Source organism: Euprymna scolopes, chromosome 19, assembly GCF_053919585.1.
Source record: "Euprymna scolopes isolate OS-2025 chromosome 19, ASM5391958v1, whole genome shotgun sequence".
Taxonomy (NCBI): Eukaryota; Metazoa; Mollusca; class Cephalopoda; order Sepiida; family Sepiolidae; genus Euprymna; species Euprymna scolopes.
In genome coordinates this window covers 47,265,860-47,337,948 of record NC_136500.1, presented here as the reverse complement: position 1 = coordinate 47,337,948, position 72,089 = coordinate 47,265,860, and the positions used below count along the sequence as shown (strand labels likewise).

The 72,089-nt window shown below is 33.4% G+C and overlaps 2 protein-coding genes across 3 annotated transcripts in view; one reads left to right on the top strand and one right to left on the bottom strand.

The window, feature by feature from the left end:
• Positions 1-24,402: 24,402 nt before the first annotated feature.
• LOC145303557 (large ribosomal subunit protein eL15-like) lies at positions 24,403-44,189 on the top strand. The gene is made up of 4 exons (XM_080145063.1): positions 24,403-24,541; positions 27,659-27,837; positions 32,922-33,058; positions 43,840-44,189. Exons 2-4 carry the CDS (start codon positions 27,666-27,668, stop codon positions 44,143-44,145), a joined length of 615 nt encoding a protein of 204 aa, XP_080001189.1. The 5' UTR covers positions 24,403-24,541; positions 27,659-27,665; the 3' UTR covers positions 44,146-44,189.
• Positions 44,190-67,302: 23,113 nt separating this feature from the next.
• Positions 67,303-72,089, bottom strand: part of LOC145303555 (bifunctional arginine demethylase and lysyl-hydroxylase JMJD6-like) — a 115,351-nt gene continuing 110,564 nt past the window's right edge. For both annotated transcript variants that reach the window (XM_080145061.1, XM_080145062.1), the window contains 2 exons: positions 68,754-68,911; positions 67,303-67,963 (listed from right to left, as the gene is read on the bottom strand). In XM_080145061.1, coding sequence (XP_080001187.1) covers positions 67,819-67,963; positions 68,754-68,911 — 303 coding nt within the window. In that variant the 3' untranslated portion in view covers positions 67,303-67,818. The remainder of the gene's footprint in view (positions 67,964-68,753; positions 68,912-72,089) is intronic.

The window sequence follows — 72,089 nt, the reverse complement described above, 5'->3', positions numbered from 1 at the left end:
TTAACTGTATCCTTGAGTGATTTTTCACTATCTACGTTGTCCCAGTTCTATGAAACTTCAAATTCTTAATCTTTATTTTTTGGTGTTGTTAACCTCTACTTTCTGATGTAATAGTTTTTTTTATGACTTTCAAGGCTTGGTTATGCCATCATGTCTATCGATTTAATGCCAAGTCACAATTGGACAGAATATGTTTAAGAGTTCCTCTTTTTCCATGTCTGCATTTAGCATCATTGTCTACTTACCGTCATACAAGATTCACTGGGAAAAAGATCGCATTGTATGTTGATTTAATTAGGAACAAAGTTCTTGCTCGTTCCGAAGCCCAGATCTCTTTCCATCCAATCTTCTGGTTCACCACACAGTCTTCCCAACGAACACACTTGTTGACCAGATGTAGATAACTTATTTTTTCTGTTCTTTATTCCTTATCTTACTTGGCAACAGAATCTCTTGTCTTAGATTAATCATGCAGAAAAGTTTAAAAATCTGCATACCTAGTCCTTCACTTGTATCCTGTACAGCACCAACCATTTCCGCTTGCTTTAAAATGTTAATAATTGTTTCCATCGCTTCTTTTGCCTTCCACTGTTTATTTCAGTTAAATAATCTTTAATTTCTTGTTTATTAAAGAAACAAAGCATCATGCCTGTCCTTGTTCTTGACACCTTGTACTCCTCAACAATTGATGCAATAGGTAACTTCAACTGTCCCTAACTTCCAAATAATGCTGAGTTGTTCAACATTCTTGGCAGTTCCAACTACTTCTTTATGTATACTTGATGCCTTTCTTCAAACTCTTCTACTCGTGTCAATGGTACTTCATACATCTACAATGGCTACAATATTTGAGAGTACAGACTAAATTGCAGACACCAACATTTGTACTTTCCGGGTAATTCTGTCTTATCAATTATCTTTAACCCATCCTCTGTCAGTCACTGTATTTTCTCTCCTTATCTTCTGTTGCTTAATGTGTTTCGGTTGGTGAACTGTTTATTTTCAGTATTTCTGCAGTTTACGAATCATGCGTGAGTAACATTATTTAGAAATCCATTCTTTTCTATGTCTATCCTTGTAGCCATGTCACTAGTAAGGGTGCTGGAGGTAAACGTTTTGTCTGGGCTGACGTTATCCGCCTGATAGTCAGGGACCCGAACCTTGGATTAACCACTAAGGAGGCTGTCCTATCAGCAGGTGCAAAGTACTGGGGCTGCTGTATTGCCATTTGGTGAATGGAATCTGGACCATGCAGTAGCTTCTGGTGGGGCCTCTCGATGCCATACTAGTGGGTAATTGTTACGGCTTTACCTTATCATGTGGTACAAAAAAAAAAAAAAAATTCTTCGTTTCTTTTTCTCTCTTAGTTTCCCCTCTCTGTCCTGCTCTAAGTAAATCTGTCGACCTAGTCCACAAATTCCAAAATTTCATCATAAGTTTCAAGAAAAAATACACGATTAAACCCGGTTCTCCAACTTCCAACGTAGACCCCTACTACCATGTCTGCTTCTCCAACATCAGGGGTCTACGTTCTAACCTTCCAGAGGTTGAAACCCAATTACAGGAGACTAAACCAGACCTTTTATTTTTAAGTGAAACTGGCATTGGACAGGCTATTTCCCTAGATGAGTTTGCAATTACAGGATACTCTAACTTAACTTCTAAATCTGACCCCCAAGATCGCCATGGGCATGGAATATGTGCCTATATTAAAGATAGCTTTCCATGTGGGAGGGACATCTCCAGGGAAGATCCTAACTTACCCTATATGTGCTTCCGGGTTGCTTTAGCTCACACTACTGCATTTATATTTACTCTCTATCGCCCCCACAACAGCGGAGTTACTATCTTTCAAAGCATATCTGAGAAAATTGACCAAGTCCTTTCTACTTATCCTTCAGCTAACATTCACGTATGTGGAGACTTCAATGTTCACAACGTCGAATGGTTGACCCACTCAAACAAGACCGATGATGAGGGGAGGTTCTGTCATGATTTCTCCATTGCCTATGACCTCACTCAGATTGTTCAGGAACCTACCCGTGTGCCCGATAATGATGGCCAGTATGCGAGCCTACTAGACCTTTTTCTCACAACTTGCCCTGAACTATGTTCAGTTTCTGTTCTGTCGCCTCTTGGATCTTCCGACCACTCTGTTGTATCAATTAAGATAAAAATGAAATGTAATAAGTCCCCAGACGTACCACTTCATCGTACAGTATATCGATACACTAAGGCTGACTGGGATAGCTTCCGTACATTTATATCTGATCTACCTCTGCATTCCATGTTTAAAAAGGATGTGTCCTCTATAGTATTAGACCTAACTGAATGGTTAATTGTAGGTATTGACCATTTCATACCCTCTAAAAAGTTTCAGCAAAAACCTAACAGCCAGCCATGGTTCTCTCCAGAATGTGCTGCTGCCATTGCGCACAGAAATCACTTTTTCCACTGCTTCAAACGTAATAGATGTATGGAAACTAAAGCCGTTTTCAGGACTGCCAGCAACCATTGTAAGAAAGTAATAAGGAACGCAAGAGAGTTGTATGCTCAATCTGTTAAGTCCAAAGTAGCTGAGCAGCGGCTTGGTTCCCACCAGTTTTGGCAAATAGCAAACAGAATCCTGAACAGAAGCGTGTGCTCCATCCCAACTATTATCAATGGACCTGAGGTAATCTCGTCAGCATCAGACAAAGCCAAACTCTTTGTCAAGAACTTTGCAGCTAATTCTACCCTTTGCGACCAAGACCGCCAACCCCCAATATTTCCTCCTGTATCAGAAAACACGCTATGTGATATACGTATATCTGTACGTGATGTTGCCAAGCTAATCAAAAACCTTGATTCCAGTAAAGCAACTGGCCCTGATGGTATTCCAATTATAGTACTCAAAAAACTTCAACCTGAACTAGCGCCCATACTTACAAAACTGTTTAAACGTTGTCTTAAGGAGAATAGTTTCCCATCTCCCTGGAAAATCTCATCAGTATGCCCTGTATTTAAGAATTCAGGTGATCGCTCATCCCCCTCTCAGTACAGGCCAATAAGTCTCCTGTGCGTCATGAGTAAGTTGCTAGAATCTGTGTTAAATACAGAAGTAATCAAACATCTCAACAAAAATAACCTTCTTAGTGACACTCAATATGGTTTCCGTTCTGCTAGATCTACAGCAGATGTCCTTACAGTTATATCGCATAGGATTAGCAAATCTCTCGACGGTGGCAATCTTTCTAGGGCAATTGCTCTTGACATATCTAAAGCCTTTGATAGGGTATGGCATAAAGGTTTACTTCATAAGATCGCTAGCTATGGTATAGCTGGAAAAGTCTTCTCAATTATTAAATCATTTCTTTCTGATAGGTTCATAAGAGTAGTAGTTGAGGGGCAAAAATCAGAAGCTCACAGTATTAATGCCGGTGTCCCTCAGGGATCCATCCTGGGCCCAACTCTTTTCCTGATCTACATTAATGATCTTCCAAATCATATCCTTACATCATTTGTAGACATTTATGCTGATGACACTACCATTTATGGTACCACATCTAAGACAGTAAACGAGCAAGTACTCTCCAATTCTCTCTCCTCTGATCTTGAGCATGTAGTACTATGGGGAAAGGAGTGGCTGGTTACTTTTAATGCATCTAAAACCAAGCTTCTCTCTTTACATCATCAACATTTTAATCCACATTTGTCATCAATTGAAATGAATGGCTCTCGTCTTCAGGAGGCCTCAAGTTTTGACAAGCTTCTGGGCTTGACCATTACTCCTGATCTTAAATGGAACACGTATATCAAATCTGTTGCCAAGGCCGCTGGAAAAATGGTGGGATCTTTCTATCGATCCAGTAGATATCTCACTGCTGATGCTATTCTCTATCTATATAAGAGCCAGGTACGTCCAAGGATGGAATACTGTTGCCACATCTGGGCAGGAGCTGCTAGAAAGGACTTGTCCTGCCTTGATAGAGTTCAAAATAGACTTCGTAGCCTCGTAGGAGATGTCCTTTTCTCCTCCTTACAACCTCTATCTCACAGAAGAGATGTTGCGAGTTTGTCTCTGATGTATCGTTATTTTCATGGAAAGTGTTCAACTGAGCTTCAATCTATGGTCCCCCCTCGCCAAACTTTCACAAGAAACACTCGTCTAGCTGTAAACACTATCAATAATTTCCCCCACTCTTTATCTGTGCCTAAACCTAAACATAGATTCCATGAACAAAGCTTCTTTCTTAGAACTGCACGCCTGTGGAATTGTCTTCCGTTTTCCTGCTTTCCGGCTGACTACAATATGGTTGTGTTCAAGTCTAAGGTAAATAAGTTCTTGATGAGCCGTTCCATATAAGTTATTAAATTTACCAAATTTTCATTACTAATGATTACTATATTGACCAACTTCTACTGTACACTCTTTAACCCTTATCCTTGAGTGGCCTCTGGGCCTTGATAATGTGGTGATGCCTTTGTAAAAAAAAAAAAAAAAAAAAAAAAAAAAAAACTTGTTAACTATTCTGTACTTTTTCCTAACAGTTTAATAAGCAAAAGATACTGTAAAAAATTGGATTCAACTTGAAAATCCTATCTAAAAAATAGCATGGTCCATAAACTGCAGAAGCAATATATTTTCCCTCATAAGTACATCATAAAGTTTTCTTGATATTTTTTGATGACGTACATATTTAATTTAGGTATAACCATGGAAAAAGCACCATATATATATATATATATATATTTTTGTTTTTTACTTCAAATTATTTCATTTAAAAGAAATTTTTATGTATGGTTGCAATTTTTGAGAAATTTCTTAAAAACTTCAAAGTTTTTATTCAGTTATGATATTAAGCTAAATGATTACCTACATAATTCTAACTTACCATTTTCTTTATTTATAGAAATTGAGTTTTAAAAGAAATCAAGATAATAACTCTGCATTAGTCCGATGGGGTATTTTGTCACCCCAATTTTTCTTAAGTGCTCATAATTCATAGTTGGCAACTTATTTCTTTTCCTCCCTCTCAGTGGGGGTATAGTACACACAGTGTGGCACAGTTGAATCTCAGTTTTCCTTGCAGGTAGGCGTCGCTTTTTCCTTCAGGAGTGTCCAGCCACTCCAGCTGATTAACATAGGTATGATTTATATATTTTTGTATTTTTCCAGTGGGAATGACAATTTGTAGATACAAGCACATATTATGTATCATTAGGCTACTCTGCAATATTTGATTTAGAATTATTATGTTTTGGTATTTTATTTATCATAAGTTTTAATTGGGATTATTATTTTATTTACAATTCATTACTTTTTCAGTCTTGTAACTATGAGTGTAGTGAATGTATCTTCCCTAGAACCGCTAGACTTTGGAATTCACTTCCGGGTTCCTGCTTCCCTAACTACTGACATGCAGAAGTTCAAGTGTAACGTGAACCGACATCTTGCTGTCCAACTCCCCAAATAGTAGCCTTGTAGCTTATGTCCTTGATAGTAGCCCCCTATATCAAAGTGGCAATGTGCCTTGTTTTGGGGTAAAAATGTAATAATAAAAAAAAAAATGTAATATCTTAATTTTTTTCTTAGTTTTATAATTTACAAACAGTTCAGCTTGGCTTTACTTGGGCCTTATGCACTGTTCATAACTTTATGTGCATATATATATATATATATATATATATATATTAAAAAGTTTGACTTCTGTCCAAGTAACCTATATCTAAAATTTCAAGTGTTTAGACCCAAAATTTGCGGAGGTGTTTGGTAGAGTTTTCAAAGGTCAAATCGTTGAACTTTGATCTCTTGACAGCCAAATTTCTGTCCAAAAACTGATTAAAAAGATTTTCCCAAATCTCAATACACCTTATGTAAAATCTCGAGTCTAGTCTCTAGAGTAGTTTGTTAGGGAAATGTACACACACAGACACATACAAACAGACAATTTCACTTTTATAGATTTTGTATTATTTTCTATTAATATCAACAACATACAAGTGATTCAAACTGTTTAACAGGGGCTGTAGATATGTCTTGAACCAGCAGGATAATAACTATATTTTACAAAATAATAACATTATAAGCATTTTTGTATTGGGGTGTATAAACACCTCATAGGACTAACCATGTTTGGAACATCCAGGTGACTAACACAGGGTTAAATAAATAAGATTATTATAAGTGACTAGACAAAGTTTTTATTGTGTCAAAAACTAGCATTCAGCCCGGCGTTGCCCGGGTGTTTGGAGATGTATGCTGAGTAAAAAAAAAAACAAAACGGTCAATTTTTTTAACTTTGACCCCTATTATGACCCCTTAACATTTATTGTTTTGGGCTCAAATCAAGTTAAGTTAGATCCATGTCCAAGGAACCTATATCTAAAATTCCAAGTGCGTAGACCCAAAATTGTCGGAGGAGTTTGGTAGAGTTCTCAAAGGTCAAATCGTTGAACTTTGACCACTTAATCGCCAAATTTCTGGCCAAAAACCGATCACATCCATTTTCCCAAATATCAGTACCCTGTATATCAAATTTCGAGTCTGTAGACTAAAAATTGACAGAGTTATTGCGTAGGGAAATGTACACAGACACACACACACACACACACAGACATGTTCACTTTTATAGATATATAGATTTATATATTTATTAAATTATTATTATTATTAATTATTAAATTATAATGAATGCATTTTAGCTAAAAACACTTGTGTGATTATGTGTCATTTTGAAATTAGTAAAAATGACAAAAAATTATAGAGTACAAGAATAATTAAAAAAACAAAATAAAATTTATCGAACAAAACAGTTTGGTTTAGTTTATTGCAGTAAATTCTGTATGACAAACTGACTTATCTCCCTTGTTTTCACTTTAACTATTTCAAATGAGAATAATGGCAGATCGATTAAAATATTTTATTTTTTTTTTTTGAAAAATGATCGCATACAAGATTTGCTATAACTATTTTTTGTTCTAGTAGATCTTGTATGCGATCATTTTTTTCTAATTTTCTGTAATGACATGTAATTACATAAATGTTTTTACTTAAAATGCATTTTTTTTATCCAAAGTGTACCTGGATGTGCTGATGAGAGTGGTGCCATCAGGTAAAGGCAGCTACATTGAATAGATGTCAGCTCTATTACATAATCAAGTTACCTAAATTGATTTTTGAAATAAAGCTGTAGTGTGACAAATTAGTAGGGTAGGGTGACAAATTTATCGTTCCACCCTGTACACTATCAACACAAATTCTTAATTACCTGTACTTCTAAAGTTGTTGAGCCAAACTGTTTTTTTAACCATGAACTAATCCTAACCTAATTTTTAGGCTGAGTTTGTCAAATGTTGGTTCTATTCAAATACTGTATACACAGCTATTTCTTATGAAAGGATTACTTAAAATTATTTGATTTGGTACCATGAAACAGATTTTTTTTTTTTTTTTTAATTTGAAACTTTTTTTTGAAGGGGGAAGGGGGCATATTAGAAATAAAATTTATTTAATAAATATATGATTCAACATTTGGCAAAATATGATTACATTTAAATTTTCATGGAAATCTTTCTCTATTTCTAAAAACCCATATTCACAACATCAGGAAGTTTCATTGGATGGCAGACTGAGATAACTTCCTTATTTTCAAAAACATTTTTGGTGCGTGTTTCCATTAATGCACAAGTGAAATATGGTAGTTCAAAATAAAATAACATGAAAACTATTTGATATACTTAATATCAGGCAAAAATAGATATATACATAATAAAAAATTATCAACTAGAATTTTAATAAAAAAATAAAAAAAATTTTTATTTTCATATATATCTGATTCTATATTAAACTGGACCCATTTTATACCTTCTATTATATAAAAGGCAAATATCTGTGTGTGTGTGTGTGTGTGCTAAAAACTTTTGTCATCTGCATCGAAGCGGCACAAACGTGGTATTGTCAGAACGAGTGATCTCTCGGACACCTAATATCGAAAAATTAGAAAAAATCGTCAATTATTTCATGTAAAATGTTGTTTTGTTTGAAGTGGGGGTCAGGGTTAAAAACCTTGCTTTTGACGCTTTGTTAATTGTGTCTGCACGAACGGTCGTTTCATTCTTTCAGTTTAAAAAGCTAAATTTGCAAAATCATAACATCTGTGTCATCGTAGTGTGGTTGATAACGTGTTCGCTTACAAACTTAACTTTTGCAAGTTCATGTCCACCACAGCATTTTTTTTTCTTTTTCATTTTTTTTTTTTCTTACAATATTTTACTTTCAGTTTCACTTCTGGCTGATGGCACCCAAGTCCTGTTTTTTTTATTATTATTTAACCGTATTTTACGACTGGGAAACGCTGCCCCCCCCCCTCCACCTGCTTAGTTAATTTACATAAGTTACATAAAAACCAGAAAAGGGGAGATAAATCAATTTCTACTAAAATCGACTTTGACAAATTAATTTTAAAGCTCTTTTTTAATCAATTATAATTAGGGATTTGGCAAAGCTGATAGACATTTTGCAATTACAAACTTCTGTGAAGTTCAGAGATATGCCTGTCAGTAACATGAAATTGATGAATAGAACTAACAATGATGGCTTTGTTTGGCAATGTTTGAAGTTTCCTTGTAAGACATTAAGCACAAGTTTTTTTTATTTTTTTAACACAAGAATAAAATTAAAGGACAGAGTGAAATTTATTTATTTTTGGTTGTGTGAGAAAATAGCATACACCATGATAAAGAGTTGAACAGATCGTAAACAGATTTGAGAATGTATGTTGGGGAGTTCAATGTGAACATTTATATTTTTTTGTGACGTCTACAAATAGTTGAAAGGGAAAAGATGGTCTTTCAAAAACTAGATGAGTTTATTTTCTTGCAGATAACATAACAGTGGCATGTGACATGACAACTGTGGGTGTTTGGTGGCTATAAGGTCACAAAATCTGGGAGGAGGCGGTTGTGACATTGCCAGCAAGAGATGCAACTACATTAATTCCCATAATAAAAACATGCCACCAGATACCACAATTTTATTAGATTGATATATATGATAGCCTGGGAGCAGAAAGATTCGTCATTTGCATGTGAATCGTAAGTATCTATCTATCTGGTCAGGCTCCTTGCCCGGACCAATCTGACTCTCTCTCCAGATTTTCCTGTCTTCCATTAGCTGCCACAGGCCTTCAAGATCACAGTTAGTGTCATGTGTAATTTGCTGGATATACGTGGATCTATGTCAGCCTATGCTTGTGCGCTTGTGCCATGGAGTCTACAGTAATACATTTCTCACCAACTCTTGCTTGCTCCTCTGGCAGTGACCAGCAAGTTGGAGATGTCGCTCCTTGATGGTAGTAGATATGGCAGGTAGGTTGCCATAAAGTTGCTGCTTCAAAAGTATAATTTGGTTAAATTAAAAAAGAACTTGTCATATTGGCTTCTGCTTTCTGTTTAGCAAAAGGCATGCCTGTGTATACCAAGGAAAAGTAGTTTTGGATTAGCGATTATGTTTAATTTTAAAAGTTTACATGAAAAATAGTCTTTACTTTGAAATGCTTTTTTTTTTTCAGGATGTTTTATTTTGATAAAAAATGCATTTTTTACTTTTTACTTTGAAACTTTTTCTTTTCAGAATAGTTTTATATAATAAAAAATAGTCTTTACTTTGAAATGCTTAAAACAAAAAGAACATTAAATGTAAACTGTTTTTGACTACTATTTGGGGGTATGAGACCAGTGGATTTTTCAATCATTTTTGTAACCACCGGCTGTGCTAAACAACCAATGAAAACCTTCCAAAGTTAGTATAAAAGTTGTTGAATTTGGATTCAATCAGTTCGCCACTAAATATGTCACAGACCGCATTTGATTTTTGGCCGCCATCTTGGTTACTGCCAATTACAGGCAGGATCTGATCTGAACTACCCCGTCATCTTTGTTCAACATAATGTCACAACACTTAACAGGTTATGCGCCCAGCCATCGTCTTTTCTTTGACGGATCGGAATCTAAATTCGAATTGTGGCAGGTAAAATTTCTGGGATATCTAAAGATTCGAAAACTACACAAAGTGATACAATCTCCAACAGAGAATCCTAACGACCCTGAATTTCTCGAAAAGAATGCAACTGTTTTTGCAGAACTGATTCAATGCTTAGATGATAGAAATCTGTCTCTGATTATAAGAGATGCATTGGATGACGGACGGAAAGTGTTGAACATATTAAGAGAACATTATTTATCAAAAGGGAAATCAAAAATTATATCACTATATACAGAACTAACGTCCCTGGAATGTAATGAGGATGAAACTATTACCGATTACATTATAAGGGCAGAAACAACCGCCAATGCCTTAAAACTCTCAGGTGAAATAATAAGCGATAACTTGTTGATATCAATGATCGTCAAGGGACTTCCAGCCGATTTTAAACCATTTACAACTGTTACAACGCAAAAAAACAAACCCATAAATTTCAGCGAATTTAAAGTGGCATTGCGCACTTACGAAGAGACTAATCGTATGCTCGTGGACAATAATAACTCCAGCAATATTATGAAGTTCAAAAATGCTTGTCGAAAGCAGACACCACCAAATTACGCACCTCACCGCAACGTATTCTCCAAAAGTAATTTTCCCAAGAAAAAGAATAAAGTTATCTGCTATAATTTTGGACGACCCAACCACAAAAGTTTCCAATGTTTATATAAACACTCTAAAATGGACTCCATAAAAAAACGTTGAGAACTTTGAGGAAGAACATATATTTCTATTCACATGTAACTTTGACAATACCACAAACGGTAAAAACCTCCTTGTAGACTGTGGTGCTACAGCGCACGTTATCACCAAGGAATCTGATTTTATTAATTTTGATTCAAACTTTAATCCTCAAAGTCATTTTGTTGAACTTGCCGACGGTAGTCAAATAAATGATATAGTCTTGAAAAGAGGCAATGCTAAAATATACCTCAAAAATAATAAAGGCGAAATCTGTAACTGTATTCTAAAAAATGCTCTGTTCATACCTACATTTAGACAAAACATATTTTCAGTGCAGGCTGCAATTAAACAAGGCGCGAATATACAATTTGGCCAAAATACATCAAAATTGACATACCCCAATGGAACTGTATTTGACATTAAAGAAAATGGCCGACTATATTATTTAAAAAGTATGGTTCCCTCAAAAACTGCCTGTCACAACTTGGAAACCTGGCATAAAATTCTAGGACACTGCAATACAGCTGATATTAAAAAATTACCAAATGTAGTCGAAGGCATGAAAATAATACCTTCATACGATCTCCCAAATTGTGATGTGTGTGCACAGGGGAAAATGACAAAATATATAAGCCGAACACCAGACAAAAAAGTTACGAAAATTCTCTCACTTGTGCATTGTGACTTAGCAGGTCCGATCAGCCCGATGGGGAGAAATAATCTAACGTACATTTTGAACTTTATTGATGATTTTTCCAGTTTAATTCTAGTTTATTTTCTAAAAAACAAATCCGACACTATCCTCGTCACTAAGAAATATTTAGTTGATATTGCCCCGTACGGTTCAGTAAAATGTATTCGCTCAGACAATGGGACTGAATTTACTAGTAAAAACTTTGAACTTCTATCAATTAACCACCATATTAAACACAAGAAATCTGCGCCGTATTCCCCCTTCCAAAATGGCACCGCTGAAAGAGCATAGCGAACCCTTTTTGAGATGACAAGATGCCTACTTATCGAATCGAAATTAGCGCATAGTTTATGGACTTATGCTTTAATGGCAGCAACATATATCAGAAATAGATCATTCAATAAAAGACTAGGCAAAATGCTGTATGAAGTGTTTTGCGGTGTAAAACCTAAAATGGACAATAAAAACAGTCCGGCATATTTAATCTACTTTCTAACCCAAAATGCTATGAAAAGGGTTAGATGTGTAAAATTCAATGATGCATTAAATTTAAAAAATGGCGATCCAGTGGATGAAAAACGTGAAATATTACCTAGCATCTTAATTGATCACGATGAAAATATTAATAACGACGACAATTACAGTAGAACTTCTGACGAAAATATTAACCAGACATGTCAATACCCAATAAGGGAGCGAAAAAGGCCAGGCTTCTTACAAATTGAAAAGATACAAGATTACGTAGTGGATTACTGTTACTCATTAAACAGCGCACCGGAAAGTTATAATGAGGCGATTAATTCAGAAAATTAACAAGAATGGGAACAAGCTATGATATCCGAATTGAAAGCTTTATCTGAAAATAACACGTACGAAATAGTGGCAAAACCAACAGATAAAACTATAATTTCTTCATGCTGTGTTTTTTCCAAAAAATCACACCTTCTGGCAGTGAAACTTTTAAAGCAAGATTTGTTGCAAAAGGTTTTTCACAAATTTCTGGAGTGGAATATTTTGCAACATTTTCACCAACGACAAATTTAACGACAATTAGAATTTTATTACAACTTGCCGCTCAATATAATTTAAAAATGCATCAAATGGATGTAAAAATGCTTATTTAAATGCTCTGATTGACTGTGAAATCTATATTTATCCTTCAGAGGGATTTAAAATGAAAAATAAAAATTGGGTGTGGAAATTAAATAAATCGTTATAGGAACTAAAAAAAAGTGCACACAATTGGGATTTAACACTCCATAATTATTTAATAGAACAGGAATTCAAAGCAATGTCCCGCAGACACATGCATGTATGCCAAAAATATAGGTAATAAATTGTTGATTTTGTTTTTTTTGGGTTAACGATATATTACTCGCCTCAAACTGCGACAGCACTTTAAAAGATGTTAAGAATAAATTAAATAAAAAATTTAAAATGGCCGATCTTGGACGACTGTCATGGTTCCTTGGTATAAAATTTACCTGTGAAAATGAAACTATAACTATGAACCAATCATGATACATTGAAAAAATTCTGCTCAAGTTCGGAATGCAAGATTGCAAACCGCATTCAACTCCCGTTGAAATGGACATAAATAAAAATATAGGGACCAAAATAAAATCCATAGATAATCGAATATACAGGGAAATGGTAGGGAGCCTCATCTACTTGATGACCGCAACTAGGCCTGGCATATGTTACACTGTAACAAAGCTATCTCAAAACTTATCGAAACCGACAATTAAGGACCTTAATTGTGTAAAACAAATCCTTCGTTACCTAAAAGGAACCAAGAAACAATCTTTAATATTTAAAAAGTCTACATATCCTCTAAATTTAGAAGGATTTTCAGATTCAGATTGGGGTAACTCTGAGGATAGAAAGAGTATAGTGGGGTATTGTTTTAGACTGTCAAAGACTGGACCTATGATCTCTTAGAAAACTAAAAAGCAACAAATTGTTGCCCTTTCTACTTGTGAAGCAGAATATGTGGCCCTTACCCATTCCGCGCAGGAGACAATTTTTCTGAACACCCTTCTAAAATCTATTTTAAAACCAGATCTAAGTAAAAAAACCTATAGTAATTCATTGTGATAATTAGAGCAGTATCTTATTAGCAAATAATTCTATGATTAATCAAAGGTCGAAGCATATTGATATCAGATATCATTTTATAAGGGATGAAATAATTTAAAAATCTATCACTCTTATGTGACGTCTGAAAATAATATAGCCGACGTTTTCACTAAACCTATATAAAGAATAAAATTTTATAACCAAACTTTTTGGAATCTAATTATGAATAAATCTCTTTTCAGAAACCCAAAAAGAGAAGCATGAACAGTCAAAATCACAAAAAAAAAAAAAAAATTGTAAATTGTCCCGGGCACGACGTTAAACTTCGACTATTTCTACCTTACTAACCAAATTAACCAACTAATACCTAACATAATGTTTCCAGTTTTTGTTAAGAAAAAAAAAAAAAACTCATTTATTAAAACTTTTTCTTTGTAAATTTCCTTTTTGTCAAAGAATTTTTTTCTTTTTTATCTTTTTATTTTGGCAAAGATTTGTTAAAAACAAAAGAAAAAAAATGTATATTTGTGAATTTTTGTGCATATGTTTATATATATTTGAAAAGTGTTTATTTTTATATGTATCAAAAAAAAAAAAACTTAATGTGATTAAAAAAAAAAATGACTTCTTTTTGCACACATTATACCAATATATTAATAATTCTTTTTGGCCAATGAGAATAAAGACAAATTCCCCCCCCCCCCCCAAAAAAAACAATTATTTTATTGGTTTATTTTTATTTGTTCATTTACTTGTTTATTTTTATTTTTATTTATTTATTTTATTTTTCTTTCCTTTGCTCAAATCAAACCAAAATTGAATCCAAAAGGATTTTTCCATTATATCAAAAAAGAGGGTGTGTAAACTGTTTTTGACTACTATTTGGGGTATATATTTAATTGCTGCCCACATCAGCAATATGTAGCACAAGGCCGGAAAGTGGGAACCCCGCAGGCTCCCCTAAAGAAGGGGCACTCCTGTAATTTTAAAAATTGCCGGAGTAACCCCGTCGGCATTCCCCGCTCGGGGCGCCTCAGGCAGCAAGCAATAAACTTGCCCCACCGGAAAGCCCGGTGGCAAGGCCTGGGAGGGTGGACCTCCTAGGTATTACCCAGGCGGTGTACCTCAGTCCAACAGGTGCTGGGCCGGTTCCCGGCTCCTCACCTGTTGGGCTGAGTGTCAAGTGACGAATCCTTGACTTGTACTACCCTGTCTCCCTGCAGCCGAGGCCGCTAGGAGACCTTCCTCATCAGACGAACTGATGGGGGTATTTATTTAAATGCTGCCCACATCAGCATTATTTGGCACAAGGCCTGGAAAGTGGGATACCCGCAGGCTCCCCTAAAGGAGGGGCACTCCTGCAATTTTAAAAATTGCCTGAGTAACCCCGTCGGCATTCCCTGGTCGGGGCGCGTCAGGCAGCAAGCAATAAACTTGCCCCACCGGAAAGCCCGGTGGCAAGGCCTGGGAGGGTGGACCTCCTAGGTATTACCCAGGCGGTGTATCTCAGTCCAACAGGTGCTGGGCCGGTTCCCGGCCCCTCACCTGTTGGGCTGAGTGTCAAGTGACGAATCCTTGACTGGTACTACCCTGTCTCCCTGCAGCCGAGGCCGCTAGGAGACCTTCCTCATCAGACGAACTGATGGGGGTATGAGACCAGTGGATTCGCCAATCATTTTTATAACCACCCGCTGTGCTAAACAACCAATGAAAACCTTCCAAAGTTAGTATAAAAATTGTCGAATTTTGGATTCAATAGTTCACCGCTAAATACGTCACGGACCGCATTTGATTCTTGGCCGCCATCTTATTTACTGCCAATTACAGTCAGGATCTGATCTGAACTACGCCGCCATCTTTGTTCAACATAATGTTACAACACTTAACATTAAAAAAAAGAATTCTGAATACTGATTCAATAGAGTATTTGTAATCTATATATATAAAAGCGAAAATGTGTGTATGTATGAATATTCGCTTTTTGTGTATGTTTGTAAAAGGCTTTTTTCGTCGGCCTTCTCGCTCGGCTTGCTTCTTAAAACTTTTATATCACGTCTAAATGATAATATCTACGACTTAAGAACAAGCATCGCGTGTGTATTTAATTTGCCTGACTGGCATGCACTATTTTTTCCAGATTTTTAGAGCGTCCCGTGTATCTTTCGCTTTTCAGTATAAAACAAGCGAAAACTGGCTTGCAGCCGCGTCATATTTCAAGGTCAAACTTTACACGACTTAAGTTTCTCGCACCTGTTAATTTCATTTCATAAACGTTAAATTAAGATGCTTTTCATTCCTCTTCTCTCGTGGCCGAGATGGCTAGGTCCCAGGGTTTTTTCCATTTCGTTTCCACCTCCACATTAAAGGTTCAAGGTTCAAGCCCACTTTCCTACTAAAACTTTTTTTCTTTTCACCTCCAAACACTCGGTTAACGTTTTTTTTTTTTAAACAGGGTTGTTTTGATCACCCCCCCCCCACCAACACACACACCTACAAACACCCGGGCCACGCCAGGTGCCCCCCCCCCCGCTAGTTTATAATATAAATCTTATCTGTCTATTTAAATGCATGAATGTTTGTATGTCTACCTAAAACTTTCGACAGAGGTGACAGATTTCATGAGATTAGTATCGTTTTGAAGCTTGACTCTTCGGATGACAAATATCGAAAAATTGGCTAAAAACATCAATTTCTTCACCCTCAACTGGGCATTTTTCTATAAGGAGAGGTCACTTTTTTTCACCGATATTTTCGAAAGTCATCCCCCCTTTCTGACTGACTAGCCTTAATTTAAACCTTCATCACTTCCGGTTTGGCGATGGACGCAACAGCAAAGATGTCACTTTTTTTTTCACATGCTTTTCCTCCTTCGTGGTACGGGTCTGAGCCTGCCTGCCTGCCTGCCTGCCTGCCTACTACCACTTTTTTTTTTTTTTGCTCAACACACACCTCCAAACACCCGGGCAACACCGGACACCCAGTCTAGTATTAGATAAAGATCTAAAATATTTCACATCTGAAGTATTTCACATCTAAAATATTTCACATCTAAAGTATTTCACATCTAAAATATTTCACATCTAAAGTATTTCATTTTAGCCAAAAAAGTAAAAAAGGGCTAAGATTGTTAAATTTTCAATTATAAAGAAACTGGAAACCATTACGTAAACAATAACCAGAATGCACTGCTCCTTTTCAACATGACTTTTACGAAACAGAAACCAAAAGTCGAAATGACATAACAGGTGTCACAACAAATGATGTAGATGTGGGAAGGATGTACCATGAGGCTTAAAAAAAAAAAAAAAAAAGTAATATGTGGGATGCACATAAAAATGTATTCCAATTTGGCTGAATTCATGTGAAGGCAAACATTTGCAAACAATCCCCTCAAAAGTATTTTCAAACAAATTACTGAATTCTACCTAGTATAACACTTTCCTCACTAGTTTCTTTCAGTTTACTCTATTTCAATTGAATATTGTTTAGTGCTTAGTATACAGTATAGAGCATAGGTGAAAATCACATACCAAATAAAAACTGTTTGAAATATTTAAGCCTCAGGCCACAATAAGTACTCTTATCAAAAATTAGGAAAAATTATCAAGTAGAATCTACTTATATATAAAAGACACTTTGTGTGTGTGTGTGTGTATTAGTTCATTCCCTATGAACTCCTAAAGAGTTGAGCTGATTTTTATGAAATTTCACACAAATATACTTTATGTATCTGGGAGTGTTCTTAAATAGATATTGTATTGGAATACCTCTGATAAGTATCGAAAATCGTTAATCGATAATCGAAAAATCCGATTAAAGAAGGAACAGTCTGATTTTGAATAAAGTTAACACCTTACAAAGCCTTATATCACAAGTGCATTTGAGAAGTTTTATCACCGCACAAGCAGAAAGGCCCAGCCTATAAAATCAACAGCAGGTTCTTTAATAAGACAGGAATGTGTTTGAAATGAATGTTTCTGTTTAGAGCACAATTGAACCATAATACTTGACTCTTGAATTTTAAACTTTAATTCAAACCATTATATAAAAATAATTTTATAAAACCAACAGCAGATTCTCTACAGTGCAATGGAGACAGCAAAGTATTATAAACTAAGTCACTGTGGAAATACATGTAAAGTTTACTCCCAGAGGATTCCCAACTAGAGCAGGCAATCAAATCAATTGATTGAAAAATGTGCAATTTCACCGATTTCAATGACAATAAAAATATGGAAGTGTGGAACATTTGTTAATCATCATTCAATCCCAGGCAATATTAGGTCTCCCTGCTAGTTTTGATTCAAGATAAAAATCAGTTTTTGTATTTTGCTGATTCATCATTCTTTATTACTTAATTAAATAACAGACTGACTTATCTCCCCCTGCTTTACAGGATTTCAACTTTTATCAATGGAGGATCAACAAAATACAATAAAACCAGTTTTTATTTTTAATTAAAATTTGTTCCGATACAGAGGGGGAGGGATTTTGTTTTGGGGAAATATTCTCCAGTGCAGAATCTTATGAGCGTACAAGACTAAGAGTACATCCTCACATTCTTGTAACGTATTAATTAAAGAAAATGAAAAAAAAAAGAAATCCATGTCGGCCACGTGAGTTGCAGCCTATGTGACACGTTTTAGTTCAGATGAGCGTCGTCATGGAATAACTGAGGGAAGCATATGGATGGCAAAAATGAACGAACAACAACTGTGAGTTCTAGATATTAAAATAATTTTTGTATTATTTGGATTCATCGGACTACTGTTCTCATCTTGATTTTCACAACGTTTTAGTCAATATAACCTCCGACCTTTTTCAGGTGTATCTTGTCGAACTCAGGAATGTTTCTGTCGAACTTAGGAATTTGGACGGATTTTGGAGCGAAACCCTTTATTCACTTCCTGGGGGTAGCATGCTCTTGTTCCATCAGCCATGACTGGATAGAGGTCCTAAGTAATTTGCAAATGTATTTTTCGGTCGCCCACACTGAGGATTGAACCTTTAACCTTCAGGAGAATATCACTTTTACAATTGATTTTTTCCAGTACTCTAACCACTGCGCCACGGGTTCTTGCGGATGTTGCGAAAATGACACTCAAGATGAGAGCAGTAGTCCGATGAATCCAAATAATATAAATAACCAATCCTCATCTAAAAAATTCAGAAATGTCATAAAATAATTTTATTACACAGTAAGGTTTTATCTCTCCTAGAAAATCGTCATGCAATCATCAATGGGTCAAGAATGGGGTGACCAAAAAAGAATTCATAAATAAAATGAGAGATATCTTTCTTTTTTTTTTTTTTTTTTTTTGGTTCTTCTTGTCTATAAGAATGAATTATTCAATAAAAAAAAATGATGAGAATAACAAAAGGGTTGTATGAATGACTAACCTGTCCAATAGGAATGGAAGAGAGCTTTGAGAAAGGAGGGGGGGTTATAAAATGTAAAATACTTTGCTGGATAATATGTACAATATCCAGAGAGAAAGATAGTTTGTCCATAGGAAATAATGATCCAATTCAAAGGGTTTTAAAAAGTCAGTAGGTAACAATGTATTCCGGATATAAATTCACATTTCTTGCTTGTGTCCTTCTTAGTGGTATCAGCATTGTCTCTCTCTTTCAACAATAAATAATTCTGTGGCATATCAGGAGATCAGTACCTCATTTCGCATCTCCTTATATGGGATTAACCTTGTTTACTTTTCTTGTAAATATTTCTGCAAGCTCTTCTTCAATAAATACCGACTATAAGTCAATCTTGCCTAAAAGTCGATGTGAATTTTAAGACCAAATATTTTGTCATTTTAGGTATTACCTGTGTATAAGTTGACTGTAGATTCTAGACAAGTTAAATGGTCCGTCTCATGGCTGTTTCTTGTACAGATAATTCCTTTTTGGTGTCTTTTTGGTGTTAAATTGTTTCTTTGCATTCGTGCGTGATAATATGTGCATTTATGCAAGTGTGGACTATTTGATTTTCATATAAAGAACCAACCCGCTGCACAGTTACATGCAGCGAACACAAATGTTGCTAATCAGACATTCTAACCAATGACATGCTGTAAATTCCAGGTGCAGTTACTATCTTTATAATTCATATCATATACCATAATAACGTAAACGCATACATTGCACAAGCTGTAATATATCGTAATAATGTGAACACATGCATTAAGTGGCATTAAATGGTTTCATTAAATAGTTGTCATTAACTTGCTAGAACTTGTTGAATATCGTAAATATTGCATGTCCTAACCTACAAAAAAAACTGTCATCACCGAATACATCATATCGAATTTAGGCCTATATTCACATCTAGAGAGTGAACATTGCGAGACCTATTCCAATTATTATTAAGCCTCCCACTGAAAAACTGTGCATGTGCTTACGTGCTGGCAAACACTGCAGCGGGGTTCAGAAAGAGTGCGATTAATTACTAGGATTACCGGTATATACAAAGTGGGCAAATAAAATGACGTTTTCTATGTTATGATCAAGCGCTGAGTCACTCTCTGACAACATTTCTAAAAATGTTACCTATGTATAACTGGACACTAAAAAATAACCTTGAAATCGTTTCCCAGAAATTCGACTTATATACAAATATATACGGTAGTTCTCTATAGAATATTGGCAGATCGGTTCTTTTGCATCTCAACTCGACATGGCAGCAATTTGTTTGGTATCCTTGGGAATCTGGACGGAATTTTGAACAAAACCCTTTATTTACTTCACAGAAAGAAACCTAAATAAAGGGCTCTGAAATTACATGCAGATTTCTGAGTTCAACAGAAACATTCCTGTGTTTGACAAGATACACCTGAAGAAGGTCAGAGGTTAGATCGGCAGAAACAAAAGAGTCAAGCAATATATAAACTCTAATAAAACACTCAAGCTTAGCCTCCAGTTTATGGATATGGAAATTGGGATGTAATGTCGAGATTGGAATGCATTCACACATTCTTGCTGAAAACTTTCATTTGCTTTATTATGTCTGATTCAGAGCCTCTATTCTAACCCGCTTCCTCTATCTTCACTGTATCTTTCATGCATTCCTTATTTATGTCTCTTTCTTTATCTCTGGTGCTACCGATCAGGCTGTCTGAAGATATCAGTTTCCTGACTTAAATGCACCAAACATTGATGCTATTGTTTTTTCATGTCTTATAAAGTTAAAACAAAAGCAACACTTTTCTTCTAGAAAACAAACACACCAAACACCATCACAAACCATTTGAAGATATAAAATACTTGAAGCATAAAAACTTTTCCCCAAATAACTGGATTCGGCATTAAATAACCTGAAAAGGGTTGATATGTCGTAAAACCAAACAACCCTCTCTTTCTTTTCTCATATTCCTTTTTATTGCTGAAATACTTTATTGCACTTTACTTAACAAGAGGCACCTCCACCTCCAAGGTAACTTATAGCCTGGATAGGTTACTACTGATTGTATTTATAAACCATAAAAAATGTAATGTATAAACAGTTTTGAATTCTAATTGCTTATAACATTTTCAAACATTGTTAGCACTTGAAAGAACATACTGGTATGTATTTATTTTAATTATGTATTTACAAAAGTAAAACAAGTACAATTTTACAAAGTAGCCACAAGGCTATCAAAAGTGTAGGATGTGTACATGTGAGGTGGGTGGGTTAGTAGTAATCCTCTGTTATCCTTCTCTTAATTAAATGCATTTTGGTCAATTCACTCAAACCGTTTCCTTTCATTCAAATTTGAGAAATTTATTGTAAAATAATAAATGTCCATGGCTGGATTTACACTTGATTTTATATATTTTTTATATTAGTTATTTATTTCTCTATTCATGTGTAGTGGCATGCTAGAAACATTAAGATAAATAAATAAATAAATAACATTTTAGTTACATCGACATTCTAAAAAGAAATTTAATTCCTTTTTGCCTTATTTTTTTTTAAGGAACAGTACTTCCTCAGTCCAGAAAGACTCTCTCATTTAATCCTGGAATCAAAAACTTTATCATTTCTTCTCTCATACAACAACAGAGTACTTACATAAAAAAAATGATGCTTCTTTTCAAAATTTCTATATTAAATATTGGAACCAACCTTTATATTGCTAATTACCAACACCTTCTATTTTTTTAAGAGTTGGGAGATATTTATTTATTTATGCTCACACCATGACTGTGATATCAGACATCAATGAATTCCAACCAATACCTATACACATGGACAGAGCATCTCAATGAAATAATTGTTGAAAAAAATTTTACTTTTTAATATAAAATTATATAGTATTTAATTTTCACAATTCTTGTGATTTTTTTTTTGTTTTCTAGATAGATAAGTGTGATAAATTGCTCAATAAAATCTTATTTTTAAAACATATCATATTACATAGAAGAAATACGAGCATGAAAAGTAATATGGTTTAGATTAAATAAAAAGACTAGTTGTTAAAACTGGAAAAGAAAAAGACAAAATATTCTAGTAAAAAATATAATAAATTTATGGACCAAGTAAAGAATAGATACCCTGTAGCAAACGACACCGCTTGGCGGTGACAAGCGCACATTTCAACTAACACCGGTGATTCGACCTTGACATTGTCACAAGCACATGGCGTCTGTTGTTTGTAAACACGTCAAATAGCAAACATGCTCGAATATTCGCCAGCAATTTTCTTTTTTTTTTTTAAGTATATTTACAAAACTTTTGAAGATTTAAAAGAAAAAATATATATTTACAAAACATTTTTTTAAAGTAAGTAACAAAACAAACGTATTTAAATAAAAGATATTTAAATAAATGGGTGTCTCTTTCTGTTTTGGACTTTTGCGACTAAGATTGATTTTTATGTACTGTGTCGAAAAAATCCGAAACAGAAAGACACCCATTTATTTAAATACGTTTGTTTTGTTACTTACTTAAAAAAATGTTTTGTAAATATATATTTTTCTTTTAAATCTTCAAAAGTTTTATAAATATATTAAAAAAAAAAATTGTTGGCGAATATTCGAGCATGTTTGCTATTTGACGTGTTTACAAACAACCGACGCCATGTGCTTGTGCCAATGTCAAGATCGAATCACCAGTGTTAGTTGAAATGTGCGCTTGTCACCGCCAGGGGCGTCGTCTTTATGGGGTATCTATTCTTTACTTGGTCCAAATTTATAATTTAAAATATTGAAGCATTAAGAATTTTTTTAAAAATTCAGTTTAACATTATATAATCAATTCTTAATTAATGCTGCAATATTTTAAGTTCTTTTTTTTTTTAAAGTTATAAATTTATTATATTTTTTATGAGAATATCTTGTTTTTTTCTTTTCCAGTTTTAACAACTAGCCCTTTTACTTTTCCATTTTTAATCTTAACCATATTACTTTTCATGCTTGCATTTTTCTATGTAGTCCATGATTTTTCCAGGCTTTGCTTTAAAATAAAATTTTCTCTCTGTTTCACTTGTTACACCTCTCTCTCTCTCTTTGATTTTTCTCTTTTTCTCTCTCTCGATTGTGGTGTTTATTCAGCAGTCAGTTTTTGCCGGCAAGCAAAGGCAAAAGGTCGGTTAGTGTTTGAGCACAGCAACGGTGGATTATTAGTGACAGTACTGCTGAGCGACAGATCAGGACACTGGCGAATTATTAGCGACACTTTTTTTTTTATATATCTTGTTACGTCATCATCTTTGCCATTCTCAGCCGATTTGAGGTAGTGTAACAGATTTGGTTCCCATAGTAACCAACAGCCAATCAGAAAAGAATGTTGCTACGTTCTTTACAAATTCCGGGATCTTTTGAACAAAGTAATTTTATTATAACTTTTGTTTTACTAAACGAAAATGGAAAATTTATTTTCAAAATATAGCTGAGAAGGTGACATATGAAATATAAAAAAATTGTTTGAAATTTGGTCACAAAATGAATGAGCAGTGAAGCTTTAAAGCTAAATAAGTAAAACTAACCCTAACCATGTATTCAGACTCGGTTGTGTTTAAATGACAAACACTACCGTGTTTGAATAATATTCAAAGATAAAATTTTAATTGGTCCCCGACAAAAGGAGAGTGGACCTGTAAATTCACCCTTGTCTGTTCATCCACTCCTCTGTCTGCACATTTCTCAATAGCTACGCCTTGGAATTTTTTGAAATTTTGCACAAACATTATACATTATATGAATAAAAAAAAGTAACAGAACGGATTTTCCGAGAAAACTCTGGTTGCCCCCCCCCCCCTAGGAGTGCCTTTCAGGTTAAAATGGCTAAAATTGACACTTTTGTGCTTATTTAAAAAAAAATGATGCCTTAGATTTTTATAAAACTTTCTGAAAAGTTGTAACTAACTGGTTTCTATATAATTTTGTTTGTCTATATAACTCTTGGGTGTGCTCTAGCCTTGCTAGAAATAAGTAAATTCTTTCACTTATGGAGAAAGAAAGAAAGAAAAAGACCATAGTTCTGATATATATAAAGAATTTTCGGTTTATTAATATACTGCTTTTAAATACAGGGGAGGTAATAATTACTTTATCTGAGTAGAAGACTCTTTTGGGGCTAATAAAAACACTTCATTTTTGGATCTATTTTACCATATTTGTCCAAAACTGTCTGTGCATATCTATGTAGCAGTTTTGCATGATGCTGAACTCAAGTTTAAATATGCTAAATATGTTGGGGACTTTTGGGGCTAAATGGGTGGGGGCAAATGATGGACTAAGTCATTTCTTTTTTGTTTTTTTGCATGTTCCAGAACTCAAATTTACATACGTTAAGGCCTAAAACTGCACCGTTTGTTCACTTTTACCAGGAATTACGTCCCCTGGGGACTTTTGGGGCTTAATTGGAGGGGGACAAATGCTGAGCTTAGTCATATTTTTTTTATGTCTAGTTTATTGTGCACTCACAGGGGAACATACAGTCTTCATTTGTTTCATCTTACATGACGGATATATTTTAAAGGGGAATAATTTCATACAGCACCGATTTCGAGATTTCCCAGAATTCTCGTCGGCTAACGCGATCTCGTTCTTTCTCGTTTAGTGTCCATATTGGACGAAAGGTAACTATCGAATTCTTTCTAATAATCTGATGAAAATCTTTTATTTTATTCATTAATCCTTAAAATAATTGTGATAATATGTTTTCTAAGTTGCTTCTTTAATGCTATGAATGTATTTTCGTTTGTTTATTTGTTCGAATTTATATTTTATTTCCCCGATTTTATTGCCTCGTACATGTTCTCACAATACTCCATTATAAACTCTGTACTTGATATAGTTTCGTCTTTTTTCTTCCCCCCCCCCAAAAAAAAAGAATTGTTTTAAATTCCATTTAAAATTCTCTTACTATTCTTTTAATGTTTATGAACTCAACATGGCCTCCTGCTATAACAAAACTTTTCTCATAAAACAAAATGGTGACCTAAGTAACACGTGTAGTAATTTGAATTCGGAATTCACTTTACATTTCGTCTTAAAGACCATTTCTTAATAAATGGATGTGAAAAACGTTTCGTTTTATAAATATTCGATAATCTCAAATACGAACCATTTACAGTATCCAGTGATATTTTGTAAGATTTGCACCCCCCCCAATCAGTTTTTAAACCAGAATTCCATAACGATCAATCAATCTAAAGCAATTTATTTGACTTTATCCTACGGCAGAATAAGATGCACGGTTGGTTAAAAATATAAGTAAAATGACCCCCCCCCCCTTCAAAAAAGAAAAAGGATTTAGTTCTGGCAAAAATAATTTCCTCGTTCCAGAAGGATTTTTCCTTCATCAGTTGAATACATAAGACTAAGTTTGGTATGAGAAAAGATGTGTCTGGATCATTTCTATGAAATAATTGTAATTGTGTTACACTCCTTAAAAAAAAATTACAACTTGGTAAAATGACTCAAAATTTCAAAGTGTACTCTTCCCTCTCTAGCAAAAATACAGGTACTTGTACAGTTTAGTCAAAACATTTAAAAATGAAAATATCGAAAAAAAAAGTATATTGCACGTTCGTATCCGTTATAGAACGGAGTTCTCCGAAAAAAAATTCACTAAGTAGTTTTTATTTTTATTTATTTTTTTTTTTTTTACAGCAAAAAAAAAACAAATTATGATATCGAGGAAAAGGTTCGATTTTTAGAAAGAAAAGCTAGAATTAAAGATGGGGAGGGAGTATCGGCACTGTACATGGAGTTATTTCCCCGTGGCGTGTTCAGCAAATTTTATGATGGCTGACTTCAACGCGCTCTCATAAAAACGTGTTTTTTTTCCGCTGTCAAAAAAAAATAAAAGAAAATACTCAAATTAAATGAGATCCCCCCCCCGAGATCTTCAGTCCAAAACGGATACGTACAATATAATCTCTTTTCGATATTTTCATTTTTTTTATGTTTTGACTAAACTGTACAAGTACCAAAATACACTTTTAATCACGGAATTGTATAAAATGGAAAGAAAACCTTAGAACATTTATTTCGATTTAAATTACAATAGCACAAACGCTCTCAATATTTAGACCATTTCTATTTTTGCCTACCTTATTTTTGTTATTGTATTTTGATACACGACCAGCATAGCGTCATTTTCAATGTTTTCACAATAAATAAAATAGCTACTTGGCATGTTTTACTGTAGACAACAAACTGAAAAGTGGCTCAGAAACGAATATATAACAAAAGTAAGATAAGTTAATATCTGAATAAGTTTTTTGGTGTTTAAGTTTAAAAATATCGTCGTGACATTTAAGTGAATTTCTATCAGTATTTTGTTTAATTCTTTAGTTTTAAGTGATTCTCGAGACTTTAAAAGTGGATTTAAAATGCCAAAAACTTATCCAGGTAGGTAGAAGAGCAATTTGCCTTTGATAACCATTTTTTTTTTTTTCTTGATCACTTTTTCCGTTTGTCGGTATTAAAACAATACCCCTCAATATTTTAGTCTATGCGTAAAATAAAACCTTAGTTGAAATTCAAAGATTCAGAAGGAAGGCCGACTGGAAATCTTGTCAATTTAGAACTAGAAATTTTCCGAGTTTATTTATTTATTTTTTTTTTTAATTATTATTAGATTGATAAATAGATTTGGGCCACTTTTTTCTTTTTTTTTTTTTTTTTTTTCATTAACACGTGCGAATATCAATCGAGATAACTGGGTAAATTTTCAGATTAGGTCCACTTCCGCAATTTTCTTTTAAATGACGGGTTTTCGACTACGCTGAATACGAAAATCGCATTGTAATTTTGCAGAAATAAGTAGTTCTTGAGATATAAAAAGTTGTATTATGCATTGTATTCTTTGGCGGCCATCTTTTTTACGCGCGTGTGCGCGCGCCATAAACAAATCTACTCTATGACTGACACTGCACGCGCGTAAAAAAGATGGCCACCAAAGAATGCAATGCATAATACAACTTCTATCTCGATAACTATTTCTGCAAAATTTCAATGCGATTTTCGTATTCAGCATAGTCGAAACCTTTAAAAGGTGTCATTTAAAAGAAAATTGTGGACTCGACGTCAGGTGGATCTAATCTAAAAAAAATACCTTACATTTTTTATTTTAAAACTTTAATGATTTTTGTTTTAAAACTAATTCGTCATTTGCCGGTGTAAAATACTGATGTGACCCTTCTAGATTGGTCGAACTTTGCCGGGACTTAACTGCAAGGACTACCAGAAATGTTTTGTTTGAATGGAGGGTTCAGATAATACCGATAAAAATGTTTTTTGACGCGGTTTGCACACTGTGCATGCGCTAACCATTGTTTTCCGTTTTTAAAAGCTAAGTTCGCAACGTTAACATGTGTCCTCATTGGCCCATTGATAAGGCGTTCGCGTTCGCTTACTTAGTCATGCTCGGCAAGTGTCGATTTGAAGGGAAATTTTTTTTTAATTTTTACTACAAACCCCCCCTCCCCGTTCATTCTCCGTTGTCAATTTTTTTTGCTTTTGGAGAGATTCAATCAAATATGGCGTTTGGCTTGGCATCAAACAAGTCGCAAAATTTGATTTTCTTGAAAAAAAAAAAAAAAAATTTGATCAGATTACGTGATTTTGGAATATGCCATCTTTGTGATGTGACAGATATGTACATAAAAAACAAACTTATGCATTTTCTTTACTTTTTTGTTACATGTAAGTTGTCTAAGTTGCTAAGTTTCTTTCTCTTCTTCCAGATTCAACATGGGTGGTTACAAATATATGCAGGAAGTTTACCGTAAGAAGCAGAGTGATGTGATGCGATTTCTCCTTCGTATTCGCTGCTGGCAATACAGGCAGTTGAATGTCCTCCATCGCACACCAAGACCATCAAGACCTGACAAAGCCAGGCGCCTCGGATACAAGGCAAAGCAAGGTGAGAAATGTTATGAATTTCGTGAATTAAAAAATACAGTTTTTGATTTTTAATTTAAATTTCGCACTTCGGAATAAGAACGAACCCCCATGGTAGTTAATTTTCATGTGGAAAATATTAAAATAGCCAAAACTTATGAAAAACGATGACTAGAATATTATTAATGAAAATAGGCACTTACTGATCTGTGCTATTTTTAAATCGTATTTCCAAGTTAATTAAAGTTTTTAACCCTCCCATGTTAAGAATGGCTTTAAGTGCACTAGTACCGAAAATAGTTTTCGAAGTAATTACAAGTTACACATAAATATAATTCGAAACTGAGTTACTTCCTTGTTTGTTACATTTAAAAAAAAAAAAAAAAAAAAAGTCCAATCACTGGATTATGAAACTCTGCTGCTGTGCACTAGCAGTGTCAGAAATTTCGTGAAAATAGTGAATAATTCCACCCCATCTTTCCAAGCTCCTCCTCGAAAAATGTAATTCAAGCCCTAATTTTTTTTTTCAATTAAAGGAGTAAGGACCAAGGTTTTATTTAAAAAAAAAACAAAACAATGTGTTTTTTTTTTTTTTAAAAAGGTTTTAAACTTCGGACTTTACAGGTAAATTTCTAAAAAACTGATTTTTTTTTTTTGTTTTAAATTTGAATATATTATTTATTGACCTTTTCTCTTCAATTTGTGATATATAAACCTATTAAACATAAATTAATTATTTACTTTTTAATAGACATTTCAAAATGAGAGGCGTAAATTATTCGACCCCCTATCTTTCTAAGCTTATAACTCCTCGAAAAATGTAATTCAAGCCCTAATTTTTTTTTCAATTAAAGGAGCAAGGACCAAGGTTTCATTAAAAAAAAAAAAAAAAAAGACAAAAAGAAAAAATGTGTTCTTATAAAATAAGGTTTTAAACTTCGGACTTTACAGGTAAATTTCTAAAAAACTGATTTTTTTTTTTGTTTTAAATTTGAATATATTATTTATTGACCTTTTCTCTTCAATTTGTGATATATAAACCTATTAAACATAAATTAATTATTTACTTTTTAATAGACATTTCAAAATGGGGGGGGGCGTGAATTTAAAAAAAACGTTTGTCTAAAATATTATATTCGGTTTATTGGAAAGAACATAAAATTTCACATTGACCCTGAAAATATCGTAAAAATAGAATCAATAGAAAAATTTTGATAGATTTTTAAAATTTAAAAATATTGAGTTTAAAAATTGAAAAATATTGAGTTCGGAAAATTCATTACTGTTTTAAAAAAAAAATAAAAATATTTTTATTACTTTTAAAACAACTGTAATAGTTTATTTTGGAAGTATAATCCATAAAGAAAATAAATAACCCACTTTTAACAGAGAAATTACGAGATTTTTATATTGTATTCGCAGTTTCGTGTTAGGGGTGTCAAAAATTCCTACAAAAATTCTGATACTGCTAGCTGTGCACTGCACTGCAGCAGAGTTTCATCGTAGAAAAAATCTGATAGTTTTCATTTTTTCAATAACACGAATTACTATATGACGCAGATGTTCATTGGTATTTTTCTTTTTTTAATATCTTAAAGAAATACCTGAATATTTTTTTTATTATACTATACATCTGCATAATCCGAATTCGTCTTTTTTTTTTTATATATCGAAAAAAAGGAAACCAGAAATTAAATATAATTATATAAACTGATCGACTATTAATTACTGGAACATTCTAAACAAAAATTAAGCTTCCACGTAAAAAAAAAAAAAAATAAATAACACGTGGTTATCGAAAAAAGAAGGATTTAAATTTTGGACTTTACCGGTAAATTACCAGATAAGTGATATTTTTTGTTGTTTTAAATTTGAGTATTTTATTTATTCATGTTTTATCTTCAATTTGTGATATATAAAACGTTTCAAGCAAAATTAATTATTAAATTTCTCATAGACATTCCAAAATGGGGGAGTGAATTTATAAAACAACGTTTGTCTAAAATATTATATTTAGTTTATCGGAAAGAGCATAAAATTTTACATTCACCCTGAAAAAAACGTAACAATTGAACGAATAGGAAAATTTTGATAGATTTTTAAAGTTTAAAAATTGAAAAATATTCATCTCATAAAAATCAATTGATTTCATTACGTAACAAAATGGCTCCATAGAGCGCACGCACGCACTTTGTAAACAATGTTTTTTAAACAATGAAAAATAATATTTCTATTATTTTTTAAACAACTTAAATAGTTTATTTTGGAAGCATATTCTATAAAGAAAATAAATAACCCACTTTAGAAAGAGAAATTACGAGTTTTCTATATTTTAATCGCAGTTTTCTGTTAGGGGTGTCAAAAATTCCCCCAAAATTCTGATGCTGCTAGCTGAACGTAATGTGTTATTGTGACATAAATAACATTGGGTTGAAATGCATTAAATAGATAAGTGTTTAATAGAAATTCAATTTTGTGGCTTTCGATTTTCGATTCTGTATATGCACCCTTATTTTAGATTTTTTTTTTTTTATGACATTACAAAATTTTGCTCTTGAATTTTCATTATAATTGTAAAATTAAGAGAAAATCTTATCATTTGAAGTTGTCAAATGTCGGGGGGGGGGTAACACTCTACATTCGTCTTTTTGACTCCTGTTTCAGGTGGCTGTAAATGCCCTAAATTGTGATAGGGTATACCTGTCACTTTAAATGCATATCTATAAAGTTAGATATGTTTTATATATGTGTATAAGGTTCGTTCTTAAACAGTTTAACGGATCACTACGGATTTCAGAACACAGTCTGTGTTCTGAAATCCGTAGTGTTCAACACAGCTACTAGGCATATGGGTTGATAATGTGGGATACATTTAGTTTCATGCAACCTGACCAAAGACCAGTTGGAAGCCATTTGTGAAATTTTAACGATAATTAGATATCAATTACTTTTAAGATTTTCGTTTTGGATTTAGTTTTAAAGAAAAATTCTCTGCTTTGAATATTTCAAAAAAGAAAACTTGTACTGCCGGAGTTATTAAATGTGATTCATGTTCACTAAGAAAAAGTTGGTTTTGTATTACTGTACACATAGATTCGAAAAAGTTACCAAAAAAACAAATATATAACAAATGGGGTTTGTATTACTATCCACATAGATTCGAAAAAGTTGTCAAAAAACAAATATCTAAGAAATGTTATCAAAGGCAAGATAAGTTACTTTTCTGCCAAACTGGATATAATTTTCGTGTTTTTATTCAATTTAACATGTTTATTCAGCTCGAAAAGCATACAGTGTTTACCGATGTATTGGAAAATTCAAGATGGCGGCCGATTCTCTCTTTAACACGGTAAGTTCGGGAAAAGGTGTTATAAATAATAAACTAGACAAAATACTATTAAAAACCACCGAATATATGTCAAGTTATGTCACGGTAACATATTGAGCGAATTTCTAACAGTATTTTGTCTAGTTTATTATTTATTACACCTTTTTCCAAAAAGAGAGAATCGGCCGCCTTGAATTTTCCAATACATCGGTAAACACTATGCTTTTCGAGCTGAATAAACATGTTAAATTGAATAAAAACACGAAAATTATATCCAGTTTGGTAGAAAAGTAACTTATCTTGTCTTTGATAACATTTATTTGTTATATATTTGTTTTTTGACAACTTTTTCGAATCTGTGTACAGTAATACAAACCCAACAAATGTTATCAAAGGCAAGATAAGTTACTTTTCTACCTAGTTGGATATGTTTTTAGCGTTTTTATTTAATTTACCATGTTTATTCAGCTCAAAAAACATAGTTTACCGATGTATTGGAAAATTGTAAATGGCGACGAACTCTCTCTTTGACACATTAAGTTTGGGAAAAGGAGGTAAAAATAAAAAAAACTATGCAAAAAAAAAAAATGGTAAAAACCCACCGAATATATTTCAGCCTGTCACGGTAACATATATTGAGCTAGTTTCTAACAGTATTTTGTCTAGTTTTTATTTTTAATCCTTTTCCCAAACTTACCGTGTCTAAGAGAGTCGGTCGCCATTTAAAATTTTCCAATACATCGGTAAACACTACGTTTTTCGAGCTGAATAAACATGTAACATTAAATAAAAACACTAAAAACGTATCCAGTTAGGTAGAAGCCTAAGATTTATTTGTTATATATTTTTTGACAACTTTTTCGAATCTGTGTACAGTAATACAAACCCCAAAAGTTTATGCATTTTTTTTTAACTTAAATTTTCTAGATATATTTTTTAATTTTTGTAAGGGGACATAAAAGTAGTGCAGTTTGTTCTAATTTACCGAATGTACATCCTCTCTATGCTTGATTAAAGCATCTCACAACTCTTCAAATCTTTTTTTTCCTCCTCCTCTTTCATTTCTATCCCAAACTTGGAAATAAAGCCAAAATGTTTTAGTATGGAAACTGACTATGACCTCCACTCCTTTATAGTTCAGGTTGATGTTTCTGTACAAAATTAAACTTGTTTTCCTCCACCCGTCCTTTACCGCAAATATTAGAGAGACTGGTCTAAAGAAAACAAACATTATTGGATTTTTTTATTTGTTTCTCCTTTTTGAAATGGGATTAATAAAAGAAACCCCGTTTAAATAGGGATTTATAAATTTTTATGTAAATTTAAAAAAAAAAAAATTTTTTAAGTATAATTGTAAATTACTGATAGACCAAGAAAATAAAATCTTGTCATTTGAAGTTGTCAAATGTCTGTCGGGGTAACATTCTTGCTTCAGGTGGCTGTAAATACTCTAAATTTTGGCTTTTCATTTGATAGGTATATCTGTTAGAATTTTTCCTTGGTGCTGCCGGATTTATATTAAATCATGTTCACTAAGCAAGATTTTATGCAATTTTTAACTTTAAATTTTGTAGATATATATTTTTTTAATTTTAATCTTTGTAAGGGGACATAAAAGTGGTTCCATGTGTATTCTAGTTTTTATATTAATATTTGCCGAATGTACATCCTCTCTTTGTTTGATTAAAGCATAATCTGGCTCACAACTCTTCAAATCTTGAGCAGTTGATGTGATTTTTTTTTTTTTTTTTATATACCTTTTTATTTTTCTCCCCCAGGTTATATTGTGTACAGAATCCGTATCCGCCGTGGTGGTCGTAAAAGGCCTGTGCCCAAGGGTGCCACCTATGGTAAGCCCAAGACCCATGGTGTCAATCAACTCAAGTTTGCTAGATCCTTGAGGGCTGTAGCTGAGGTGAGGAAATAATTTTTAAAACCTACTTCATTTTACATGTTAAAGTTGTCACGTGACACAGTCAACAGATTTGACAAAGTTGCAGATATTTGCTTTATCGATAGTAATGATGAGAATGATCTCGGGAAGATTAATTCTGGACATGCATGCACAACAGGGACTTTGTTAACTTAATCACATGTGTTTATATTATACTAGCAGGGGTGCCTGGTGCCTGGCATTGCCCGTATGTTTGTCGGTGTAAAAGAAAAAAAAATTTTGTTAGGTAGGTAGGTAGGCTCGAACTCAAAGCCTTGACACAAAGGTGGAAAAGAAGGGGGGGGTGAACAAAAAATCTGGCATCTTACCCGCTCGACCACGACGGGAGAGGAATGAAAAGTGTTTTAATTTAACGATTAAAAAGTTAAACGACAAGTGCGTGAACTTAATGAGGTCGAACATCACGCCATATGAGGAAACTTGACTTTGGCTGCAAACCCGTGTCTGTGTTTCCCACAAGATGTTAGCTCCCCATAAATAGGGGAGTGTCCAAATGAATAGCAATTGTCTTATATAAGGGGTTTCCCACATTGATCAAACCTCATTGCTTTTCACGAGTGCCAGGGAGCTGGTTTATGCTACGGGTTCAGTTTCGCTTTTATACTGAAAAGCCAAACACGCGTAGACTAAGAAATATTGCGAAAATAGTGTGTAAAGGTCAACGGAATTAAAGATACACGCAAGCTCATTTTGTAAATCTTAGATGTTATCATCTACAGAGCATATGAAAAGTTTTAAGAATGAGTGAATACACCGAGTTCCCCCCCCCCCCCCCCAAAGCCTTTGCCGGACATACACAAGCACTAACACACATTTTGCCTTATATATGTGACTAGTGGGGGGGGGCGTTTAGAAGGGGGTTAAATCAAAACAAAATAACTCAGTTTAAATATAAAAAAAAAGGTTAAAACTTAAAAAAAAAAAAAATAGGAAAAACAAAACAGCTAACGTGATGGGAAATAAAAAAAATAAATGTGAAAACTTCTTGGCGATGTTGCCCGGGTGTTGGGGGGGGGGGGGGGGGGGCTTGAAAGCAAAAAAAAAAAAAGCATGATGACTTAGCTCGACGCTACGAAGGTAGGGAAATGAGAATAGATGAAATTTAACGATTAAAAAGTGAATTGACAGGTGCATAATTTTAATGAGGTCAAACATCAATCCCGCAGTTAAGTTTGACTGTGAGGCAGTTTTTTGTTTTCCCAAGATGTTGGTGGGAGATGCTAGCTCCCCATAAAAAATTAAGATTTTCATTTTGGATTTAGATTTGAAGAAAAATTCTCTGTTTTGAAATAGTTCAAAAAAGAAATTATGTCTACTTTCAATATTAGCTGATCTCTTTTATTAATTTTTCTTTGGTGCTGTCGAAGTTATATTAAATGGGATTCGTGTTCACTAAGCAAAATTTATGCACTTTTTAACTTGAATTTTCTAGATATATTTTAATTTTAATGTTTGTAAGGGGACATAAAAGGTGTATTCTAGTTTTTATAATAAAATTTACCGAATGTACATCCTCTCTATGCTTTGATTAAAGCAGAATCTGGCTCACAACTCTTCAAATCTTTTTTCCTCCTCCTTTTTCATTTCTATCCCGAACTTGGAAATAAAGGCACAATGTTTTAGTATGGAAACTGACTATGACCTCCACTCCTTTATAGTTCAGGTTGATGTTTCTGTACAAAATTAAACTTGTTTTCCTCCACCCGTCCTTTACCGCAAATATTAGAGAGACTGGTCTAAAGAAAACAAACATTATTATTGAATTTTTTTTTTATTTGTTTCTCTCCTTTTTGAAATGGGATTGATAAAAGAAACCCCGTTTAAATAGGGATTTATAAATTTTTTATGTAAATTTAAAAAAAAATTTTTTTGTTTTTTGTTTTTTTCAAGTAGCAGACGAAAAGCCAATAAAAAAGTTAGGCTTGTGTTTTTTTATTTTTTTAATTTTTATTAAAGTACATTGATGTATGATTGGTATGAATATTGATGATGGTCTGAGTGGATAGAAATTATTTTTTTTATTTTTCTTTTATGTATGTCTGACTAAAACTTAAAAAAAAAAATTTAAATAAGTGACTATCCATAAAGTTGGCTATTTTCTTGATCGGTACTGCCTCAGATGAGTAATATTAAAAACTAGCTGTACTCTGCCATGCATGCATTGCTGTGGCTCAATTTGGTTGATATTTTGCAACATGATTGGTATGCCAATTGTCAATTGCAGTATGGGCGGTGGCATTCCTGGCAAAAATTCTATTGGATAATTGATGGCATCATCTGCTTCCACAAGTGTCAACAGACTTGTATGTGACTACCTCACTTGAAATTTTGAGCTGAAAGAATACCTTGTTCACTCAGCCAACTGAAATTCTTATTCATTTGAATATCAGAAAAAAAAAAACTGTTTTACCAATTCTTTTGATGTGACTAAATTATAGAAGTTATGAGGCAATGAAATTCGCCCTGAACTCTGGTCAGCCAGCACTTTTCTATTCTCAATTTCCAACAATTGATTAAAAAATATGATCGTTTTGGAGCTGGACACGCATATTTGGAGTTAAGTGTAATATCTTCACGTGGCGTCTAAGAGTATATAGTATTTGAGGCAAGCATTTATTTCATCTACTAGTGTTGATCGAGGAATTACAGGTAACGTTTGTCTGAAATCTCCTGCAAGCAATATTGCTTCACTCTTGAATGGTCTGACATTGCCATGCAAATCTTGCAAGGATCGATCAAGAGCCTCAACAAATTTTTTTTTTCTGTGCCATTGTGCATTCATCCCAAACCATGTTTGCATTTTTGCAATATTTTTCCTATGCTGGATGTTTTGGAGATATTGCACATGGGAGTTTTGATAAATTGAATGTTTAATGGTAATTTTATAGCAGAGTGAGTAATTCTTTCACCTGGTAGTAAGATCCTAGCAATTCTTTCACCTGGTAGTAAGATCCTAGCAATTCTTTCACCTGGTAGTAAGATCCTAGCATTTCTTTCACCTGGTAGTAAGATCCTAGCATTTCTTTCACCTGGTAGTAAGATCCTAGCATTTCTTTCAGCTGGTAGCAAGATCCTAGCAATTCTTTCACCTGGTAGTAAGATCCTAGCAATTCTTTCACCTGGTAGTAAGATCCTAGCAATTCTTTCACCTGGTAGTAAGATCCTAGCAATTCTTTCACCTGGTAGTAAGATCCTAGCAATTCTTTCACCTGGTAGTAAGATCCTAGCAATTCTTTCAGCTGGTAGTAAGATCCTAGCAATTCTTTCAGCTGGTAGTAAGATCCTAGCAATTCTTTCACCTGGTAGTAAGATCCTAGCAATTCTTTCACCTGGTAGTAAGATCCTAGCAATTCTTTCAGCTGGTAGTAAGATCCTAGCAATTCTTTCAGCTGGTAGTAAGATCCTAGCAATTCTTTCAGCTGGTAGTAAGATCCTAGCAATTCTTTCAGCTGGTAGCAAGATCCTAGCTATTCTTTCAGCTGGTAGCAAGATCCTAGCAATTCTTTCAGCTGGTAGCAAGATCCTAGCAATTCTTTCAGCTGGTAGCAAGATCCTAGCAATTCTTTCAGCTGGTAGCAAGATCCTAGCAATTCTTTCAGCTGGTAGCAAGATCCTAGCAATTCTTTCAGCTGGTAGCAAGATCCTAGCAATTCTTTCAGCTGGTAGCAAGATCCTAGCAATTCTTTCAGCTGGTAGCAAGATCCTAGCAATTCTTTCAGCTGGTAGCAAGATCCTAGCAATTCTTTCAGCTGGTAGCAAGATCCTAGCAATTCTTTCAGCTGGTAGCAAGATCCTAGCAATTCTTTCAGCTGGTAGCAAGATCCTAGCAATTCTTTCAGCTGGTAGCAAGATCCTAGCAATTCTTTCAGCTGGTAGCAAGATCTAGCAATTCTTTCAGCTGGTAGCAAGATCCTAGCAATTCTTTCAGCTGGTAGCAAGATCCTAGCAATTCTTTCAGCTGGTAGCAAGATCCTAGCAATTCTTTCAGCTGGTAGCAAGATCCTAGCAATTCTTTCAGCTGGTAGCAAGATCCTAGCAATTCTTTCAGCTGGTAGCAAGATCCTAGCAATTCTTTCAGCTGGTAGCAAGATCCTAGCAATTCTTTCAGCTGGTAGCAAGATCCTAGCAATTCTTTCAGCTGGTAGCAAGATCCTAGCAATTCTTTCAGCTGGTAGCAAGATCCTAGCAATTCTTTCAGCTGGTAGCAAGATCCTAGCAATTCTTTCAGCTGGTAGCAAGATCCTAGCAATTCTTTCAGCTGGTAGCAAGATCCTAGCAATTCTTTCAGCTGGTAGCAAGATCCTAGCAATTCTTTCAGCTGGTAGCAAGATCCTAGCAATTCTTTCAGCTGGTAGCAAGATCCTAGCAATTCTTTCAGCTGGTAGCAAGATCCTAGCAATTCTTTCAGCTGGTAGCAAGATCCTAGCAATTCTTTCAGCTGGTAGCAAGATCCTAGCAATTCTTTCAGCTGGTAGCAAGATCCTAGCAATTCTTTCAGCTGGTAGCAAGATCCTAGCAATTCTTTCAGCTGGTAGCAAGATCCTAGCAATTCTTTCAGCTGGTAGCAAGATCCTAGCAATTCTTTCAGCTGGTAGCAAGATCCTAGCAATTCTTTCAGCTGGTAGCAAGATCCTAGCAATTCTTTCAGCTGGTAGCAAGATCCTAGCAATTCTTTCAGCTGGTAGCAAGATCCTAGCAATTCTTTCAGCTGGTAGCAAGATCCTAGCAATTCTTTCAGCTGGTAGCAAGATCCTAGCAATTCTTTCACCTGGTAGTTAGATCATAGCAATTTTGGATGAAGCAAGAGCGAAGATTGTCGTTTGTGATTGAATGTCTGCCAAAATTAATTAGAAAGGTTTTACTAGTTCCTCCTGGTGCTGTTCTAATTAGTAATTTTCAAATAACTTTCTAATTTCGCTAATTAATTTAGATGACCAAAATAGGATATACCCATAGTATTTTAAGTGACTAAAATAGGATTTATCTGTTTTGACAATGCTGTATTCACATTAAGTAATTTAGGTGACTAAATGAAGATGGCGGGGATAGGATAAACTGTTTTTGCCCTCGATCAGTGAAGGGAATCTTTCTAGACTGAGGCAATTTTTACTTTTGTTTCTATCCAAAGTATCCCTTCTTGGGAGTTGGATTTTTCCTCCCACATTAAAAACCAACCTTGTGTCTAACTCTTCCCTCTTGGTGAGGCAAGTAAATAGGAACAGAGGGTGAGAAAAAGTAAATACACTGACGTGTTCATTTTCCAATACCGCTATTCGTTTATACTTCTTACAAAATTATATTGCCGCATTAAAAAGAATTTTTGTTGCAATATAATTGTGTAAGTATAAATGAATATATTAGTTTAATGTTTAAAAAATATATATACTGAACACTAAACCAACGAATCACATGACTAATTCAACAGTTAAGCCGCAGTTGATATTTTTCGTCATTTGTCGCAACATAGGAATTTAAAAAATTATTTGATAGTAAATGTATGAAAAAAAAAAAAACTATTAGTGTAATAGTAAAACAATCGCAAAAAAAAAAAAATCTAATTTTTGTTGCGTTCAAAATAATTGACTTTTGCAGAGAAGAAATTAATTTCGAAAAATAAAGTTTAATATTGTAATATTTTTCATCTTAAATATTAAAACACGCTTGGGTTAGATAAAAATGCTATTGCAAAATATCAAGGCAATCAGTTCAGTAGTTTTTTTAGATTATAGGTCAGTAACAAACCTGCATTTCTTTTTTTTTATTTATATACATTTAGGGAAAAATATTCTTTTAAATGAGCTCAGATTATTGTATCTACTATTTCTCTGTTACAGGTACAAAAGTCCTCCATTTTTTTTTCTATCAGATTGCTTAGAGCTGCTTTTTTCTGGCTTTATCGTTCTCTTATCCTTTTTTGTTTTTTTCCCCTCTCTCCCTCTTACATTATTTTCCTCTTATAACAGCATATGGAAACTGGAAATTTATTCATGAGGAAAGAGATTCTTTTGAACATTAAAAAAAAAATATATTCTCAATCAAGAGTGCCATTTTTTTGTGATCTGAATTTTCTCCCGTATTTAAAACTGACCTTGTGAGGATGCAACTATCTATGAGGCTAACAGATTAAGTTGTTTCTTGTGGTAATGTTGAATCCCCTGGATTGTTAATTCATCTTGAGTTTTGCTTTTTTCTACATTGATCACTAACATTGCTTATATTAATTATATTTACGACCTTCACTTGAAAACTATCTAATAAAAAAAAAATCAACCTTTCTGTAGATTTTAAATACACTACCCATCTAGTATTCAAATTGTTTTTTCTTCCAGCAATTCAATATGCTATTAAAATAACGCAAATAGGTTACAAATACATGATGCAAAATTGTTTTAATAGCAATTACTGAAATAATTTAGAAATAGGCCATTTTTAGTGAATAAAAACTCTGGAAATGGTATGGAAACTGACTATGACCTTTACTCTCTTATAGTTCAGGTTGATGTTTCTGTACAAAATTAAACTTGTTTTCCTCCACCCGTCCTCTATCGCTAATATTGGGGTGACTGGTCTAAAGAAAACAAACATTTTTATTGATTTTTTTATTTTCTCAATTTAATTGAACTGCTTGTTTGGGATTTGAAATCTTTGAGAGAGCTTATATTTTTTGTAGATGTATCTTTTATATTTTTTGTAGATGTATCTTTTATATTTTTTGTAGATGTATCTTTTATATTTTTTGTAGATGTATCTTTTATATTTTTTGTAGATGTATCTTTTATATTTTTTGTAGATATATCTTTTATATTTTTTGTAGATATATCTTTTATATTTTTTGTAGATATATCTTTTATATTTTTTGTAGATATATCTTTTATATTTTTTGTAGATATATCTTTTATATTTTTTGTAGGTGTATCTTTTATATTTTTTGTAGGTGTATCTTTTAATTATCCTCAGAAATGTTTACAACATTGAATTTTGAAAGCCAATTCTTTTAAATTACATAAAGAATTTGAAAAAAAAAAAGTGTTTGTAGGTAAATGTTTCATAATTAGTGTTTTTACAGCATATACTTATGATTAGTGATTGTTACCCAATCTAGAATACATGCTATCTATTCAATGGACTGCATATAAAATCATTCAAGAGTTTTAGATGATTTAGTTTTTGAAAATGGAATCTCTTATAAAGACTTCGCTTTAGGATCATAATTTTATAACTATGCAAAAATGCATAGCATAAGTAACCCAAAACAAGAGACCCCTGTTTGTCATTTTTATCTTGATTATTATATAAAATATATCTTGATTAGTATATAAGAACTTTATCTGTGTGTGAGTTTGTTCCCTATGGCCTCGAAAACAGTTTGTCCGATTTTTATGAAATTTCACACAAAAATGCTTTGTGCCTGGCAGTGTTCTTAGATAGGTTTTGCATTGGAATGTCTTTGATAAGTATTGATAATCAAAATAATCCAATGAAAGGAGGAATCGATGATTTTTAATAGTTAACGCCTTACACAGCCTAACATCACAAGTTCATTTGAGCAATTTTATTACTACACAAACCGAAAGGCCCAACCTATAAAATCATTTATAGGTTCTTTAATATGACAGGCGCGTTCAAAAAGAATGTTCTGTTTAAAGCACAATTGAAGTAATATAACTGACTTTTGCATTTTAAACTTTAATTCAAGCAATTATATATACAATATTTTTTTAAATCAACAGTTCAATATAGACTACAATGTATTGTGAACTAAGTGATTGTGGGGAGACGTGAATGTTCCTCCGGTGCACCACGATAAATCCCCCAATAGAGCAGGCAATCGATTTTATGGAAAAATGGGAGATTTCACTGATTTTGATGACACTAAAAATATATTAGTGTGAAACGGTTGTTGATCATAATTCAATCCCGGACAACATCGGGTGTCCCTGCTAGTATATTGAAGAAAGCAAAATAGATTTTTATTTTTTATTTTTTTAAATTTTTTTTTTATCGCATAAGATTTGTCTAAAATAATGAAAACTGTTTTAGTATGGAAACTGACTATGACCTTGACTCCTTTATAGTTCAGGTTGATGTTTCTGTACAAAATTAAACTTGTTTCCCTCCACCCGTCCTTTACCGCAAATATTAGAGAGACTGGTCTAAAGAAAACAAACATTATTGGATTTTGAATCCATCTAATTAATTGAATTAACGATTTAATTGTAATTTCTGAGCTTATTTGATGTTAATGAAAGATGAAACTGACAAAGGTCTTAGATCTTCTTTGGACTTTGACATGTGTTAAAATTTATGGGGTCCTATTAAATCTTATGTAATTTTTGTTACATACTTTTGTACTACAAAAATAATTTAGCATAGAGACTATGACCATTGCTACCATGTTCATATTAATGTTTATATGCAGGGTTCTACATTGCAAGTGAAACCGTCACATTTGCGAGTGATTTTTCAAAGTGGCGACTAGAAATAATGAAACGCTTATCTTTTGGCGATTGTATTTCTTTCACTTACAATCTTCCAAAGCTCACTACTAAGTGAAAAATATCTTTTCGACATTTTTATTTTTTTATTTTTTATTTTTTTAATAAAATGAACAAACTTAAAAAGGAGTATTAAACTTTTATTGTTTAAATAAACAAAAGTTTAATAGAACAATATACTCTTTTTTTTTTTTTTTAATGAAGGCTGTTTAAAAAAAACATTTGAAGAAAAGTGTTTATACCTTCAAGTATCAACATATAATTTGTTGTATATTTAGAATTACACTTATGTAGCATGTACATAAAGATTTTTCTGTATATTTTTAATACAGAAAAATCTTTATGTACATGCTCGTCACAAAACGAAGATGTCATATTCTAAAAATCATGTGGGTTTGGCTAGTAACTTTTCTCTTTGGCTAGTAAACGTAAATATTTAGTTGTCAAAGGTCAACTAAAGATAAATTTGTCCACAGAGCCCTGATATGTAAAATCAAACTTGTTTTCCTCTGTTCTAAATATTAACGAGACAGATTTTTTTTTTTTTTTTTCATCCTGGGATGAATAGGCTGAAAAACACTTGACAAATATTTGTTACCTGTAAATTACCAATTATTTAAAAAAAATTTGTTTGATTCTCCAAATTATTTTATGTATTTTAAAAACTCTGCTACCTGTAAGGATATTATTAGGATCATAGTTATCCCCTTCCCTGTCGTAGACATAATTTGAAGGCATAATCTATGTGGTCACTATTAAAAACACCAGCTCCTTGAGAACTGTGTTCCTGTTTAGTAAAATAAACTGTATTTGTCAGCATACTGCAGCAATATCTTTGTACATAAATTCTGATTTTCACTTTTTTTTTTTTTTTTTTTATCGCACAGGTTGATGTTTCTATACAAAACCAGATTTGTTTTCCTCCACCCCTATATTTTAATTATTTAGGGAAACTGGTCTAAAAGCAAAATGACATTAAATTATTTAAAGTGTTTTTTGGAAATTTACCTGTAAAGTCCAGCATAGTGAAAGCTCATGTTATGCTTAGATTGTCAAGTAAATATCGGACGCTGACAATTTTTTCTATTTCATTCAATGTTTTCTTTTTTTAGATTTAAAAAAAAAAAAAAATTCAATCGATAAAGAAATAAAATATATTAATCAAAAACTCGTGTATTTCATTAAGAGAATTAAAAAAAAAAAAATCTGGGTTCTTTTTTTTTTTTTTTAACGACAAAAACTGATAAGTGAATGTGTTCATTTTCAACTAAGGTGGCCCGAAAATACTAATTTTGGTTTACAGCATACAACAGAAAGAGACATCAATTGTTGCGCTTCGATAAGATAAATTTGAAGAAAATCAGACATTTATCTCCCTTTTATTTGAACAGTGAAAAACATCTGAGTTCACGTTTTTTGGAATCCTTGTTTAAAAAAGTATTTTATTTAAAAAGGACATTAAATATAAGTATAAATATGGATAAATTCTTAACAATGAACAATAGAAGTACTCATTGAATAGTATTTTTTTATAGGTAAGTGATTTTTTAGAATTTCGATTTTTTTTTTTATAATCAAAGTAAAATTTCATTGATTTTCTTAATCTTTTTTAAAGAAAACCGATTCAAAAAAACAAATATTGCATAATTTGCTATTAAATCTGTTATTTTTTTTTAAAATTTGGTCTTTGCTCCTTTTAATTGAAAAAAAAAAATTAGGGTTTGAATTACATTTTTCAAGTTATAAGCTTCAAAAGATAGTAAGTTGTATTATTTTTAATGGTGGCTTCTGATACACCTAATGCATAGAAGAGCACTTTATAAGTTGAGTTTTGCCTGCCAAGCCCTCTCCGTAATTTTGACCCTTTGGCAGCTATTTTTACCAGCTAAAGATCAAATTGAATTTGTACAGGTCCAAATTTCCTATATATTCTAAGTCTAGACAAAAAATTGAAATAGTAGTTTGGTATAGACTGTTCTACGTACACAGAAAAGGTCACTTTTATATGGTTATTGATTAAAAAAAAATGTGCATACAAAAATGAAAAACTAAAATGACTTCACTGTGTAGCACCAGGTTAGCACAGTTAATATTTTTCCTAATATTAATATCTCTTTTAGTCTTTTTAGTAATTTTTATTAGAATTACTTAGAAAAAACCCCAAAAAACACATTTGCTTAAAATGTGCACAGCACATGAATTTTCTTTTTGCATATAGTGAATAATTTTTTTCTTTTTCTTTTGTAGGATAAAGTTGGCCGTCGTTGCAAATCCCTGCGCGTAGTCAACTCTTATTGGGTTGCTGAGGATTCAACATTCAAGTTTTATGAAGTGATTCTTGTCGACCCATTCCACAAAGCAATCCGTCGTGATCCGAAAATCAATTGGATTTGCAAACCTGTGCACAAACACAGAGAGATGAGAGGTCTGACCGCTGCTGGCCGTAGCTCTCGTGGCCTTGGCAAAGGACACGGTTACCACAAAACGATTGGTGGATCCCGTCATGCTTCCTGGAAACGCAGGCAAATTCTTTCTCTGCGCAGAAAGCGATAAACTGTATATTTTTTGTCTGCAGAATACATTTTTTGAACCTGTCAGTTATTTTTGTTTTTCTTTTTTTTATGATCAGTGTATGTCATAGAAAAGGTTTGTCTTGAAAAGTAAATTTCTAGGGATCAAGACTATTTCATAGTATTGCATTATTTACCTACACCTCTTTTTTTCTTGGCACAACTTTAAAGTTGGCAAATTTTGATAACCTTTTTCAATTTATTATTCCTAAAGCTAATCTGACAAATCTTTTTTTCTTTTTTTTTTTTAACTAAATTTTAGAGTAGCATAGATGTTCTGAAAACGTTTAAGCCATGGATCAACAATGTGTACAACTTTGTGTTTCAGTAATAAGACTTGGCATCATTGTAAAAGAGTTGTGTGGTCTATCTTCCCTTAAAACAATTAAATGAAAAAGATAAGCATATGAAACTGCCTTAATATTGGCAGTTTTACTAAATATGTATGACTAATTGCAGCTGCTGATTAAAGCAACTTCGACACGGGTGATCGACTGAGTCCATCAGCATAAAATATGGTAAAACAATCTTGTAATAAACAATCAAGTATTTTAATGGTGGATGCTCCGAACTACAAGTCTTTGTACCCCCTCAACGTAAATACCTCGACAAACCTGACAAGCAGCAAAATCTCACCCCTACACAGATCCCTAGATGTAAGAAAGCTTTCTACTCAAATAGCTTCTTCCCGAGAATGGTTAGGCTTTGGAACTCTCTTTCAGGTTCCTGCTTACTCAACTGTACTGACATGCAAAAGTGTAATGTGAACAGACACCTTGCTGCTCAACTTCCTACATAATATCCCTGAAATTTATATCCACGATAGTAGCCCCTAAATAAAATAAAAGGAATTTACTCCAGTTTTGCGAGGTTATTTTTGGCAAATATGTTAAGTCTATACCTAAAAAGATATTTACTAAAGAAAACTCCCGATTAAATATTCCCTCTTACACTGGCTAATCTATTGAGTCTATTAGCGCAAAAAATGTTATTAAAATAAACAATAGAATGACTTTACTTATAGTCACGATTATTTTTGGCAAATTCTTGTAAACAAAAATTTTCTAATCTTTGTTGAAAAAAAACAAGTTTGAAATATAAACAAAACTAATTTAGTTGATCACAACTTTCAGCCAACCTTTTTCTTTTTTGTAACAGTAAGAATGTAACACTGGAAAATCTTTGTAAAAATTATCGACTATTGTTTTTTTTTTTTTTTTTAAATTTGAAACTGTCGAATTTGCTTTGACTAATTAAACTCTTAATGACTTAGAATTATTTTTCCAATGCAGTGTGCAAAATGTTTGTCTTTTGGGATTTAATTAGATGTACATAAAATTGTATGATTTTTAGTTGTGCATAATTAGTAAAATCAAGGACCAACTAATTTAAAAAAAAAAAAAAAAATTTTTTTTTTTTTAACAAAAAAGTGGCATATAGAATTAGAAAAAAAATAATTGCTTCAGTTTTTTTTAAGTTCATTATGTAAATAGTAGGTCGGTGCAAAAATTTTTTTTTTTTTTTTTTTTTATATAAGTTGAACGTAAAATATGTTTGCACCAACCTAGTATATTATCTATTTACTATCCGTGTTAAGAGAGAATATTTTAAAAAGTAATTTATTTTTTGTGAATACTTTTTATATGAATCTAAAAATATATTTGCCAAAAACTAACCCCTTGACTGAAACTTGCAAATAAATTCATTTTATTGTTTATTTAACCATAAGATTTTTACAATATTTTGCGTTGATAAACCCAGTAGTTAGCAAATCAACATCAGGAACAAGTAATCGTACATTATTTAGTCATACAACTTTATAGTAAACCATTTATGTATGACCAACATTCGACACAATTAAATCTCCAATTCGGCTCCTGCGTTATTTCTATGACAAACAGCAGAAGCAGTCAGTTGTACATTGATTAGGCATAATTTTGGTTCTACATTTTTAGTAAAACCATTAATAATGGCCTTTTAGTATTCAATTCTCCTTGTAACTTGTTTTCAAGATGGAAAATCTGGTTAACAGATAACCAAATATTATGACTAAACCTGTTTATACTTTTTTTTTTTTTTTTTTTTTTTTTTTTTAACAAAATTACGTCATATATGAAGAGGTTAGATTTTTAATTTAGAAATATTTTTGTTTTTCAATGAAGAAAAAAATGTTTTGGTTCCCCGATTTTGGAGAGGGACCTATGTTTTCAGTCGCGTCTGTTAGTCGGGACTATTGCCAGATAACCATCCATTAGTTTTTCCTGAAATTTTTCCACAAATTCTATTTTATTAAATAGATGTACACAGTAAAAAAAATATTTTTTTTACAAAAATTCCCATTGTGCCCCCAGGGGCTGAAGAGGTAAAAAAAATGGCATATTTTGCCCATAACTCATAATTCATCCATTTAGATTTTTTTTTTTTTTTTTTAAACTTGGCCAAAATGTGGAGCCCATTGTTCATTGTAAATTCAGTATGGGTGACCCTGGCAAAATTCTGGTTCGCCATTCCTCTGGGACTTAGGGCTAAAAAAAAACCACGCCTTTTTCTTCCGTATTACTCAACAAAAACTTTATATCTGATTATATAGACTGGTTTTACAGTGATCAACTTGAATATACATGTGTTAAGGCCTGAAACTGCACCGTTATCCATTTACACTGGAATTTGGCATCCACAGGGGCTCGAAAGAGGTTAAAAAAAAGAAAGACTTTTTTGCCCCATGGCGTTTGATCCATCCATTAGATTTTCCTGAAACTTGTCCAAAATGTGGAGGCCATTGTTCTTAATATAAATTCAGTATGGGTGACCCTGGCAAAATTCTTATTCGAATCCCTCTGGGACTTTTAAGGCTAAAGAACATGCCTTCTTGGAGCCCTTTTTTTCATATTACTCAAGAACTTGATATGTCTATATAGTAGTTTTCCATGGTGCTGAATTCAAATATACATGTCTTAAAGCGTGAAACAGCACTGTTTGTCCATTTTCACTGGGATTCAGAGTTCCCAGGAGCTCAAAAGGGGTCACAAATGCCCCAAAATTGCAAAAAATGACACTTTTTACCCCATAACTTTTGCCTCATCTATTAGATTTTTCTGAAACTTAGTGAAAATGTGAAGGCAATGTTGGCCTTTCACACTTCTCACGTTCATCATTTCTTCACTATTTTTTGTAGCGTCATCTCATGCAGCACAAGAGGGGGACGACACGTGCGGCTTGTGTTTTTTTTACTTTTTCTGGATGAAGAATGAGTTTATTTGAGTTTAACTTTTTTTCTTTTTTTTAATGAAAAGTAGGGACTTATGTATTTTTGGTACCATGCTGAAATAACATTATTTCAAAAGCCATTCTTAACATGGAGAGTAGGTGTCAAAAATATGCGCATACAGCAATAGCCACCACTAAGAACAAAGAATTTTTAAATGTGATATTCGTTTTCAGCACATCCAAAAAAAAAAACTTTGTTTACAAAATGGGGTGGGGGCAGTGCTTATGCTATTTTTAAATAGTTTTTATCAGATTAAATTCAATTTTTTTACCCCCTTCTCAAATTTACCCTCTCCTCTCCATGAACAGCTTTTGAAATGTTATTTCAGCACAATAGTAAAAGTGCCCAAGTAAGTGAGCACCCCTTACAAATATGGAAATGACTTTTTTTATTTTCTTATGATCTGGTTAATTAGTGTCCGATCAATAATAATCCATCGGGGGAGGGGGGGATTGCAGAAAACTGAACATAAAAAAATAAGGTGGGTGACGCTCAGTAGGTCCACCGATATACTAATTCATGCAGATTGTTTATATATAAGTACAAAATAAATGTGACTTGGGTGCCATCAGCTAGAATCAAAACCAAAACATTTAGCCTTATTCTTTACTGCCTGACCTAAATCCATCCGCATACAAATGTAACACAAGTCCCATGGATGTATAACATGGTTGTTATCACACACCTGTAACATAACCTTCAGAGTCATGATTAAGGAATCTCACGGCCTATTGTTCACCGTAGCTATGGGTTACATCATCTAGTCGCAAAACCTCTAAAAGTATTTTGGCAATTCACTGGAACTACGATATATCAAGGAATTTTAGCTCAGGGTGTGCATGTATTCGTGGTAACACGATTTCAGCTGAGATGTCTCTGCGTCTGGTCACTGGCTGTGTTGTATGACGGGATTTATATTGGAGCACATATGATGAAGGGGAGAGAAGACATTTAGACATGTACAGTTCTGGGATGTTTCTTATAACATTAGCGAGGAGAGAGGGTGATAGATGCACAGTTCTTATAACACAGATGGAAGGGGAGATGCATAATCCTGGAAGGGTTACACAATGTTCATAACAAATGATTATAAACATTACCTTTCGAGTGTTGAAAGATGACACATGACAACGGTTGCAAAAACACGATGATTCTTAATTCATTGGACCGGTCGAATCCTGATGACGTCAGGAATTCAAATTTGGAATCTACATAGTTTAATGTTCTACCCTTTGCTTAGGTGAATTGGTTGGTTTACGGGCCTGATAAGCTTACCGGCAAAACTGTTGGCTGGTGAGGACTTATCTATTGTCTGAAAATCTTTGCTTTTTATTGACCCTTATTCTGCCCCCCCCCCCTCCTTCGTCTCTGGTTTGAGGATGTGTTCTGCTGTTGGTTTGAACAGTCCAGTTGTAATAGATAGTCCAAATCAAACTGTCCTTTCCCTGGTACAACTTGCTGCCATTTATAACCAAGTTTTATTTCGGAGTGCAAAATTAACTTCAAAATCTAATGTAATACTCTCTTCCTTACAACCTTTTTCTCACAAGCGAAGTTACTGGTCTTTTATTTTTATGGTAGATGCATGGCTGGCTCCAATTTATGGTTCCCCTTGTAAAACCTTCACAACAAAAACTCATCTAGTTACAACCACAGTAAATAATTTTCCTTTGTGCCTAAAACTAAGCATAACTTCCATGAACAGAGTTTCTTCACAATAACTACTTGTCTGTAGAATACAGGACTGGTCATTTTTAAATCTCATGTTAACAAATTAATCAAACTGCTCAGTTTTAACTCCACCTAATGAACTCACCAACTTTAATCCTCAAGTACCTTTTAGGCCTTTATAAACGGTTACTCATCAATAAATTAAGTCTGCTAGCAATTTTACAATATTGATATACTAGAGAACAGCCTTTTGCTTGGGATTTTTATCCTGGTCCCCCAAAATCAAGATTAGAGCATTCCTGTAATGATCCTTATCCCTGTAGATTTTGTGGTGGGAATTCTATGTAGTTCTAGGAGGTCCACCCTCCTAGGCTTTGCTTTCTCTCTTTAAGAAGGGGTTAGCTTATTGCTCACTGGGGAATGCTGACCAGGCACTTTCTGTAGGTCAGTGCCCCTCCTCGGGGGTGATGACTTCTCAATCCCGCTTTCTGACCCTGGTGTCATAAAGTTCTTGCAGTGGAAGAGAACTAAACAACCAGTTATGCCACACTGTATCTCCTTTCTCCTAATGATGTCCAGTAAATGGCATCACCAAATTTGGCTTCTTGGGCACTGTGTTAAAAGGTCCTATTTGACAAATCACCATTTTTGCCCCATGCGACAAGATCAAAAGGGCAAGTTGTCTGGCACAAGAGTCCGTATCACTGGGGAGCAAAGGTCATTTCAAGCTGAAAGACTGTCTGGTCTTTTTGAATAAAGTAACAATCATTATTTGTTGAACAATTATACAACTGATCATTTACAGTTTAATGTTTTAATGTGTCAACATTCTTGGTAAAGTTTATTTAAATATATTTTAATTCATGCAGATTCCATATTTATTATAGAGTAAATTCTCTATTGAATATTATTACTAATATATAGTTTTGATTTTCAAAGTTATCAAGAGATAAAGATTTAATACTAAACGACTTGAAGAAAAGAATTGAATTTGAGCATGCACAGAAAGAAGTAAAAATATGTCGGCAAATTGAAATGAACAGTTTGCATTACAACTTGCCGACATGTTCATCTATTCAAAGATTTTTAAACCATTCTTTGTGTATGGTTGCTATTTCCTGTTAATTTTAGTGTTATGTAAGTAGTAGTTTAAGAGTTTATCGGTTAAATATTTACACACAGACATGCATTTTATTTATATAGGTAAATTGGGGATGACCATCCCCCCCCCCCTTCAATAGAATTTAATTAATAATTCTCAAATCGGTTTAATTTTTTGTCATGTTTACTGGTTTTAATATGCGAGGATCCACCTTTTTAAACACTGGAATAGTCAACGGGTTTACAGCATGACCTTCCTTTTCTTAATCTATTTTTTGTCTCTTCCTACTACCAAACCTCGACCACAAGAAAGGAATTTTTTGGAAGGTAATTTAATTATAAACCATCTTATCCACAATGATCCTTTGATGGGCAATTTTTATCATTTGACACATTGCAGAGAACTGTAGGTAGCATTTTGTTCTGTTTATAATTAAAAAAAAACAACAAAAAAAAAAAAACCAGATGGTCAAATTTCGCACCTTCCCCCAGGATCAGACTCCCAGAAGATTTGCTTGATAGGACCACCTTCAGTGGAAGATGTTTAACATGCCTGGATGAAGGTCATTAGTATTTCATCAAAAAGATCAACCAACTTTAATTTCACAAATCCTCAGGAAAAGTGAATCCAGAAATGCTCTTTTTTCCTTATTAAATTCCTTTTTTTTTTTTTTTATTGTCCAAAATAACTCTGGTTTTCAATCCCTTTTTCTATAACCATTGCTAGCATTTCAAACATTTTTTTTTTTTCTGCCATCTGAACTCTGACGTTTGTCTATGGCATATCAATCCTTTTTAATTTGTCAACATCTCACAACACGGCATCTCAATTGACACATAAACTTGAAACAACACACATTGATTCAAGCAGTATTTTGATGTCTTCTTTCTTTTCAGATTTATCAGACATATTCTTCAATAATGGCATAGAATTTAACTACATCACTATAGACATTGTTCAACTGGTCATTTTAGTCTGGCTGAGGAAAAAAAAAAAAATTCCTTGGATACTGAATATTAATTGTATATGCGATACTATAGAGCCCCCACCCAAGTGTTAGAAGTCAGGTAAACAAAGATATGAAAATGGAGTTGTTAATAAGACAATGTTAACCAATGCTGTGTGGTCAAGTTGTGATGATTGACACAAAGAAGGTCCATATAACTGAAAAAAATTTTCTACTTTGGTAATCTTATTGCTCGAAGGAACAGGTATAGTCCTTACTTTTATATATTTATTTTATTTTTTTTAAATTATTTTTGCTCTTCAAACTTTAACACTGCAACACTAAAAAAAGGTACAGGACATCTGTGGAAAACCCATTTCTGGTCTTATTGTCGGAGTAGGTACAGTCTTGTTAAATTATGAGATTTTTTTTTTTAGAAGTGACAAACAAAGCGAAAGATTCCATCAAGATATCTCGGTGATGGAGAAAAAAATGTTATAACTGAAAATGGAATCATGGCACTGAACAGAAGCGGGTTAAAAGGACAAATGGTTAAATTGGCAATTTTGTGTTTTTCATTTGTAATCAATAAATAAAATGATGAGGATAAGTAGGACAGGGTAAAAGAATAAATATTTAAAGTTTGCTGCAACCAAATTATTATTCTTGGTACATTTTGATAATAAAGTAGTTATGACCTGTAGGCAATGTAAAAAAAAAAAAAAAAAAAAAAAAAAAAAAAAAAATGAACCCTTTAATCTATGGAAACGGCATATTTTCGTTCCATCAGAACATGTTCATTGCATGGATTAAATAAAGGGTTCCATCGAAATTCCGTGCAGATTCCCACACCTGAAGAAGGTTGGAGGTTACATCGATCAATATGTTGTGAAAAAAAACACTCAAGATGAGAACAATAGTCTAAAAAATCCAAATAATCCTCATCTCAAAAGTAAGAAGACTATCTCCACAAAAGAAAAAAAAGTATAATATCATGACGAACAAAGTATACAAGATGGAATGATACAATTGTCGCCATAGAAAAGACATGATTCCATTTCCGTTTGATGGAAACTGCTTTTCATTTTCTCTTGCAGACCATCTATTTGGCTAGTTGTATATTTTCCCAAGAGCGATAGGAACCTTCTATCATGTCTGAAAGTGACACAATGTTCAACGAGCGAGATCGAAGATGCGCTGCTGTACAACTCATGCTCTCTACCGATCCAAGTTATGACAGCAGAACCATTGCCAGTACTCTCAAAATGCATTGCTGGATTGTCATGAATAACAGGTACATGCCAAGAGCGATAAAAACAAAGTTTCTGGCCACGATTATGGTCTTTGGTGGTGTGAGCCACATCATGCCACCTCCCATCTTTGAAGTTGGGTTGAAAGTCAACACCAAAGTCTACCTGGATGTGCTGAAGGGTATAGTGATCTCATAATGCAATCAGGTGCTCACTGGCAGACCCTGGGTGTGGCAGCAAAACTCGGTGCTGGCCCACAAGTCAAGAGACCCAGGCTTGGCGTCCAAAGGAATACTACGACTTCGTACCCTTCTCTTACTGCCCCCCCCTCCCTCAACCTGAATCCACTGAACTACTTTGTTTCATCATACGTCGAGAACATCACCAACATGACCTCCCAACAACACCTAAGCCAGCCTGATCGCTGAGCTTCCGCTGGTGCTCAGGGAAAAGGCATGCTCCCAGTTCCAGACCCGTATTAAGGGTTAAGGCTGAAAGTGGCTACATTGAATAGATGTCAGCTCTACTTCCTAATCAAATTACCTGAATTGTTTTTTTGCAATAAAAGTTTTAAAATAAAGTTATACTGGTTTCTTTCGGGCAACAACTTTATTGTTCCACTCTAGACTAACTTCCAAAGGAGGTAATGCCTGAGAAGACGATCTCATCCCCCCCCCCAAAAAAAACAAAACAAAACCCAATCCCTTGAGAGAGATGATATGAGCACAAAACAGATAATACACTACCCAACTTTTCCCTAAATTGAATACTGAAAGATAAGACATTGGTTTGAAATATAGTTTTGGTTTCAGATGAAGATTGAAATATCTACATAAAAAATCAGCTCATTTAAAAATAAGGTATTTCTTATGGTAGGATCAAATGCTCCACAAATAAAAGCCAAGATATATGAAAAGTGATTTTAAAAAAGAAAAGAAAATATATTTATTTTCTCTTTATTAACAAAAACATAAAAAAATGGAAAAATAAGGCAGGAAAAGTAGAAATTAAACCAAACTAAATTATCTTCTATCTATCTATCTTTCTTCTATCTTTATAAATAAAATGAACTCCTTTTTTTCCCCCCGTATGCTTTTGACCTTCATCATAGGATTAAAAATCAAGACATTTCATGAAAATGTAGTATGCACAAACTGGAGTACATTATCTGAGGTGTGCTATAGGCCTATTACCTCTAAACTTCCTTGATAACCGTACATTCCTATATTTTTTCTGGTGAGAGTTCACTGCAAAAATTGGTTAGAATCAATGCAAGTTGTAAAATCTTTTCTCTCTAATAAATTCATCCTATCCCCGCTCCCCATTTACACTGTTGTTTGATCGTTCACAAGGAACAGTACGAAGAAACACTGGTGGCTTAAAAAACTGGAATGTTATTACAACGTTCCTTTACGTTCTGTTTTCCGCTGGGTGAAACGAACCATTAGACTGAACCCATTCGAAGGTTTATTTATGCCATTTTTCTTTCACTTTTTTTCGTTTTGTCGTGGACTAAAAAAAAAAAAAAAAGAACAATGCCATTTTAACGTTCATTTTCTAATGGGTGAAACGCACCATTGGTTTATTTATGTCTTTTTTTTTTTTTTCGCTTTCCGTTGTTTTCTTTTTCTTTCACTTCAGTTCGTGTGGAAGTTGACACAAAAAACAGGATTGGCATTTTCTACTGTTTATTTATGCCATTTTTTTTAATGTTTGGAATATTTATCTTTAATTATTTGGAATTTTTCTTGATAGATGATTGAATTGGTTTTTGTTTAATTAGATCTGATATTATTTTTGGTTGTTTTGTCAGCCACGAAGGATAGTTCTTTATTGCAACAATACAACGTAGGCTAAATGGTTTTATAGCATTTTCTTTTCTATCAAAGAGGTTTTTTGTATTGGGGGTGGAAGATACATTTATAAGCAGGATTAGTTGGACATGAAGCCAATTTTGTATAATACTGTAGTCTTAGTTTTTCTCTTCTAAGTGACAATGAGGGTTCATCTGTTTCTACATATAAGCTTTCCACTGGGGAGGTAGGGAAGGCTCCTAGAGCTAATCTTAGCCCTTGGTGATGTATTGTGTCTAATTTCTTTACATAAAACTTTCTTGCAGATCCATAATTCAACTTGGATCTGACAGTTGTAAATGGCGTTCTATTCTTAGAATATATTTTGAGGGCACATTCTGTTCCTACATTTATATTTTTGACAATGTTATTTATTTTAATGCTAAAAAGTGTGACAGACAGGATGCTTCCTTGTGGTACCCCCGCTCCGTTCCTTGTTTTTTACTGATGGATAGGGTATCACCTAATCATACATTAAATTGTCTATCATTTATAAAATTTGTGATGAAAATAAGCATTCTGCTTTTTAATCTTAGCTCTTGTAGATTTTTTATTATGCCATGCCTCCATGCTGAGTCGTATGCTTTTTCAATATCACTGTAAGATGTTCTTTCTTGATAAAGGTTTCTAGCTGGTCCATGGGGCTTCTTTCATTCCTAAATCCTGACTGATAATCTGTAATCAGATTATTTGTCTCAAGGTACCATACTAATCTGCTGTTGATCATTCTTTCCATTATTTTGGAAATACAGCTAGTGAGTGCTATAGGTCAGTAATTCATGGGATTTGTAGAGTCCTTTGATGATTTGGGTATAGGGATTACTATGGCTTGCCTCTATATTTCAGGGACGTTGCCACTTTCCCAAATATCATTCAATATTTGTAGTAGGTAATCTGTAGACATATCAGGAAGTTGTTTTATAAATTGGTAGTGGATTTGATCAGGACCAACAGCTGAGTCATGAGTTTTGCTTAGGGATACTTTCAATTCATTTTTAGAAAATGGCTGGTTGTATTTTTCTGTGTTATTTGTCTGAAACTGGAGTTTTTCCTTAATAATTTGGAATTTTTTGTTAGAGTTTTTGGAGGAGGAGTTTTTGCAAAAGTTTCAGCAAGATAATCTACCATTTCTTTCTTGCTCATAAGTTTTTGATTACATATCAGATGTTTGGTAGGGTTGCTGTTACTTTTCCCTGAAATTTTTCAGATCATATCCCAAACCTTTTTATTTTTTGTATTTGTATTCATTTTTTATACATGTTCACTTCGATTCTTTAATGGTTTTGCAAGCTTTAGCTCTACTCTCTTTATAATTATCAAGATTTTCTTTAGTTGGTTCTTTTTTTAAATTTCCTTAATATAGCTCGACAAGTTCTGATGGCTACTTTGCATTTTTCGTCAAACCAAGTTTATTATGTTTTGGGGCGGTAGAGCATTTTGGAATGAATTCCTCAGCAGTGTCATACAGTGTATTGATAAAATAGGTGATATTATTTTGGTTTGGATTATTATCTGATGTTAGTTTAGTCCAGCATAAATTTTGCAATTTTTTCCAATCAGCCTTCTGTAAGTTCCATTGGGGTATTTTGTTTTCTGGCATTGGATCATTGTTTTCAAGTGTAATGGGAAAGTGGTCACTTCCATAGTACATTCCATTTGTAATCCAAGGCAAGTGTTGGATCACACAATGTTAAGTGTGTTTTATCATTAAACAGATATAGGTTTTCGTTATTTATTTTCTATAGTTTTTCCCCTTTTGCTTGTTTTTTCACTTCCCCATATCTCATTATGGCTGTTTAAATCTCCCATAAGGATGTATGGCTTTGGAAGTTGCTGTATTAGTTTGTTCAGATCTGTTTCTGTGATGCTTTCATTGGGTGGATGGGTGGGGGTATGTATAGTGTGTAACAAAAATGTGTAAGGAAAAATTCAAGATGGCGCCCGACTCTCTCTTTAACACGGCAAGTTCAGGAAAAGATGTTATAAATGTTGCAGCAATTCAATAACCGTTATACACCGGTTCTGCACGGAATCCAACAACGGTAAAATATCCTCACACGGCACGAGAAGCAACAGCCACACGATTCCCCGGCCAACTCAATTGTCGCTCTCCCCACGTCTTTCTCATCACCCTCTTTTATCGTCGTTCTAGGCCGGCTAAATTTGCATATTGCGAGAATTCGTGTGACTTTGCGAGACATCATACTTTACAAAAGACGGCGGATGGGTGGGGGTATGTATAGTGAGCAAATGTTGATGTTTTTGTGGAGTGTTGCTTTTATTACAGTAGCCTTCAGTTTAATATTAAGTTGTATTTGACTTTGGGGCATATCATTTCTAATAAGGATTGATGTACCTCCAGAGGCTCTGAGTCCAGTATTGTGTATATAGTTAAACTGATTGTAGTTTTTAATTTTTATATTGTTGTCCGATTTCATAAAAGTTTCTTGGAGACAAACTACTACTGGGAGTAATTTATCAAGTAGAATAGTAAGCTCATTTAGGTTTGCCATTAAACCATGACAATGTCACTGGATTATATTATTTGTCTTATTTCTATCCGGTATGATTTTGTGTGTCATGTTTTGTATTTTAGTTTGTTGTTTGGGTGTTTTGGGTTTAGTTATTTTGGATCAAGTAGCAGAAGACAAAAATTTGTTCAACCTTATTGGTTGTTTGTAAACACGTCAAATAGCAGACATGTTCGTGAGAAGATTTTTAAAAAATATATTTACAAAACTGTTTAAGATTTAAAAGAAAAAATATATATTTACAAAACATTTTCTTTAATATTAAATGTTTACAAAACTTAAGGATTTAAAAAAAAAAAAACTTTTTTCTATTTACACAAAACTTTTTAATGTAAGTAATAAAACGAACCTATTTAAACAAAATATATTTAAATAAATGGGTGCCTTTCTGAGTGCATTCTTTTTATATATCTACAGAACTTTTTAATAAAACTACTACTAATAATAATATAAATAAATGGTAAATTTTTACGACGTGCCCGAGCATATTATAAACACTCCAACCTCCTTATGTTAAGAACAGCTTTCGGAATAAACACCCCAACATAAAAAGCCGTTCTTAACATGGGGAAGTTGGGAGGTGTTTATTCTGAAAGCCGTTCTTAACATGAGGTGGTTGGGGGTGTTTATACTACGCTGGGGCAGGTCATAAAATAATACCAAATAAATAAATAAACCGAGGTTATAACTGAGAATTTCGGATGATGTCAATTAAAAAATACATAATTTAAAAAAAAATTTTAATTAAATTTTTTTAATCAAACTTTTTAATGGCAGAAACAAATATAAAATAACTGACTTGTTCGGATTTTTGCGACCAAGATTAATTTTTATGTACAGTGTGTGTGTGTGTGTGTTTATCTTTCTTTGTGCGTTTTTAATACAATTTAATATTTATTTAAAGTGCGATGTATGTAGGTAGTCAGTGAAAAGAGAAATCCTTCTAGACCGAGGCAATTTTTATGCATAATAAAATCATAAGTATAAACAATCGAGACTTTAAAAAATATATTTTCACATATCTTTTATAACTTATTTTTATAAAGAAGTGTAGTATCACAAGATACACATATTTTTATAATTTTCATTTAAAAAAAAACAAACAAAAAAAAAAACTTGCTATTTGCTTACTTCTCCATAAAAGACAAATTAAGTACAAGTAAGTTTAGCGTCCAAAATTTTCAGTTTCTAATGTTTTTTAATTAATATAGTTCATTTTATTTTTTTAAAATTATTATTAATTTTATTAAAGTTCTGTAAATATATTAAAAAATGCACTCAGAAAGACACCCATTTATTTTAATATATTTTGTTAAATTTATGTTCGTTTTGTTACAAAATAGTTTTGTGTAAATAGAAATTTTTTTTTTTTTTTAATCCTTAAAAGTTTTGTAAATATTTAATATTTGTATATATTTTTTCTTTTAAATCGTAAAAAGTTTTTGCGGATATTCGAACATGTCTGCTATTTGATGTGTTTACAACAACCAACGGCAATGTCAAGGTTGAACAACCGGTGTCACTTGAAATGTGCGCCTATCTGTCTTCTGCTAAAGGAATCTTTACTTGATCTGTTATTTTTTTAGTTCTCATCTATCTCCATCTCATGTAGGGGATGTGTCTCTTGTTAGTGTCTGTGTCTCAGCTGAGAAATCTTGCTGAGGTTTTTTTTTTTAATGTTTTGGTTTGGGGTTTTTTGATTTGCTGTCTTATGTGTCCTTCCCAGCTCTCGGTCTTGATTAATTCAAATTTATTCTAGTTTTCAATTAATACTGTTTCCGTTTTTTGTTTTTGTTTTTTGGAGGGAGGTTTTGTGTTCTGCTTTCATCTTTCTTGATATTGTGTCTGCTTTTGTCCTTGTTCGTGACTTGGATCTTTCACGGTTTATTTGTAGTTTTTATTGATCAGATTCTATTTTACTCTTTGGAACTTGTTTTTGGTTTTGGTCACTTAAATAGAGTTTTCAAAGATACTAGTATTTGTTTCTTGTTAGTTTCAATTAGATTTTTGAGTTCAGAAACTAGTTTATTGAATAACTCTTGGTAGTTGGTTTGGCTCAAAGTTTTTGTGATGTTTGCATAGGTGTTTACTTGCTTCAGGGAAGGATATATTTTCTTTGTATTTTACTTCCACAATTTCTCTTCCCTTTTTGAAGGTTTTACATATTTTGGAGTATGCTGGATGGTTTTTCAGGCAATTTAAGCATTTAGTTTCATTCGGGCGTTCATTTTCTGTGTGGTTGGGTTCTTTTAGACCACATTTTCCACATGTTTTGTGCCTTCTGCAAGTTTCTCTATTTTTGGCACTTAAAACATCTCAGAGGGGCTGGTATATATAGTTCCACTTTTTCAATTGTGTATTCAATTTTGACTTTTTTTTTGAATTTTAGGTTTGGTTTGGTTGGTTTTGTTTTGACTTAACGGCATATCAACCCTTTTCAGGTTATTCAATGCCAAACTCAGGATTAAAAAAAAAAAAAAATTATGTATTCAAAGAACTTTATGACGTCGAGTATCAATCAATTCTGTATAGTTCAATAGTTTTGTTTGTTTTAATATCTAACGATCTTTTTTTTTTTTTTTTTTTAAGTTTTATATATCCTCATATATTCATTCATAAGTTTTAGTTGGGTTGATTCAGAGAATGATTTATATTTTTGTAAAGATCCTTGTTACTCTTAAAAAGGATAATATTTCCTCTAGACAGTTGTTTTCGAAAAGTTTCTTCATGCTGTTGTGTTTGAGGTATTGTTTTCTATCTTTATCTAGAGCTCTACATTCCACAAAAAGATGTTTAATGGTGCAAGTTTTCTGGCAGAATGGGCATTGTGGTTGCTGTTCTTGTTTTAGAATGAAGGAGTGTGTGAGTTTTGTATGGCCAATATGTATTCTAGTTATAACGACTTGTTCTTTTCTGGATTTGGGGGGGAGTTTGTCTCCATTTTTCCAGTATGGGTTTGATTTGGTATAATTTGTTATTTGTGTTGTTATTCCATTGTTGTTGCCATTTTGCATGAATTAATTGATTAATTTTGGGTTTGAAGTCAGTATATGGTATGTTTATTGTATCTGGTTTTAAGTTTAGAGCTGATTTGGTCGCTAAGTCGGCTCTTTCATTTCCTCTTATCCCAATGTGACTTGGGATCCAACATATAAATATGTTCGGATAATGAATCAATTCTATTTGTTAGTTTGATGATTAGTGGGTTTTCAAGTTTTTTGTTATTCAGAGATGTCAAAACGGAAAGTGAATCTGAAAAAATTAGGAATTTCCTATGTTCATCTTTTTCTATAATGCTGAGTGCGAGGTCGATGGCACATATTTCGACAGTAAAAATAGAGCTTTCTGTTGGAAGAGCTTTTTTAAGAGTTTTTTTCATTCGACACTGCAGCACATGCCACTCTATTATGGTTTTTAGAGCCATCGGTGAAAATAGGTAGATGGTCTGGATATTTTAGGAGAATATCATAGGCTTTTTCGTGGTAGATATTAAGGTGGGATTTCGCTTTTGGTAGTTTATTCAAGTTTAAGATTACTTTTGGTTTTTTAAGTATCCAAGGTGGGGTTTTAGGTAGTATATGTTCTTGGATATTTTCTACAGTCATTTCTGATTCCTGCAGTATTGCTTTCATTCTAAGACTAAAGGGCTTTATGGCCTTTCTTTTTGCTTCAAATGCCTCTTTATATCTCGGATTGAATGTAGTTTCATATGCTGGATTATTTCGTTGTGCTTTTAATTTAGTGTAATATTGTGCACCCAGTTTTTGACTCCTTATATTTATAGGGATTTCGTTGGCCTCTGCATAGAGGCTTTCAACTGGGGATGTTCTAAAAGCACCGAGAGCTAACCTCAGTCCTCCATGGCAGATTGGATCTAAAATCTTTAGGTAGGACTTTCTGGCTGATTGGTATATAAAACTACCATAGTCGAGTTTTGATCTTATCAAAGTCCTATATAATTTCATTAGTGTTTCTTGATCGGCTCCCCATTCTGTATGGGCTATTACCCGTAGTAGTTGCAGTCTTTTGTTGCAACTATTTCTTAGATTCTTCAGGTGGGGGATGAATGACAGTTTTTTGTCAAATATAAGGCCCAGGAATTTGTGTTCTTCTACGGTGGGGATTATTGTTCTTCCAAGCTTCAATGTAGGATCATTATGAAGTTTTCTCATGTGGCAGAAATGAACGCATTTGGTTTTTGATTGGGAAAATTTATATCCATTTTCCATTGCCCATTTGTCTAATTTATTTAAGCAGTGTTGGAGTTTGCGTTCGATGGTGCATATATACTTTGATCTGCAGAACACCAGTAGGTCATCTACATATAAAGATCCCTCAACACCAGGGTCCAAACATTTCACTATGCTGTTCATTTTAATATTGAACAGTGTCACAGATAAAATGCTACCTTGAGGTACTCCTTCCTCTTGATTTGTGGTGTCTGAGTAAGTAGTTCCAATGCGGACTCTAAACTTTCGGTCAGATAAAAATCCTTTTATAAATTGTGGGAGTCTGCCTTTTAGTTCAAATTCGTGCAAGTCTTTCATAATTCCATATTTCCATGTAGTGTCGTAGGCCTTCTCCAGATCAAAAAATACTGCTGATAGGTGCTCATTTCTAATAAAGGCTTCCCTTATGGCTGTTTCCAATCTAATCAAGTGATCTGTTGTGCTTCTCTTATTACGGAATCCACATTGTAGGTTGGAGATAAGGTTGTTGGTTTCTAGGTACCAAACCAATCTATCATTTATCATTCTCTCCATTATTTTGCACAAGCAGCTAGTCAGTGAGATTGGTCTGTAGTTTTGTGGATTCGAATGGTCTTTTCTTGGTTTTGGTATTGCTATTATTGTGGTTTGCCTCCACGAGTCAGGAAATTCACCTTCTGTCCATAATTTGTTGTAAATTTTTAGTAGCAACTTCAATGATTCCAAAGGGAGTTGTCGCAGGAATTCATAATGGATTTCATCAGGTCCTACGGCTGTGTTGTGGGATCTTTTAATAGAATCTTCTAATTCAGTTAATGTAAGTAGTTTATTATAATCTTCTAGGTTTTTTGATTTAAAGTTTAGTTTGTATTGTTCGATATTTTGTTTAATTGTTATAAATTTAAAGTTATGGTTTTGGTTAGATGAGTTTTGAGAAAAAGTTTCGGCTAGTAGGTCTGCTATATTCTTTTCATCGGTTACTCTGGTGTTGTTTTTAAGCAGGTGTTTAATTGGTGTTGATTGATGTTTACCTGAAATTTTTCTAATCATCTCCCATACTACTCTCGGTTTTGTAGAGGAATTTAGTTTATTGACATACTTTTCCCAACTCTCTTTTTTAGCTGCTTTTATTACCCTACGAGCTTTAGCTCTATTTAATTTGTATTCTATCAAATTTGAAGTTGTGGGTTGTTTCTGAAATTTCTTCAGTGCAATTTTTCGCAATTTGATGGATTCCCGACATTTATTGTCAAACCAGGGTCTGTTGTACCGATTAGATGCTGAAGTTTTAGGGATGCATTCATTTGCAATTTCTACTAGTGTTTCTGTAAAAAATTCTACAGTGTTGTTTGTCTCTGAATCATTCAACTTATGTCGACATTTTTCTTTGTATAATTGCCAGTTGGCCTTATTTAGCTTCCATCTGGGAAGTTTTTCGCTGTTGAATTCTGGAATTTCTATCACTAATGGAAAATGGTCACTGCAGCAAGTGTCATCATATACTTTCCAGGTTAAGTCCATATATAGTGATGGATCACAAGCTAAGGTCAATGGCTGAATGGTTTCCACCAGTTGGGTTGATGTGTGTAGGTGTTCCATCGTTGAGGAAGCATATATCATGTTCATTGATAAAGTCTTCCAACGTTTTGCCCTTTTTATTGGTGTCTTTACATCCCCATAGTATGTTATGACTATTGAAATCTCCTAATAGGGCGAAAGGTTTGGGTAATTGATCAATCAATTTTTTAATCTCGTTTTTATCTATGTCATCGTTTGGAGGTATATATAGTGAACATACTGTCATTGGTTTATGTAGTGTGGCATTAATAGCAATTGCTTGGATATTGGTTGTTATGTTTATTTTGCTATGGGGTATATCGTTTCTGATTAGAATTGTTACTCCCCCGGAGGCCCTGCCCCCAAAGTTATGAGTGAAATTAAAAATTTCATATTGCTTCATATTAATTTTGTCTCCTGGTTTCAGAAAAGTTTCTTGAAGACACACCACTGCAGGGCGCTCCTGCGCTAGTAGTAGAAGCAGTTCATTCATGTTTGTTTTTAAACCGCGACAGTTCCACTGGATTATTTTTTGTTTTTTGTTAGTCATTGGTATCAGATCTTCGGTCTTCTATGTCCATTTCTTCAAATCTGTTTTGTGTAGGGATTCTTGGTCTGGAACTTGAGCGTGATCTGTCTAGTTTTGTTTTAGTTTCTTTTTTGAGTGGAGGTTTATTTCTTTTCTCTTCATGGGCATATTTTGGTGTCTGTTTTTTCCCCTCTGTAAGTGGAGATGTTTCTATGGGTGTTGTATTTTGGGGTTTTATGGGTTTATTTGATTTAGTTTTAGCTTGAGAGGTTTGTTCAGTTATAGGAACTTTTTTTTCATTGTTGAATTGTTTTATAATTTTTTAAAATTCTTCCATAAGTTCCTTCATTTCATTAAGTAATTTAATAATGTCCTCGGATTTAATGTTGAGTGAATTTATTTTTGTTTGTTTATTTGGTTCGGTAGTTTGCTGTATGTTTTTTTTTGTTATTTCAGAATATTTTGCATTTTCTGATAGTTTGCGAGCTTCTTGGAAGGTAATATTTTTTGTATATTTTATTTTGTTGATTTCTTTTTCACTCTTCCATTTGTCGCATTCTTTTGAATTGGCGCTATGGCCTTTTTGACAATTGATGCATTTTGGCTCTTTTTTACAGTCTGTATGAGGTTCATTATCTCTGCACCTTATACATATTGGAGGGCGGGTACACCGGTCTTGATGGTGTCCGTATCTCTGGCAATTGTAACACCTGAGTGGGTTTGGTATGTAGTGTTCAACGTTTACCATTTCATACCCTATTTTAATTTTGTTTGGAATTTGGTGAGTATTGAATGTTAAAATGTAAGTATTTGTTTTTATTATTTCGCCAAGTTTATTAATTTGGACTCTTTTAATGTCAGTGACGTTTTGTTTTTGTAGGTTAGTCTGAATTTCTTCCAAGGGGCACAGTGATAATTCAGTACTCCTGATTACGCCTTTGCTAATGTTCAGAGATTTGTGAGGGTAAATTTTAACATTTTGATTGTTAAAACGTTTCCATTTGGAAATTTCAACAGCATATATTTGGTTTTCTACTTCGAGAAGTAATGTACCATTATTTTGTTTTTTAACCATTTTAGGTTTGATGCTAGATAGAATCTTTTCAATTTTGAATGGGGATATTTTGGTTATTGGTTCCCCTTCAGTTGCTTCTATAACTATGAAGCGGGGAACATTCTGGTTTTTTTGATGAAGCTCTGTTTCAGTGTCAGAACTACTGGCATCAGATACTTCGGTGTGGTTTCTTTTTTGAGGCTTTCTGGATTCCATTAATATATTTGGTTTGTTTCATTTTTCATGCTCCCCACCCACCTCGGAGTCCTATATGGGAAGTGTTGGGGGGGATACCCATTCGCCCCAACCCAACAGGGATACAGGAAAAGTATACTCTTCTTGCTGGTGGATTCAAGCACCTGTGGTTCTTCAATTTCTTTCTGAAGGCCTCGTTTTCAGTAAGAATTTCAGTTTTTCAGTCGTGTTTAGTCCATTATTCAGCAAGTTGATTGGCCCTCCAGCCACCGCTTACTAAATCAGTTTATTGTATAGTGTGGGAAGTGCAAGCATATTTTCTTGTTATGTCTGTCTGATTTAGGGCTAGGCGTGACCAACCGATTGATTGGATCGGGCCTATCAAACCGCCCTTCTTAGCTTAAGTAAGGGCCAAAGAGGTGTGTTGCATCTCATGTCCTTAAAATATCCTGGACATGATCTACTCAACCACCATGATTCCGTTCGTAAGCCTTACGGGATGCCACCCACGGTCAACAGGTGGCCCCATTGAGGGACTTATACCCTCTGCAGGGGGGCAGTCGGCATATTCTAATGCCCCACCGACAGAGTCAACCGGGAAGTAGGGAAGGAAAAAGAAAGGAGGGGAGGAGGGAAGGAGGGTTGTTGTTTTTGTTTTTCGTAGAACATTATTAGGTTTTACAAAAGAGAATAGAAAACAAAAACAAATCAATGTAGGTGCATTTCGTCTCAGGAAGCCAATAGACAGCCTGATCTGGTAGCACCAGTTGAATTTTAGGGGTATTAAATGTTAGTATATATGTCATTATACGTATGGATTGACCGGTCCTTTTTATGTTGATTCGGACATGATCAATTAATCCATTTTATTAGAGCATTTTTGATTTTTTCTGTTGTAGCTAAGGTTAGTTCATGGTTTCTTATGAGGCCTTTTGAGGTATTTAACCTTTCGTTTATAAATATGGAATTTTTCTATTCCTAAGAGGTTTTTTTGCGTCTTTATAATTGTCTACAGTAACAAGTAGGTTGCCATTTTCCATTTTTTTTTTTTTTAAACTATTTTAGGATTGCTATTTTGAGTTAATACTTTTTCGATTAGAAATGGAGACAGATCGTCGGCCTTTTTCCCTTCCAAAGTTTCAATAACTATGAATCTTGGGAAGTTTTCTTTATCAATATGTTCAAGATTGAATTCTTGCTCACTGTCTGAGCTGGTAACATCTGAAACGTCAGAGTGAGTTCTTTGGGTTTTTTTTTTGGATGTTATAATCAACATTTGCCAGTGTAAGTGGTTCTTTTGATAAAATAAAAACAAATTTCTTAAAACAAAAGTTTCAATTGCAGTCAATTCTATATGACAAACTGACTTATTCATTTTGTTTTCAATTAACTTCTGTAATTTTAATTTAGAAAATCGATTGTAAATATACAATAATTGCAATGTTTTATGTTTCTGTTTTTTTTTTTGTTTTTCTTTAAATAATAGTTCTGTAGATTTTTATCATTTGCAATTTTGAGAATTATAAAATTGTTTTTACTTGAAATACATTTTTGGATATCCAATTATAATGTAAAAGCACCAACACTTGACTTTTTTTTTTTTTTTTCAGGTTTCTTAATACTTTTTATTTGTTCATTATTTTTTTTTTTTTCAAAACAAGCCTGTTTTTGTAAATGAAAATTGTTGGGTTAAAAAAAAAAAAAAAAAAGATTTTAAATAAATTCGGATAAAGAAATATAAAATAAACGTAAAACAAATACGGAAAATATTGAAAAGTTATCTCCCTTGATATGATAAACTTGTCACCTAAAACTAAATAAAAAAGGGGAAAAACGGTCAAATAAAATATAGAATTGTTTTTATGAATTCATTAGAATTATTTTAATGTGATTATTATTTGTAGCCAGAAATAATTTAGTAATTATAGTTTTTAATTGATATCATTTTAAACTTCAATATTGTAGACATATGGACGTATACAAGATTGATTTTCTTTTTATACAAATTCTCAAAATGATTTTTCAGACATTGATTCCGAGCTGAATCAAAGCAAGACAGCAGACCTTTTGTAGATATGAAGAAGTCAATACTTTTTTTTTTTTTTTTTTTTTTTAGATAGAGCTTAAAGTGGAATTAATTACATATCACTGACAATGCCAAAGTTTGGTAAAAATGGCTGAAGCTATTTTTTAAAATAACCTAGAGTAAAGGAATCTAGGTCTCCTTAAGTGAAATAACACGTGTTCTTTGCTTATCCAGGTTCAGAAGAGGTTTGCACTTGATTCTGAAGAAAGGAATAGATTCAAACATGGGGATTGTCAGTGTAAAAAAAAAAAAGAAAGAATTATCACATCAGACATCTCAACTGTTGTCATTCAGTAAAAACTTCTTTGAAATTATGAAAACCAAAATATGTTCATCGATGTTTTGTGTTTATTGTTCAAAGATTTTCTGAAGATGATTTATGTGAAGAAAAACAGAAGTTAAAATTTTCAATACATAGTTTGTCTAAAACATGCAATGAATTTTCTTTTTTCTGTTTTAGTCATTCAGAACATGTTTACATAGATTACGTCAGTGGGAAAAGTTATGTTAAAAAGTTGGAAGGTATAAAGTTTTGTCGAGAATGTGATGAAAAGTAGTTTGGATTAAAGTTTAAGTTTTGTTCGTTTGCCCCCCCCCCCCCAAAAAAAAACCCATCATACCCTCCCATAATAGATGCACCATGTATTTCTTAAAATCAGTCATCCTGAGAAAGTCTTTGAATCAAGATGAAACATCAATGAATATATAAACAATTTCGAGTTTTTACTTTTTATTATTTAAGTTTAGATACCTTTGAAATGGTTCTTCTAAGTTTCAAATTTACAGAGATCATATTTTGTGTTAAAGACATTTGAAAGATTGTAGAGTTTTAATATTAGAAAAAAAAACAACAAAAAAAAAAAAAACAACGGAAGTATAAAAACACCAAAGAGAATTTTATATATTTATTTTTTTTTTTAAAGCTGAAATTAAATTTCTATTTTTAAATTTTCGAAAACAAAACAGTAGCGATCTTTTGTGGATAAATTTTCTCAAGATTAAAAAAACAAAAAAAACTTTAGATGAAAAAGAATTTGAAGGATAGAATATTTTAAAAAAAGAATTATACAAATAAGTTTTGAAAATAAAGTTTAAAAAAAGAAAGAAAAAAGCACCCTTAAATATAAGAATTTAAATGAAATATGTAAAAATAAAAAAAAAAAAAAATGTTGCACTAAAAACAAGAGACCAATACTGCACATTAAAGACACACTTGTTATTTTATTCACTACCCCCCCCCCTTTCCTGCAAGTTTAAAAAAAATTTTTTTTTTTTTTTAATGACTTTTCCCGTTTTTTGTTCCATGTGCCTTGCTTGCATGTCTTGTTTTGTTTTGTTTTTTTTTGATGCTACGGCTGTTGTCATGTCGACGACAGGGATGATTTGGGAATGCAGTTGGAGTATTATCATCTGGATTGTTTGGAATTTGAATCCGAGGAATGATGTGTCCGATGGATGGTATTTGTGGTGGAGTGGGAAGCTGGGGAGTTGATCTGCAGTTTTTTGGATGGGGAGCGAGAAGTGGAACGGCTTCTGCAACTTGTGCGTCGTCTAAAAAAGCACAGAGAAAAAAAAATGTCATCAGTACAAAAAAATTACATTTTTGCATGTTTTGCTTTACAAAGCTGGTAGGATTGAAGCATTCAACATTTGCGTACAAGGGTTGTCCCAAAAGTAAAGCCTTCGATTTATTAAATCAAAAACTAAAACAGTGAAGAGCATTAAAACAAGCTTTTGTGCTGCAGAATTTATTTTTCTACATAGTTACCACCATTCTCGTTCTTTTACCAGCCTCTTGATGCCTCGGTCATAAAAGTCTGGAGCACGTTTTGTCACTCACACCTATTGCCACTCTGAAATCGACAAACTCATCTCTTAACTTGGTTGACATTAACTGCATCAGCTTTGTAAATGTTCAACAGGCGTCACTGATTGTTGATTAGTTCAATTTTTTTCTGCCTGGAGGAATTCAAGGATACATCTGCTTCTGATGGACGTCCATGACAGGTGTTGTTTTCTTAGAGTCTCACACCGTTAATATCTGTAACAAAGAGATGAAACTTTCAGGCCATGAATGCATAAGTTCCGCCATCATAACAATGCAATTTGCCATCGCCTTTGATCCATAAAAAATAGAAGGCATTACTTTTTAACCATCCTTCATAATTTAAACTAAGAGTTAATTTTTTTTTTCAAAATTTTTTTTCTTTAATACAAAATTAGAGAAATGGTTAAGCTTTATTGAAATTATTATGTACGTTATTTTTTTAAATTACAAAAATATTTGATGAAAACATAATTACATTCATTGTAATATGGAAACAGACAGAGGAAGACTTACTTTTTCCTGACAATAGGTGGTGACCCTGAACTGCTCGAATCACTGTCATTGCTGTCACTTGAACTAGATGAGGCAGAGCTTGAACTGTCAGAGTTGAAACCTGATGGCTTCTGCGCATCGACAGTATCTGCTATAGCTGCCACTTCTGGACGTAAGGCCTGCGAATAAGAAAAAAAGCTTATCTAGAACTTGACCTTATTTAAAATAACAATACAAACAAAATACCTGTCATGAAACGAAGACGTTTCATTCCAAAAATCACGTAAATTCATAAAGTGCTTTTTTTTTTCCAAACTAAGGAAACCAAATTTTATGACAAAGCGAGACTAAACAGCCATGTTTTAAAATGTGATAACATCCAAGGGCAACAACTCAATTTGAGATTTTGTATTTAAAATAATTAAAACTTTAAATCGCTAAAATTGTAAATTTTAATTTTCTTAGTTAAAAAAAAAAAAAAAAAAAGAATCTATTTACGTGTAATTTAGAATATGACATCTTCGTTCTGTGACAGTTATGTACATCAATGATTTTTAAATAAGAATAAAAAAAAAACTTTCAAAAGATGCAAAGAAAAGTGAAATTTTGGATTGAAAAAGCTTTCACGTGTGACAACAATTAACAAAAACAATGCTATAAAAATTATCTTTTATTATCTTTATTATAATTATCTTTATGTAACGGAAAAAGAGAGATTCTATCAAGTCGATAGGATGATTATCACTTCAGTACACCAAAGACAATATATAAAAAATATTTTGACAGAGACAGCATTACAAATGCGGTATAAAAAGAATCAAAAAAGAGAAAAAGAAAAAGATTAGAAATAAATTCTGGTGACCTTCTAGAAAGTATTTTATAGTGATGGAACGATTCCAATATTTTTCTTGATTCTGATTTTTTATAAATTTCTAAATATTTAACTATAAAATTTTTATCCCCTCTCCCATTATCGTAAAAAAACATGTTAAATGTGCATATATTTTCTCAAACGTAAAAAATGCACTTGTGGGGGGAGTGGGGGGGGGTGATTGTTAGATCTTAGTTTTACTGGAAGTTTAAAATCAATATTTATTATTACTACCAGCAATGGAAGATTTTGTTAAAAAAAAATATGATTAAAGAAATCGTTTTAGGCATCAGAAAATAGACACAAATTCTTCCAATTCTGATACGATTCCCCAAAAAGTTCTGATTAATCATCCTAATACAAGTATTTTAACTGTCTTAAATTCTTTATCTGTTGGTGAGAAAGTTTCAATCAAGGGAAGGAGCGGGTTACTCAGTCTACCTATACAGCATAAACGTGTTGACACACCAGTGCTTCTTAGATCACCGAAGTTAAGCAACCTTGAACCTGGTCAGTACCAGATGGGTGGCTATTTGGGAATAGCAGGTATTATATGTAAGAGAACTAACGTCGTATTCTCTCTTAACTGGGATATACAGGTGACTGAAGATCACGTGTGAACTTGATGTTCCCATAATACTTCCTCCTTTGGAGGAAGCTGGTTTAATCTGCCTCGTGTGAATGCTGCTGACTTTTATCAGTTTATCTCCCAGGATTTTAAAGATTGCCCTCCCGCACCATATATTTTGGTTACCCACCTTATTGGGATCTGTATGTTTCACTTTTACGATGAAACTGTACTCGTGCTTGACATCCAAATGGAATGGCAAAGTTTTGAAAATTAAAGAAATTAAAAATTAATAGAAATGGTAATTATAGAATTCAGGATTGGAGTACAACTGTACGAGGATATTCTTTGATTTCTGAGAAACATTCAGTGTGAATCAAGTGAGGATTAAAGATTTAAAAAGTTTTTTTTTTTTTTTTTTTACTTGAAGGTCACCATTCATCAAAGCTTGAAAGCCACTCGAGGAAAAGGCCAATGAATGTAAGGTGGTAGTGTGGTAATCGTTAATAGTGTAAATTGGGTAGAATTTGATTATTTATGGGGACAGCTCAACAAAAATTTGTTTATATTGGATTTGAAGTCTACCATGTTGTATTCAACCAGGAAGTAGGCCAGGAAAGAAGCTTTGTTCATGGAATTTGCATTTAAATTTAGGCACAGAGAGTAGGGAAAATTGTATATAGTAGTTGTAGCGTTTTTCGTAAAATTCAGGTTCAGTCCGGGAGAGGGGGACCATAGATTGGAGTTCAGACGAGCATTTGCCATGAAAATAACAATAGAGCAGAAACAGGTTCGCAATGTCACTTCTGCAGGGAAGAGAAAAGGGCATCATCTAATGTGTTCAAAGCCGGTCTTGAAATCTATCAAGGCAAGATAGGGCGTGCTGAGCCACCAGATGTGGCAACAATACTCCATTTTAGGACGTACCTGGCTCTTGTAAAGATAGAGATTTGCATCAGCAGGGAGATACTTACTGGAGTGGTAGAATGAGCTAACCATTTTTGCAGCAATCTTGGCAACAAGTTCCAGTTCAGATCAGGGGTGAACGTCAGGCCAAGAAGCTTGTCAAAACATGAAGCTTCCTAAAGACGATAGCCATTCATTTCAATTGGGGCATGATGGGGGTCAGAGCGATTATGATGAAAGGAGAGAAGCTTGGTTTTCGATGCATTAAACTTAACCAGCCACCTTTTTCTCCCATTGCACGACATTCTTAAGATCAGAAGAGAATCAGAAAGATTTTGGTCATTGCTGGCCTTTGAAGCCTTGCCATAGATTGTGTGTTCTGCATAAATGTCTACGAATGATCCAAGATCTTTGGACGATCATTGAAGTAGATTAGGGAAAGAGTGGGGCCTAGGATGGAACTTTGAGGGATGCTAGCGTTAATATTATGAGTTTCTGATTTCTGCCCTTCAGTGACTACTCTTATAAGCCTATCAGAGAGAAAGGATTTAATATTTGAGAAAACATTTCCAGCTATTTAGTAATTGGTGATCTTGTGAAGTAGACCTTTATGCCATACTTTATCGAAAGCCTGTCATATGTCAAGAACTATTTCTCTAGAAACGAAAACCTTGTCAAGAGATTCAATAATCCTGTGTGATATAACAGTTAGTACATTAACTGCAGGTCTCGTAGAATGGAAACCATACCGCAAGTCACTGAGCAGGTTATTTTTGCTGAGGTGGTTGATCACTTCTGTTTATCAGATTCCAGCAACTTACACATGATATAAGAGACTGATGAAGTTTTCTAGTGTGTTGGGAAGCATTTCTTCTTAAGGCAATGTTTAGACAATTTTGTAAGTATGAGAGCTAGTTCCAGCTGAAGCTTTTTGAGCAATATGACTGAAATGCTGTTGGGACCAATTACTTTACTAGAATCAAGGTTTTTGATAAGCTTGGCAACATCACAC

Excerpts from the sequence above, each read along its gene's own strand:
- LOC145303557 (XM_080145063.1), top strand. The coding sequence starts at position 27,666 with ATGGGTGGTTACAAATATATGCAGGAAGTTTACCGTAAGAAGCAGAGT. Across the intron at positions 27,838-32,921 it reads CGGATACAAGGCAAAGCAAG|GTTATATTGTGTACAGAATC; the intron begins GTGAGAAATGTT and ends TTTCTCCCCCAG. Across the intron at positions 33,059-43,839 it reads CCTTGAGGGCTGTAGCTGAG|GATAAAGTTGGCCGTCGTTG; the intron begins GTGAGGAAATAA and ends TTTCTTTTGTAG.